The sequence below is a fragment of the Somniosus microcephalus genome, chromosome 1 (genome assembly GCF_052327205.1).
Source record: "Somniosus microcephalus isolate GS21.2 chromosome 1, FLI_Smic_1.0, whole genome shotgun sequence".
Taxonomy (NCBI): domain Eukaryota; kingdom Metazoa; phylum Chordata; class Chondrichthyes; order Squaliformes; family Somniosidae; genus Somniosus; species Somniosus microcephalus.
The window spans coordinates 449210130-449282218 of NC_140987.1; positions in this window are offsets into that span (position 1 = coordinate 449210130).

Here is a 72089-nt window from a genome sequence, read left to right on the forward strand (position 1 = left end):
AAGATGTCGAATGCAATCGTAGCTGGCAAGACCAGAGTTATACTATGGGTTGCGACTCGCATTCTGCCCACTGTGGGCCTCCTCCTCGAACCACGGCAGCACTTGAGGTGACGGTGCTCTCATGAAGGTGTTTGGTAGGGAATTCCAGGATTGTGACCCGCCCATGGTGAAGGAACAGCGATATAAATCCAAGGCATGATGGTCGGTGGCTCAGATGTGAAATTGCAGGTGATGGCGTTCCAATGACATCGCTGCTCTCGAGGTAGAGATTGTAGGGCTGGGAAGTACTTTTAGAGCAAGGCTGGTGAGTTGCTCCTGTATTCCACTGGCTGAAGTGTCGGTAACCAGACAACACGGATTTAAGATAGTTGGCAAAAGAGCCAGGAGGGAGATGCAGAGAATTTTTTTACGCAGCGAGTTGTTGTGATCTGGAATGCGCTGCCTGAAAGGGCGGTGGAAGCAGATTCAATAGTAACTTTCAAAAGGGGAATTGGATAAATACTTGAAGGGGAGAAAATGTGCAGGGCTGTGGGGAAAGAGCGGGGGAGTGGGACTGATTGGATCGCTCTTTCAAAAGAGCCGGCACAGGCACGATGGGCCGAATGGCCTCCTTCTTTGCGGTAGGATTCTGTAATTCTATGAAATTAAGATTGGATGGCTATACCAACCAGATTCAGGCAGAAACTAAGGGCTGAATTTTTCGTGATGGTAGCGGGCACGATCGGTGGCGGGTCAGGTGGGAAAGTTGTTTTTTTTGACAGCGGGTCAGGAACCAGCTGTCAACTCGCTCCCATGTGCCTTTTCCCACAGGCGCGTCTGTCAGCGTGGAGCCCACCCAACCTGCAGCGGTGGGGGATCCAATTCAGATCATTATGGGGTACTTTACAGGTACAGGAAACTTTCTGATATCCGGCACTGACGGGACCGAGCTGGTGCCATAACATCAAAAGTGCTGGACATACCAGAGTTAATGTTTAAACATACGGAACTGAGAAGCTCCGTGTGAATCAACAAACCCTGCTGCTTAGCAACAGCTTCAAAACAGTCGGCTGCAGCTGCAAGCGTCTGTAGCTGAAGCTGTTGCTATAGCTACAGACCTTGCAGTGCTTGACTGGGAAAAAAAAGCAACGAGAACTAAAAAAACATATAGAAAACGGTTCCTGATTTTTGCTGTTAGATCGAGTATTCCGGACATATAACCTCTGGATAAACCAAAGTTTCCTGTACTATGTTAAATTAAACTTAAAATGTAATGTGGCCAGGGTCCTTTTAAGGATCCCGACTTAAACCGCCTCATGAGTGACGTCACCAGACCCGCTCCATCTCATTGGGCCGGGTAACGCGATGGGAGGGCTTAATGGGCCCCATTAAGGGTAAGTTCATTTTGTACAGGGGGGATGGAGCCAGCAGCGGGGTCATGACCTGCCACGGACACCGGCCACACAGGACCCACCAAGGTAAGGAAAATTCCGGCCTAAGTTTCACTTTGATGTTTTCCTGAGATCAAGGGAGGTGAGATTTAAGCCAGCTCGTCCAGATAGATCTCTCCGCTCAGAAGGTGAATTTACCCGGGAGCAGAGGATCGAGGAGGATTGGATATTACCTCTACAGACAGAGGTTCATCCTGCTCATATCTCAGGAGGATAACACCGTCCTCCCAGTTCATTCGGGACATTTCATAAGGATGAAAGTCATATAGGATCTGGAAACAGCACCTAGACTTTGATCGATTCAATAGTCTGCCTATCTATTGCTGTTAACTTGTCAGCTATCTGCGGAGTCTAATCCTAAATTACTCTCTCCAATTCATACCAATCTAGGACACTGAGCTCAACTGTAAATTTATAATCAGGGAGCACTTACTCCTGAATTACGATAGCAAAATACTGCGGATGTTGGAAATCCGAAATAACAACAGAAAATGCTGGAAAAACTCAGCAGGTCAGGCAACATCCGTGGAGAGAAATTTGAGTTGACGTTTTGGTTCGAACCCTTCTTCAAAACTGGAAAGAAAAGAAAACAGATCGAAGGCAGGGCTGCGATCGGACAAAAGAAGTGAAAGAAACAAAAGAAGTAAAAGAGCTAGACGAGATGGTAATAGGCTGAGAGCAGTAATCTCTGATTAAATTCATCAGTTAATCCTATTAACTAATTATTTGCATACTCAGAATAAGAAACAATTGTTAGTTCATGAATTTGCGGTCTAATTTCTTCTTTGATAATTGGCAAGAAAGGATAATTGGTTAATAGCTTGTGCTGATCCTGATGGGAGTTTGGAAGTCTAAGTGCTAATACAATCCGAACTTTGGGATTCTCTACCCCAGAGGGCTGTGCAGGCTCCGTCGTTGAATATATTCAAGACAGAGAGCGATAGATTTTTGGGTACTAAGGGAATCATGGTATATGAGGATAGTGCGGGAAGGTAGAGTTGAGGTAGAAGATCAGCCATGATTTTATTGAATGGCAGAGCATGCTGGAAGGGCCAAATGGCTGACTCCGGTGTAGTGTATGTAACCGTTCCACCTTTAAGAGAACTATTTTAAGAGTGGCACTACTTTATCTTGGCTGCGGTATACTGTAATACCGGTGGTGACCACACCGGTATATAAGTGCTGTGTAACGATTTATTGGGCAGTTCCGCCCTGACCTTCGACTAGTAAAGACCTGTTAAAATTTACTCTTGTGGTCTGTGTAGTAATTCTCACTATAACACACAGACTTAACAGTGGCGACGAGTACGATCTTACACTGCAGCAGAGATACATCCAAGGCAGTTGACGGGCGTTGAGAGGAGGCATCCGCCCTCATCATCCTGCTGAGAAAAGACTCGGGTCTGAAGAGCAAAGGAAGAATCCTGACACGAAGTCTTCCATCAGCAACAGGCAGTGATCATCCCTTCTATCACGGTGGTGGGTAAGCCGATCAGCGACGAGCAGCAAGTCGGCCACGTTGGCTGTGAAGTAGGGGAGGGGAAAACGGAGGATATAAGGGCGGAGAACTCGACCACGGCCGGGGAAAAGAGCCGGACAGAAGTCGGGGCCAGAGGCGCTGAGACTGGGGCAGCGTAAGGCACGGGAGCCGCGGTGAATGCAAACGCAGCCGGTGTAAAAGACCGGGCTGCAAGCGGGCTGGGAGACGCAACAGCGTCGAGAGAGAGCTCGACCGCGACCGGTGAAAAAGGCCGGGCAGCTACCGAGGCCGCGAGGCGCAGCGACCGGGTCAGCGTAAGGTGCGGGAGAAAATAAACAAAAAAAAACCGCGGAGAACTCAGCCACAGCCGGGGGAAAGGACCGGACTGCAAGAGGGGCTGGGAGGCACGATTTGAAAACCGCTGGGGAGGGCGAACGCAGCAATACGGCAATCGCCATTACAGCCAGCGGGGGAGAAAGGCAAACGCGGGAAGCCGCCATTTTCATAGGCGGGGGAAGAAGACAAGCGCGGGAAACCGCCATTTAAAAAAATAAATAAATAAAAGAAAAATTTCTTTTTGTTTCTCAAGAAGATTGCGAGGATGCCTAAGCGTGGTAACATCAACGATTTCGATCCCGATGTTGAAGATTGGGCCACGTATGTAGAACGCATAGAGATTTATCGTAAGGCAAATAAAATATCAAATAAAGATAAAGCACTAACCTTACTAAACTCAATGGGTGCGAAGACATACGGGCTATTGAAGCATCTTCTATCACCAGCTAAACCGGCGGATCAGACTTTCGCTAATATTGTTGCTGTCCTGAGAAATCATTTGAACCCCACACCGCTGATGTTAGCGGAACGATTTAAATTTTATGCGAGAACGCAACGGAAAGAGGAAAGCAATGCGGAGTATTTAATTGAACTGCGTAAGCTAGCGAAATACTGTCAGTTTGGGGAAAGACTGACAGAGGCACTGAGAGACAAATTCGTGTGTGGATTGTCGAAAGAAGGAACACAAAAGCGGCTACTTGAAGAGAATGATCTTACACTTGATAAGGCTGTCACTATTGCAGCATCGCACGAAGCTGCAGCGAGAGGCACTGCAGAAATGCAGCTGAAGGCAGCGGTACTCAGCGTAGATCAAATGGCTTTGGGTACAACGAAATGTTATCGTTGTGGGAAGACAACACACGATCAGAGCCAATGCTGGTTTAAAAACCAGGAATGTAGAAAATGTGGCAAGCTTGGTCACATAGCTAAAGTATGCCGGTCAGGAAAGAAGACCAGCAACAAAAAGTCACCACAGGAAAAGTGCAGAAAGGTACATAAGGTGGCTGAGAAGAGTTCAGATGAACAGAATTCGGATTCAGACTCCAACAGCAAGGAACTGGGTAGTCTGAGAATTCACAATGTGAGTAAGGAAGCTGACCTACAAACTATCTGGGTCACACTTCAGATAGCAGGAGTCCAAGTGAAGATGGAATTGGACACCGGATCGGCGTTGACGGTCATGAATAAGCAAGATTACAAAAGGTTATTCACACATATTCCCCTACGGGATACGGAGATAGTATTGCAGACATACACGGGGCAAAGAGTATACCCCATCGGAAAGATAAAAGTCAAGGTGGTACACCAGGGCAAAGAACACCAAGGAATGGACATATATGTACTACCTGAGGGAGGTCCACCACTTCTGGGACGGAAGTGGATCAGGAAAATAAATATGGACTGGCACTCCCTAAAAGCAATAACGGTAGATTCCGGAAAAAAAGATGTTAAACCTGAACGATTGTCCAGAATATTGGATGAGGGCATATGCAGCAGTGACAGTGACAAAGCAGAGAGTGAGAACTCGGTGAAGACAATCAGCTCAGACTCTGGAACTGATGATGGTAAGACCAGCCCATGTGCAAAAGACAAGTCTAAAATGGACTTGCAGACTAATGATGGAAAAACGAAGGAGTGCATAAATGCTTCAGAAGAGAACAAAGTATCAGAACAGAATTCCACTGAACAACAACAACATAGTTTGACAGAGAATTCTGAGTCTGTCCAGTCTACAGACATGCACATTTCTGAGGAACACCGGGCTCGAACGCAACTCAATTTCAAACTACAACAGCAATTAGAACAAATGATTCACTGTTTTGAGCAAGAGATGAATGCAAAGAAAAAGTTCTTTGACACAGAGTGGGAGAATCTGGAAAGACAGCAGAAGCAGCTGATTGAGAAAATGGAACAGGAACACACAAACCGTCTGCGCGATGAGGCCAAACGAATCAAAGCTGAGCAAGAAAGGGAATATGTCAAATTCATCATAACAACAGAAAATGCTGGAAAAACTCAGCAGGTCAGGCAACATCCGTGGAGAGAAATTTGAGTTGACGTTTCGGGTTTGACCCTTCTTCAAAACTTTGAAGAAGGGTCAAACCCGAAACGTCAACTCAAATTTCTCTCCACGGATGTTGCCTGACCTGCTGAGTTTTTCCAGCATTTTCTGTTGTTATTTTTTTGCTATCGTATATGTCAAATTCATCGATCAGTTGAAAGCTAAGAAGAAAGAGCACCCTTTTGTGAGCAGTGTCAGCAGTAATAAGCCACTCAGGGAATTGGTGGCAGAGGCAAAAGCTGAAGTGATGGAGGAAATAGAAGACAATAGAGAGGAAGCAGAAGATGATGACTCATCTGAACCATTATCACCCCTACCAGGTCACGCACGTGGTCCCTCCGAACTGAGCCAAATCAGTCTGGAAGCAGAAAAACTTCCCAAGGTACTCGAGCCTTTAGAAGTCAGCAATGCTGGTTCTGAAGTTACAAAAGTTCAAGCTGTTAAGTCCAGTGAAGGACTATTAGATGAGTCACCCCAGCAACGAGAACCTACTACACCACCGAAAACTACTACACCACCGAGGCGTTATCCGGACCGAGTCAGGAAGCCTCCAGAGAGACTGAATCTGTGAACTGTTTTTACATGAAGTTGTGTATATATGTTGTTATATGATGTTAATGGGGAATATATACTGTTAAGCTAAAAAGGGAGGATTGTGGTGTATGTAACCGTTCCACCTTTAAGAGAACTATTTTAAGAGTGGCACTACTTTATCTTGGCTGCTGTATACTGTAATACCGGTGGTGACCACACCGGTATATAAGTGCTGTGTAACGATTTATTGGGCAGTTCCGCCCTGACCTTCGACTAGTAAAGACCTGTTAAAATTTACTCTTCTGGTCTGAGTAGTAATTCTCACTATAACACACAGACTTAACATCCGGCTCCTATTTCTCATGTTCTTATTTTCTTATTAACTGATTTACTGATGTAAGGAGAGTTTGGCGAGGCAAATTTGGGCACCATTAACCCCTAGGCTTAGATTAATGGTAAGCCCAGACCAAGATGAAGGGGTTAAGGATTAGCCTGGTGCCTTGCTGAATGTTCTTCTCACTGTATTGATTCGACAGAGCGTGTTCCTACTCATTGTGTGCAGTTTTGGTTGCCTTATCTGAGGAAGGATGTTCTTGCCATGGAGGGAGTGCAGCGAAGATTCACCAGACTGATACCTGGGATGGCAGGAATGACGTATGAGGAGAGATTGGGTCGATTGGGCTTATACTCGCTGGAGTTTAGAAGAATGAAAGGGGATCTCATTGAAACTTATAACATTCTGACAGGACTAGACAGACTAGATGCAGGAAGGATGTTCCCGATGGCGGGGGAGTCCAGAACCAGGGGTCACAGTCTAAGGATAAGGGGTAAGCCATTTAGGACTGAGATGAGGAGGAATTTCTTCACCCAGAGAGTAGTGAACCTGTGGAATTCTCTACCACAGGAGGCCGTTGAGGCCAATTCATTAAATATATTCAAGAAGGAGTTAGATATATTTCTTAAGGCTAAAGGGATCAAGGGATATGGGGAGAAGGCAGGGACAGGATACTGAATTTGGATGATCAGCCATGATCTCATTGAATGGCAGAGCAGGCTCGAGGGGCCGAATGGCCTACTCCTGCTCCTATCTTCTATGTTTCTATGTTTCTATTCCACAGACCACACACTACCTACCCCATCATGGATAGTACATTAACTGTTTCATGATTCCACAGGGAAAGCACTGCACAATTTCGCTCTCATTCCTAAAGCTAATTGAGCAAACTCCCAAACACTTAGCGACCTCTAGGCCTTCTGTATTGAATTGCTGCCTTCTACCGACTGTACCACAACAACCATCACTCCCTGTGGAGGTTTCAATTGGCCTTATGACCACTGGCCCACTTCAAAACTGATATTAGTCAACCTGCTTTTATCCACTGTTCCATCGAAGAATAACATTCTATTCCCTAGTCTTTCTTGAGACATTTTTGATTTAAAATCCATGGCTTCTGGTCCTGAACTCAAGGTGAAAGTCAACTAGTCTGATTCCACCTATTTCATCTGTGCTTCTTGGAATTTTAAGGAACCGGATCTCCAATGGAAACAAGTTCAATTCTGGGAATTTCCGCTCCTAACATAGTTCTGGCATTTACATGCTATCTTTTCTCTGAACCCTACACCTTTTGAAGGTGAAATTGCAACCCAATATTCCACATGTAGCCTCACATGTGAACTATACAGGGCTAGACTAGCTTGTGTCAATTCATGGTCAAATGCCTTTGATATATTTCCTGGTGTTCGCTTAGATTTGCTGATAACTTCGCATTGACTGCAAGCTTCAGCGATAGATCATTAATCACATCCGAGCTAGCCGTTCTCATGTGGTGTCGCATACGGGTAGGCTGGGTTGTGGATACTGTGGAATGGTCTCTCTTCTAACCTTATGGCCGATATAGAGAAGGTAATTGGCGAAGTAGGTGAAGATAATCGGGTTAGGACTGCTGCCCTGAGCAATTCCTGTAGCTGTGTCCTGAGGCTGCAATCACTGCCTGCGACAGCCAAGACTGTCTTCTGTGTGTCAGATATGACTCCAGCCACTGGAGGGTTGGTTCTTTGACTCCCCCCACCCAACCTCCCATTTACAATGCAAAAAGGTAGCGGGTTGGCATCATAAAGTCAGCCAATCAATTGAAATATTATTAGGATCAAAAAGATAGATCTTCTCAACTTCCACCAAGAGGTAGATAAGCAGGTGGCACAGATATAATGGAGATAACCAACAATGGCATATTATGTGTCAGCCGTGGTTCAGTTGGAAGCACTGTCGCTTCTGCGCCAGAAGGTTGTGGGTTCAAGCCCCGCTCCAGAAACCTAAGCACAACATATAAACTGATACTCCTAGTGCAGCACTGAGAGAGTGCTGTGCTGTCGTTCATATGAGACTGTAAACTGAGGCCTTGTTTGCCATCTCAAGTGGATGTAAAAGATTCCTGTGACCACTATTTTTTGAAGAAGAGCAGGTGTCCTGGCCAATATTTATTCCTCAACCAACATTAAAAAAAGCCCAGATAATCTGATCATTATCTCATTGCTGTTTGTGGGAGCTTGTTGTGCGCAAATTTGGCTGCCGTGTTTCCGACATTACAACAGTGATAACAATTTGAAAATACTTCATTGGCTGTAATGCGCTTTGGGACATCCTGGAGTCATGAAAGGTGCTGTATAAATGCAAGTCTCCCTTTATTTTCATCGATCAACCATAATGAGGAAACTGCGAGCAGACAATGTTGGGAGGACGCCATGCTCCCTCATAACTGCAATGGAGCAGCGATAAGAAACTCAGTGCAGTGCAACAGTAAATCTTGGTGCATTGCAGGATGATCTAACGTTACTGGAAAGAAAGCTGCGGAACTCAATTGCTTGGTGGGAACTCCAGAATTTATATTCCTTGGACACGAAAGCTTCAGGCACTTTAAATGGCATTTTTGCCTTGTGCAGAGTTTACGTCAGCATTGGCTGTGGTTATGTTTATGCATATGTGTAGCTGAGACAGGCAAGGCTGAATCATAAAAAGGCAAAATACTGCGGATGCCGGAAATCTGAAATATAAACAGAAAAATGCTGGAAATGCTCAGCAGGTCAGGCAGCGCCTGTGGAGAGAGAAACAGAGTTAATGTTTCCAGGCCGATGACCTTTCATCAGGACTGCAAAATATAAGATATGTAACAGGCTTTAAGCAAATACAGAGGCAGTGAAAGGGGGGGGTGAGGGGAGGAAAGAGCAAAAGGGAAGGTCTGTGATCGGGTGGAAGGCAGGAGAGATTAAATGAAGAGCAGAATCATTACCAGCGCCTGCTGTCCGAAAAAATAGGGGCAGAGGTTATGGTCTGAAATTGTTGAACTCGATGTTGAGTCCGGATGGCTGTAAAGTGCTGAATCGAAAGGTGAGGTGCTGTTCCCTCGAGCTTACGTTGAGTTTCGTTGGAACAGAGTAAGAGGCCGAGGACAGAGAGGTCAGAGTGGGAGTGGGGCGGAGAATTAAAATGGCAAGCGACCGGAAGCTCGGGGTCACGCTTGCGGACTAAACGGAGGTATATTAAATTAAAAGAAGTACAAAAACAGCAATTTGTTTGTACTTCAGTTAATTTAGTGAAAAGTATTCGCTGCTCACGATGCAGTCTCCTCTACATTGGGGAGACCAAATGCAGCTTGGATGACCGCTTTGCTGAACACCTCAGTTCAGTCCGCGAGCGTGACCACGAGCTCCCGGTCGCTTGCCATTTTAAATCTCCGCCCCCCTCCCACTCTGACCTCTCAGTCCTCAGCCTTCTATACCGATACTGCTGTTTATTTAATCACTCCTGCCTTCCACCCTATCACAGGCCTTCCCTTTTGTTCTTTCCTCCCCTCTCTCCCTTTCCCTGCCCCGACACCTGCTTAAAATCTGTTACATCGCTAACCTTTTCCAGTTTAAAAAAATTTATTGATGGGATGTAGGCGTCGCTGGCTAGGCCTGCAGTTAGTGCCCATCCCTAATTGCCCTTGAGAAGATGGTGGTGAGCCGCCTTCTTGAACCGCTGCAGTCCATATGGTGTAGGTACACCCACAATGCTGTTAGGAAGGGAGTTCCAGGATTTTGGCCCAGCGACAGTGAAGGAACGGCGATACAGGTCCAAGTCAGGATGGTGTGTGGCTTGGAGGGGAACTTGTAGGTGGTGATGTTCCCATGCGTCTGCTGCCCTTGTCCTTCTAAGTGGTAGAGGTCGCGGGTTTGGAAGGTGCTGTTGAAGGAGCTTTGGCGAGTTGCTGCAGTGCATCTTGTAGATGGTACACACTGCAGCCACAGTGTGCCGGTGGTGGAGGGAGTGAATGTTGAAGGTGGTGGATGGAGTGACAATCAAGCGGGCTGCTTTATCCTGAATGGTGTCGAGCTTCTTGAGTGTTGTTGGAGCTGCACTCATCCAGGCAAGTGGAGAGTATTCCATCACACTCCTGACTTGTGCCTTGTAGATGGTGGAAAGGCTTTGGGGAGTCAGGAGGTGAGACACTCGCTGCAGAATTCCCAGCCTCTGGCCTGCTCTTGTAGCCACAGTATTTATATGGCTGGTCCAGTTCAGTTTCTGATCAATGGTAACCCCCAGGATGTTGATAGTGGGGGATTCAGCGATGGTAATGCCATTGAATGTCAAGGGGAGATGGTTAGAGTCTCGCTTGTTGGAGATGTCATTGCCTGGCACTTGTGTGGTGCGAATGTTGCTTGCCACTTGTCAGCCCAAGTCTGAATGTTGTCCAGGTCTTGCTGCATATGGACACGGACTGTGTCAGTATCTGACGAGTCTCGAATGGTGCTGAACAGTGTGCAATCAGCAGCGAACATCCCCACTTCTGACCTTATGATGGAGGGAAGGTCATTGATGAAACAGCTGAAGATGGTTGGGCCTAGGACACTGCCCTGAGGAACTCCTGCAGTGATGTCATGTGATTGAGATGAATGACCTCCCACAACCACAGCCAACTTCCTTTGTGCGAGGTATGATTCCAACCAATGGAGAGTTTTCCCCTTGATTCCCATTGACTTCAGTTTTGCTAGGGCACCTTGATGCCACACTCGATCAAATGCTGCCTTGATGTCAAGGGCAGTCACTCTCACCTCACCTCTTGAGTTCAGCTCTTTTGTCCATGTTTGGACCAAGGCTGTAATGAGGTCAGGAGCTGAGTGGCCCTGGCGGAACCCAAACTGGGCGTCAGTTAGCAGGTTATTGCTGAGTAAGTGCCGCTTGATAGCACTGTCGACGACACCTTCCATCACTTTGCTGATGATTGAGAGTAGACTGATGGGACGGTAATTGGCCGGGTCGGATTTGTCCTGATTTTTGTAGACAGGACATACTTGGGCAATTTTCCACATTGCCGGGTAGATGCCAGTGTTGTAGCTGTACTGGAACAGCTTGGCTAGGGGCGCAGCTAGTTCTGGAGCACAAGTCTTCAGTACTATTGCCGGAATGTTGTCAGGGCCCATAGCCTTTGCAGTATCCAGTGTCTTCAGCCGCTTCTTGACATCACGTGGAGTGAATTGAATGGGCTGAAGACTGGCATCTGTGATGCTGGGGACCTCAGGGGGAGGCCGAGATGGATCATCCACTCGGCACTTCTGGCTGAAGATAGTTGCAAATGCTTCAGCCTTGTCTTTTGCACTCACGTGCTGGGCTCCACCATCATTGAGGATGGGGATATTTTTGGAGCCTCCTCCTCCTGGTAACTGTTTAATTGTCCACCACCACTCACGACTGGATATGGCAGGACTGCAGAGCTTTGATTTGATCCGATGGTTGTGAGGTCGCTTAGCTCTGTCTATCGCATGTTGCTTCCGTTGTTTGGCATGCAAGTAGTCCTGTGTTGTAGCCTCACCAGGTTGACACCTCATTTTTCGGTATGCCTGGTGCTGTTCCCGGCATGCTCTCCTGCACTCTTCGTTAAACCAGGGTTGATCTCCCGGCTTGATGGTAATGGTAGAGTGAGGGATATGCCGGGCCATGAGGTTACAGACGAAGGGTCATCGACCTGAAGCGTTAACACTGTTTTTGTCTTTCCACAGATGCTGCCTGACCTGCTGATTGTTTCCAGCATTTTCTGTTTATGTTAGAAGGCTGAATTGTAACCAATCGCAGCCTAAATCATTTGCCAAGGGGCTCAGTGGCAGAGGTCAGCTGGGTCCTATGGCCAGCACTGTGCCCTTACTCACTCACTGCTTGCTCACTGCTTGCTACCATCATATGGATAAGTAAGGATGATTTATTTCTTGGTTCTTCCTGAGTATCTAAAGCCTCAGGTTTTGCTCAGTTTTACTGCCGCTTTGTGCTTTCCTTCAATTTCTTTGGAAAGGCACAGTTACAATTTTTGGTTACAGATTTAGAAGTTCCTTCAAACTGTCAACTGTAACTAGACATTGTTGGGCTGTGGGAGTCATCTTTATTTTCTACATTATCACTGCCTCCTTGTTAGTCTTTTAATGCTGATTCAAAGAAAGAAAGATTTGAGTTTATATTGCACCTTTCATCGACATTCCAGAACGCTTTACAAGCAATGAAGTATTTTTTGAAGTGTGGCCACTGTTGTAATGTAGGAAACGCGGCAGCGAAATTGCGCCCAGCAAGGTCCCAGAAACAGCAATGTGATAATGACCAGATAATCTGTTTTTTAGCGATGTTGATTGAGAGATAATTATTGGCCAGGACACCGGGGAGAACTCTCCTGCTCTTCTTCGAAACAGTGTCATGGGATCTTTGACGGCTGCCCTTGGTTTAACGTCTAACTGGAAAGACGGTTCCTCCAACAGTGCAGCACTCCCTCAGTACTGCCCCTCCGACAGTGCAGCGCTCCCTCAGCACTGCCCCTCCGACAGTGCAGCGCTCCCTCAGTACTGCCCTTCCGACAGTGCAGCGCTCCCTCAGTACTGCTCCTCCGACAGTGCAGCGCTCCCTCAGTACTGCCCCTCCGACAGTGCAGCACTCCCTCAGTACTGCCCCTCCGACAGTGCAGCGCTCCCTCAGTACTGCCCCTCCGACAGTGCAGCACTCCCTCAGTACTGCCCCTCCGACAGTGCAGCGCTCCCTCAGTACTGCCCCTCCGACAGTGCAGCGCTCCCTCAGCACTGCCCCTCCGACAGTGCAGCACTCCCTCAGTACTGCCCCTCCGGCAGTGCAGCACTCCCTCAGTACTGCCCCTCCGACAGTGCAGTGCTCCCTCAGCACTGCCCCTCCGACAGAGCAGCACTCCCTCAGTACTGCCCCTCCGACAGTGCGGCACTCCCTCAGTACTGCCCCTCCGACAGTGTGGCGCTCCCTCAGTACTGCCCCTCCGACAGTGCAGCGCTCCCTCATTATTGCCCCTCCTACAGTGCAGCGCTTCCTCAGTACTGTCCCTCCGACAGTGCAGCACTCCCTCAGCACTGCACTGGAGTGTCAGCCTAGATTCTGTGCTCAAGTCTCTGGAGTGGGACTTGAATCCACAACGTTCCAACTCAGAGGCGAGAGAGAGAGTGCTGCCCACTGAGCCAAGGCTGACACAGAAAAGGGGAAAAAAAGTCCTTCCAGATAAGTAAGAAATTTACTGTATAAACAAATGATCACTGTAAATCCAAAGTGATCACCAAGGAGAAAATTATGCCACAATGCAAGATAGAAATGAATTGCTGGTTCTGGCATATAACAGTTAATAAGGTCAGTCATCACCTTGCACAGATGTAATAGGGAGTTATCGAAATATAGGCTTACTGCCGCAGAGGGCACAAAAGAAGCTAGAAACTGTAATTGATTGAGTTAGATCCGTAAACAATGGTGAAACATTTTGACTATAATGAGCATTTTGGCAATAGTAGTTTAGTAATGGAAGCGTTATTATGTGACAGATGCAGCAATTGTATTGCTTTATTCAGAAGGTTAAAGAGTAAGGAGGGATTGCCATTGCTAAAATGTTTCTGTATGTGATACCACAAAAAGAATAGCGGCTTCAAATCAATTACAGAGCACTTGCAAGATGAAGTAACAGTGACAATGTAATTCATGGAGCTTAATTGCAAAACTGCTCTAACTTGTTGCCATCTGTTGTTTTATTACTATCTATATCATTGAAAGTCTTGTATCTAGTGCACATCCATGGTCGTCTTCTTCTTCTTCTTCTTCTTAGACAGTCCCTCGGAACCGAGGATGACTTGCTTCCATATTAAAAATGAGTTCGCAGGTGACTGATTAGTCCAATGCGGGACCTACAGTCTCTGTCACAGGTGGGGCAGATGGTGGTTGAAGGGGCGGGTGGGTGGGGTGCTTGGGTTGACATGTGCTCCTTCCGTTGTTTGCGCTTGGCTTCCGCTTGCTCCCGGCGCAGAGACTCGAGGTGTTCGGTGCCTTCCCGGATGCTTCTCCTCCACTTTGTACGGTCTTGGGCCAGGGATTCCCAGGTGTCGGTGGGGATGTTACACTTTTTCAAGAGGGCTTTGAGGGTGCCCTTGAAGCGTTTCCTCTGCCCACCTGGGGCTCTCTTGCCGTGCCGGAGCTCCGAGTAGAGCGCTTGTTTTGGGAGTCTCGTATCGGGCATGCGGACAATGTGACCCGTCCATCGGAGCTGATCGAGCGTGGTCAAAGCTTCGATGCTGGGGATGATGGCCTGAGAGAGAACACTGACGTTGGTGCGCCTCTCCTGCCAATGGATTTGCAGGGTCTTGCGGAGGCAGCGTTCGTGGTACCTCTCCAGTGCTTTGAGGTGCCTGCTGTACATGGTTCATGTCTCTGAGGCATACAGCAGGGCGAGAATCACTGCTGCTCTGTAGATCATGAGCTTAGTGCCGGGTTTGAGGTCCTGATCTTTGCACATTTCACAGGCATTACATCTCAAAAGTATTATGGGCTAGATTTGCCGCTTGCTTCCGCCAGCAATATCAGCGCAATCTGGGCGGAATCGGCTGAACCAGCGCAAAAGATCGGGAAAATTTTAAACCTGGTCGAGTTACAACCCAAACCACTCACGCTCGTGTTTTCCGTGATCTTTTAAGCTGGTTCAAGATTCAGTTTGCCCGAATCAGGCCCGGCCCGCGAAAACTGGTCCCGCCCCCAGGTTGAGTTTCCGTCGATTGTGCTGGTTAGGGATGACTCTTCACATTGCATTCATTTTCTTAGGCACACAGGCACCAGGAGGCACCTAATAATAGTTTTTTTACATCGAAACGTATTTAATTTATGAAGAGGCTGACTAGTGTACACCAATGAAACTATGAAATGGTTCAGTATAATTTTATAAGTCATTTTCAATTACTTAACATCAGGTTACTCCCAGGTGGAGGACTGGACACCAATGTCCCCTGTAATTTCTTTTTTGTGCTGTGTGGCCCATTCAAAATTCCGCGCATGCGCATTTTTTTCAATTGAAACGCCGGCTCACCGCCTGCTCGGGGCCCCTGGAGCACTGCGGGGTCCCACTTAGAGGGAACATCACCGGACACCCTTATTAACAAAGCTTATTTTTGGTGATAAACCTATTTTCAGCTGTATTAATAAAACTGCACCAGCTTACCGCTCTTACATACACCAAGCAATATTTTTCAATAGAAAGAAAGAAATGATTACATTTTATTACGCTGCCTGATTTTTTTTAAATTCATTTTTATGGGATGTGGGCGTCGCTGGCAAGACCAGCATTTATTGCCCATCCCTAATTGCCCTTGAGAAGGTGGTGGTGAGCCGCCTTCTTGAACCGCTGCAGTCCGTGTGGTGAAGGTGCTCCCACAGTGCTGTTAGGGAGGGAGTTCCTGGATTTTGACCCAGCGACGATGAAGGATCGGTGATATACTGCTAAGAAAGGATGGTGTGTGACTTGGAGGGGAACCTGGAGGTGGTGGTGTTCCCGTGCGCCTGCTGCCTTGTCCTTCTAAGTGGTAGAGGTCGCGGGTTTCGGAGGTGCTGCCGAAGAAGCCTTGTTGAGTTGCTGCAGTGCATCTTGTAGATGGTGCACACTGCAGCCACGGTACGCCAGTGGTGGGGGGAGTGAATGTTTAAGGTGGTGGATGGGATGCCAATCAAGCGGGCTGCTTTGTCCTGGATAGTGTCGAGCTTCTTGAGTGTTGTTGGAGCTGCACTCATCCAGGCAAGTGGAGAGTATTCCATCACACTCCTTACTTGTGCCTTGTAGATGGTGGAAAGGCTTTGGGGAGTCAGGAGGTGAGACACTCGCTGCAGAATTCCTAGCCTCTGACCTGCTCTTGTTGCCACAGTATTTATGTGATTGCACTGGTTGATTGAAGATTTTACGTTTGTGAATATACAAATAAATTTTAACAGAAACTTGCACGATAACCTAACCAACGCATTTTGGGCGCAACTTCCCGATTGCACCCAAAGTGGAAACTCTACCCGCATCTGTTCATACAGCAACATTCATGATTGCCTCAAACAACCACTTACCTGCTAATCAGACATCCTGTTGACTACATTTGAATGAATGCTAAAGTTGTAGAAAATGCCAACGAGGACTAGGTATCCAAAAACTCAAATCCTGCGTTTTTCATATAGCAATTACCACGAAATGACCAAATTGAATCAAATTATCACTTCATATTGTTTCTGTTCACCAAGAACATTTAGAAATTGAGCAGGTTGGGCCTATACTCTCTGGAGTTTAGAAGAATGAGAGGTGATCTCATTGAAACATACAAGATTCTGAGGGGGATTGACAGGGTAGATGCTGAGAGGCTGTTTCCCCCAGTGGAGAGTCTAGAACTAGGGGGCATAGTCTCAGGATAAGGGGTCGGCCTTTTAAGACTGAGATGAGGAGGAATTTCTTCACTCAGAGGGTGGTAAACCTTTGGAATTCTCTGCCCCAGAGGGCTGTGAATGCTGAGTCGTTGAGTATATTCAAGGCTGAGATCGATAGATTTTTGGACTCTAGGGGAATCGAGGGATATGGGGACAGGGCGGGAAAGTGGAGTCAAGGTCGATGATCAGCCATGATCTTATTGAATGGCGGAGCAGGTTCGAGGGGCCGAATGGCCGGCTCCTGCTCCTATTTCTTATGTTCTTATAATTTAACAGACAAAAAATCTAAACAATTCTAAAAATGTGTTTTTTACCAAAGTTACCTGTCGAGCTGGTAGTTTATCGCTAGCAATGCTAAGAGAAATTTCCCCCCAATAGGCCTGCCGTTCTATCTGGTACCTGGGGCTTGAGTTGGACATTTCTGCAGGGGCATCGTCACTGAACGCGGCTTGAACCCATGACCTTCGAACTCAGAGCTACTGTTCGTGTCTTTCTTTCTTTCATCCTGTTCACCTTCGCTGCTATCCCTGTCCTTTCTTGTCTGTGACTGTGTGTTTGCTAAGGCTCCTGTTGCAGCTGTATCCCTTTTGTCAACACCTGCCTTCAGCATTTCCACACACTGCAGGGATCCCAGCATGTTCTAATGAATATGCACACCTAAAATGTCACAGCCTGACTTTTCTCTTTACAGGTACAGACTAACCCACTGGTTATTTCCAGCATTTTCCTGCCTTTATTTCAGTTCGACAGAACCTGTGACAACGCAGCCCTCCCTCGGTACCGTAACGCAGTGCCTTGAAATCAAAACCCTCGGACTCAGAGCCAAAAGTGCTCCCGCATGCACTTTTAGTAATGGGTCTCCATTGATATTAGAAGATTTGGTCAAAAGATTGTTTGGCCACATATGTAACTTAACCCTTGGAATCTTTAGCCCACTCGACCTCAATTGAGTGAAAGACAGGCCTATAGGAACACAGGAACAGGAGGAGGCCATTCTGCACCTTGGGCCTGTTCTGCCATACAATTAGATCGTGGCTGCTCCGTATCTCCATTTACCCGCCTTGGTTCCGTAACCCTTAATACTAAGGGCCTAACAACAATCTCTCAATCTCAGTTTTTGAAATTTTCAATTGATTCCCCCAGCCTATCAGCATTTTTGAGGGGCGAGAGTTCCAGATTTCCACTACCCTTTGTGCAAAGAAATGAAACGGCCTGGCTCTAATTTTAAGCTTATGCCTTCTTGTTCTGGACTTCCCCACCAGAGGAAATAGTTTCTCTCTGTCTACCCTGTCAAATCATTTAATGATCTTATACACCTCAATCATATCACCCCTTAATCTTACAAAGTATTACAAAGTATTAACAACACAGAAACAGGCTATTCGGTCCAATAGATCCATGCCAGTGTTTATGCTCCACATGAGCCTCCTCCCACCCTTCTTCATGAAACCCAATCAACATAACCTTCTATTCCTATCTCCCTCATGTCTTTATCCAGCTTCCCCTTAAATGCAACTGTGCCATTCGCCTCAGCCACTCCCTGTGGTAGCGAGTTCCACATTCTCACCACTCTCTGGGTGAAGAAGTTTCTTCTGAATTCCCTATTGGATTTATTAGTGACTGTCTGACATTTTATGGCCCCTAGTTCTGGTCTCACCCACAAGTGGAAACATCTTCTCTATGCCTACTCTATCAAACCCTTTAATAATCTTCAAGACCTTTATCAAATCACCTCTCACTACTTTTCAAGAGAAAAGAGCCCCAACCTGTTCAATCTTTCCTGATAGGTGTAACCTCTCAGTTCTGGTATCATCCTTGTTAATCATTTTTGCACCTTCTCCAGTGCCTCTATGACATTTTTATGATATATGGAGACCAGAACTGTTCACAGCACACTTCTTGGCCTTCCAATTCTATCCCTCTAGAAATGAACTCCATTGCATTGTTTGCTTTTTTTTAATGGCCTTATTAACGTGCGTCATTACTTTTAGTGGTTGAGTATCTGTACCTCCAGATGCCTCTGTTTTCCCACCCCATTTAGACACTCTCAAAGGAGTAGGGTGGCCTCCTTGTTCTTCTGACCAAAATGTGCTACCTCACACTTCCCTGTGTTGAAGTTCACTTGCCAATCACATGCCCATTATGCAAGTTTATTATGTCTTCTTGTATTTTGTCTCAGTCCCTCCTCTACACCCCACAATTTGGTGTCAACTGCAAAATTTGAAATTGCAGTTCTTATTCTCAAGTGCAAATCATAATTTTTTTTAAAATTTGGGATGTGGGCATTGGTCATTCCTAACTGCCCTTCAGAAGGTGGAGGTGAGCCACCTTCTTGAACCGCTGCAATCTGTCTGGTAACTAAGTGGCTTGCTGGGCCATTTCAGAGGGCAGTTAAGAGTCAACCACATTGCCTGTGGCTCCGGAGTCAGACCAGGTAAGGTAAGGACAGCAGATTTCTTTCCATAAAGGATATTAGCGCTTACTAGATGGGATTTTATGCACAATCAGGTAGTTTCATGGTCATCATTACGGATAATAGCTTGTCATTCCAGATTTATTTAATTAACTGAATTTAAATTCCCCAGCTGCCGTGGTGGGATTATGAATCCGCGGATCATTAGGTCAGGCCTCTGGATTAGTAGTCCAGTAACATAACCACTATGCTACCGTTCCCTTTCTCTTTATTCAAGGGAATTCAAGCCAAGTCTATGCAACCTGTCCTCATAATTTAACCCTTTTAGCCCTGGTATCATTCTGGTGAATCTGTGCAGCTCCCCCTCCGAGGCCAATCTATGAGGTGCGCTGCCCAGAACTGAACGCAGCGACTCCTGGTGCAGTCTAACAAGAGCTCTTTACAACAATCAATCCAGATCTTACCAATTTTTTGGTGGATATGGCTCCCATCTCCAAATAAAAGAAATGAAAATCAGGAGGCAGAAGCAAAGGAGTAAATAAGGTGTTTGCACATTATCTGTGTCACAGTGTGTGAACATGATGGGCTGGATTTTCATTCAGGGGATGTGATGGAGGTGGGACTACAACTTTCGGGGTTGTAGTCCCGCCTCCATCGAGATGTGGCCAATCCACATGATTTTAACTTGATTGACCTTGTTGAGCCCGCCCAGTGGGCTCAGCAGGCCAATTAAGGGTCACCCGGCAACAGGTGACATCACAGACTGAAATTTCATCTGTCAAGAGGTTTTGACAGATGAAATATCAGTGTTTCACAGCTCTTTGAAGCTGTCAAACACTGACAGTCTTACTTCTAACATGAGTCCTTCTCCACAGACGCAGTTAGAAATCTCTCCTGCACAAAAAGCTGAATGCTGTCACTTTTGACAGTTCGCAGCCATTCTGCTTTCTGTGCTGGTGACATGAGGGACTCCTGAGGCCTAAAGGAAGGAAGGCTGAAAAGGTAAGAAAAGGTAATTTACGCTTCTTTAATCACTTTAGACACACCAAACACACTTACCTTTGCACTCATGCACACATCACACACCTGAACTCCGACATCTCGACCCCTCCAAGTCCTTCAACCCGAACGCCCGCCTTGCAAACTTGGCGTGGTTTGGAGCCGTCGGGAATCCCACACTTCAACCTTAAAAATAGGGATTAGGCTAAAAACTGCCTGTTAACTACCTGTTAACAGGCAGTTAACTGGCACTAATCCCCTTCCCACCTCGGGGAGGCGGGGCCCAGTGTGAGGTGGGTACCCGCCTCCTTTGAAACTGGCATGGAGACGGGTTGGGGGCGGGATGGTGTCGGGACCCCCGATTTCGTGATTTTAACCCCCCCGCACGCCTCCAATCCCGACTCCACGGCCCAGTGAAAATTCTGCCTGCTGCCTTTGGAAATGATAGGCCCAGGGAGCCTGGAATCTCCCAGGATCTTTCTCAAAGTTAAGTGTCTCAACATTAAATTTGCTGGTGTTCCCCTGTTATAAATTCTTTGTGCGTAACCTTAAAGCTTCTCCATTGCATGGTATTTTTTTATTCAGTAATATGCTCCAGTGCTTCAGCAGCCTATACCATTGGCTTCATTTGGCTCAATACTCATTGAAAGTAAAATGCTTGCATCAAGATTGCATGGAAAAAGTTGTAAATCCCAGTAACAGGCTCACCTTCTGTAGCCTTAATGTCATGCTTCGTTTGATACAGATATGTAAATATGATGGTTATGGTGTCATCTGCTGTATATTTCCATGCTTGTAGCTTTGACATTCTAGGATGGAGATTTCCTTTTGAATACAGCACAGCAAAATGATCAACTTGTTCTTCATAAACAGGTTTAGAGTGATGCTGCATAGCAGACAGAGGAAGTCCTCCCCATAGAGGTTGAACTTCTGCACTCAATGCTGTGCTGTTCGCTTTCTTAAAAAAATAATTTTCATAATGTAGTATGCTGGAGCAGTCTCAGGACCCAGTGGCCAATTAGATACACAGACTAGAGCTTAATATTCAAAAGAAGTGAGGTTTATTCACCCATGGCGGTTGTTTCTTAAAGTGCAAAACATCACTGTCCTTGACATCAAGGCAGCACTTGACTGAGTGTGGCATCACGGAGCCCTAGTCAAATTGAAGTCAATGGGAATCAGGGGGAAAACTCTGCAATGGCTAGAGTCATACCTAGCACAAGGGAAGATGGTTGTAGTGGTTGGACATCGCGGCAGGAGTTCCTCAGGGCGGAGTCCTAGGCCCAGCCACCCTCAGCAGCTTCATCAATGACCTTCCCACCATCATAAGGCCCGAAGTGGGGATGTTCGCTGATGACTGCACAGTGTTCAATTCCATTCGCAACTCCTCAGATAATGAAGCAGTCCATGCGCAGCAAGACCAGGACAACATTCAGGGTTGGATATTAAGGGAATCAAGGCTTGGATATTAAGAATGGCGGAGCAGGCTCGAGGGACCAAATGGCCTACTCTTGCTCCTATTTCTTATGTTGGGCTGATAAGTGGCAAGTAAAATTTGCGCCACACATGTGCCAGGCAAAGACTATCTCCAACAAGAGAGAGTCTAACCACCGCCCCTTGACATTCAACGGCATTAACATCGCCGAATCCCTCACCATCAACATCCTGGGGCCACCACTGACCAGAAATGTAAGTGGACCAGCCACATAAATATGTGGCTATAAGAGCAGGTCAGAGGCTGGGTAATCTGTGGTGAGTGTCTCACCTCCTGACTCCCCAAAGCCTTTCCACCATCTACAAGGCACAAGTCAGGAGTGTGATGGAATACTCTCCACTTTCCTGGATGCAGCTCCAACAACACTCAAGAAGCTCAACACCATCTAAAACAAAGCAGTCTGCTTGATTGGCACCCCATCCACCACCTTAAGCATTCACTCCCTCCACCACCAGCGTACCGTGGCTGCAGTGTGTACCATCTACAAGATGCACTGCAGCAACTCGCCAAGGCTTCTTCGGCAGCACCTCACAAACCCGCGACCTCTACCACCTAGAAGGACAAGGGCAGCAGGTGCATGGGAACAGCACCACCTCAAAGTTCCCCTCCAAGTCACACACCATCCTGACCTGGAAATATACCAGCCGATCCTTCATCGTCGCTGGGTCAAAATCCTGGAACTCCTCTGTAACAGCACTGTGGGAGCACCTTCACCACACGGACTGGAACGGTTCAAGAAGTTGGCTCACCGCCACCTTCTCAAGGGCAACTAGAGATGGGCAATAAATGCTGGCATTGCCAGCGACACCCGCATCCCATGAACGAATTTTAAAAAGGTAACCGGGATTACTTTCCATCCTACATCTTCTCACTTTTAGTTCCTTCCTCTCCAACCTCTCCCAACTGTACTATTTCCCAAATAACAACAGGAAATGTTGGAAACTCTCAGCAGGCCAGGGCAGCATCCGTGGAGAGAGAAACAGAGTTAACGTTTCAGGTCTGTGACCCTTCGTCAGAACTGGAAAAAGTTAGAGATGTAACAGGCTTTAAGCAGGTGCAGAGGCTGGGAAAGTGGAGTGAAGGGGAGGAAGGAACTAAAGAGACAATCTGTGCTAGGGTGGAAGGTAGGAGAGATTAAATGTTGCAAATGGGGATGGCAGAATAATCAACAGCTGCCACCTGAAAAAATAGGGGCAGGTGTTATAGTCTGAAATCATTGAACTCAATGTTGAGTCCAGAAGGCTGTAAAGTGCCTAATCGAAAGATGAGGTGCTGTTCCTCGAGCTTATGTTGAGCTTCATTGGAACAGTGTAAGAGGCCGAGGACAGAGAGGTCAGAGTGGGAGAGGAGCGGTGGATTAAAATGACAGGCGACCGGAAGCTCGGGGTCACCCTTATGGACTGAACAGAGGTGTTCCACAAAGCGTTCACCCAATCTGCGTTTGGTCTCCCCAATGTAGAGGAGACCGCATCATGAGCAGCGAATACAGTATACTAGATTGCAAGGAGGACAAGTAAATCGCTGTTTCACCTGGAAGGGGTGTTTGGGGCCCTGGACAGTGGGAAGGGGGGAGCTAAAAGGGCAGGTGTTGCATCTCCTGCGCTTACATGGGAAGGTGCCATGGGGAGGGGAGGGGCTGTTGGGTGTGATTGAGGAGTGGACAAGAGTGTTGCGGAGGGAGCGGTCCCTTCGGAATGCTGAAAGGGGAGGTGAGGGGAAGATGTGTTTGGTGGTGGGATCATGCTGGAGGTGGCGGAAATGGTGGAGGATGATCCATTGAATATGGAGGCTGGTGGGGTGAAAGATGAGGACAAGGGGAACCCTATCGTGGTTCTGGCAGGGAGAAGGGGTGAGTGCAGAAGTGCAGGAAATGGAACGGACACGGTTGAGGGCCATGCCAACCACGGTAGAGGGGAATCCTCGGTTGAGGAAAAAGGAAGACACATCGGAAGCACTGGTATGGAAGGTGGCATCGTCAGAACAGATGCGGCGGAGACGGAGAAACTGGAACAATGGAATAGAGTCCTTACAGGAAGCAGGATGGGAGGAAGTGTAGTCCAGGTAGCTGTGGGAGTCAGTGGGCTTGCAGTGAACATTTGTTGATAGCCTATCGCCAGAAATGGAGACAGAGAAGTCAAGGAAGGGAAGAGTCGGAGATGGACCATATGAAGGTGAGGGAAGAGTGGAAATTGGAAGCAAAGCGAATTAAATTTTCTAATTCATGGCGCGAACAGGAAACGGCACCAATATAGTCATCAATGTACCGGAAAAAGAGCTAAGGGAGGGGACCTGAGTAAGACTGGAACAAAGAATGTTCCACATATCCCATGAAAAGGCAGGCATGGCTTGGGCCCATGCGGGTTCCCATAGCAACCCCTTTAATTTGGAGGGAGTGAGTGGAGTCAAAGGAGAAGTTGTTCAATGTGAGAACAAGTTCAGCCAGGCGGAGGAGGGTGGTGATGGATGGGGACTGGTTGAGCCTCTGTTCAAGGAAGAAGTGGAGCGCCCTCAGGCCATCCTGGGGAGGATGGATGTGTAGAGGGATTGGGCGTCCATAGTGAAAAGGCGGCTGTTGGGGCCAGGAAACTGTTAAAGTGGCAGAGGGCATCGGAAGAGTCGTGAATGTAGGTGGGAAGAGACTGGACAAGGGGAGAAAAAATAGAGTTGAGATAGGAAGAAATAAGTTCCGTGGGGCAAGAACAGGCTGAAACGATGGGCCTACCAGGGCAGCCCTGTTTGTGGATCTTGGAAAGGAGGTAGAAGTGGGCTGTGTTGGGCTTGGGGACTATGAGGTTGACAGCCTTGGAGAGAAGATCTCCAGAGGAGATGAGGTCAGTGACAGTCTTGGAAACAATGGCTTGATGTTTGGTAGTGGGGTCATGGCCTAGGGGGAGGTAAGAGGAGGTGTTGGAGAGTTGGCGTTCAGCCTGCGCACGGTAGAGGTCGGTTCGCCAAACAACAACAATCCTCAGCAAAGGCCTGAGCTTCATTCCCTTATGCCCCCATCTCAATGAATTTCAAGCTCGGCATCCCCATTTGCCACATTTAGGGCTCGATTTTGCCAGGGCCGAGGAGGCGGGATTGGAGGCGTGAGAGGTGTTAAAATCGCAAAAAATGGCGTGCGGGCCCGATCCCACCTCCATCCCGCCTAAGAGCAATTTTCCCAGAATCGGGGTTTCAGACCCCGTTTCCGTCCCGCCTCCAAAAGGCGGGATAGGCGGGATAGGCCCTTAAGGCCCTTAACAACCTTTATAATCCCATTTTGAGAGGCCTTTCTGATTTTTAGACATTTCCCCCATCCTACACGTCTCCTCTGGAACACGCCAGGTAATCCTGACGGCCTCACAAGTAGACTGCTTACTAACAGCTGCAGCTCCACCATTAAAAAGGAGTTTTCAGCAATCATCATTTGCAGGTGGCAGATAACTCCCCTGCTCTTCTTCAAAACAGTGACCGCGGGAATTTTTACGTCTGCCCGATAGGGTAGACAGGGCTTTGATTTAATGTCTCATCCGAAAGACGGCACCTCTGACAGTGTAGTGCTAACTGCGCTGTGAGTGTCAGCCTGGATTATGTGCTCAAGTCTCAGAGAGTGGGACGCGAACCCACAATCTTCTGCCTCAGAGGCAAGAGAGTGCTACCCACTGAGCCATGGCTGACACTCTAACGATTGGTGCCAGAGGCCTTTCTGTAACCAGCAAATTTCATTCAACACCAATCTGACCTCTCGCCTGCTCCTCTGAGAGCATCTGTGCGCACTGGTGATAAACTGCACTCGGCAGTGATACACTGAGCCAAGAAGCAGATGTAGGTTGTACGAGGAGCCAATTGGCAGGGCACTCATCCCTGCTCTGAAATACATAATTTTTTTACATTTTTAAAAAATTAACTGGTCTCAAAATCAAAAACTTAATTGCAAGCTAATAATCCTTTTTGAACCTTTGCAATCGCTAAGTAGATTTTTGACTGTTGAATCATTTAACTTAAAATTGTAACTTTTCCAAGTCACGCATGTATATGAATTAATAACTCATCATTGTGAATGATATGACAGATTAAGTGTCTTGAATTGAATTTTGCATATAAACGTATTTCATTACTTTTTTAAGGTCAGTTAAGATAAAATGAAATCAACATAGAACTTGAATTTTTATATCACCTGTCACATCCTCAGTATTTCTGAAATGCTGTGACTGTTTTGTGCACAAATGCAGCAGCCAACTTGAGCACAGCAAGGTCCCACGAACAGCAACTGAGACACATGACCAGTTAATCTGTTTTGGTATAACAACAGAAAATGCTGGAAAAACTCAGCAGGCCAGGCAACATCCGTGGAGAGAGAAATAGAGTCAACGTTTCGGGTCAAAACCCCTTTGTCAAGACTAAAGAAGCACAGGAAATGAAATGGATTAAGAGGCCAGGCTGGGAGAGATAGGGAGGCCCAGCCTGGTCCCTTAATCCATTTCATTTCCTGCGCTTCTTTAGTCTTGACAAAGGGGTTTTCACCCGTAACGTTGACTCTATTTTCTTTCCACGGATGTTGCCTGGCCTGCTGAGTTTTTCCAGCATTTTCTGTTGTTATTTCGGATTTCCAGCATCTGCAGTATTTTGCTATCACAATCTGTTTTGGTGTTTGATTTGTTTGAGGGCTGAATGTTGCCCAGGACTCTAGGAGAACTTTCTAATCTTTTTTCACAAAGTATCACGGGATCTGTTACATCCACCTGAATGGGCAGATGGGACCTTCGAGAAAAAGAGGCCTAATTTTTTCAGCCTTTCTTTATAACTACAATCTCTCATTCCAGGTATAATTTTTAGCAAATCCTTGAATTACCCTTTCAATGGCTGTAATGCCATTACAAGGATCTATCCTTGGCCCACTCCTATTTCTCATTTACATGCTGCCCCTCGGCGACATCTTTCGAAAACACAGCGTCAGTTTCCACGTGTACACTGACGACACCCAGCTCTACCTCACCACCACTTCTCTCGACCCCTCCACGGTCTCTAAATTGTCCAGTACTGGATGAGCAAAAATTTCCTCTAACTAAATATTAGGAAGACCGATGCCATTGTCTTCAGTCCCCGGCACAAACTCCATTCCCTAGCCGCCGACTCCATCCCTCTCCCTAATATCTGTCTGAGGCTAAACCAGACTGTTCGCAACCTTGGTGTCATATTTGACCCCGAAATGAGTTTCCGATCACATATCCGCCCTATCATTAATACCGCCTATTTCCACCTCTGTAACATCGCCCGTCTCTGCCCCTGCCTCAGCTCATCTGCTGCTGAAACCCTCATCCATGCCTTTGGTACTTCCAGACTTGACTATTCCAATGCACTCCTGGCTGGCCTCCCACAGTCTACCCTCCGTAAACTTGAGGTGATCCAAAAACTTGGCTGCCCGTGTCCTAACTCGCACCAAGTCCCATTCACCCATCACCCCTGTGCTCGCTGACCTACATTGGCTCGCGGTTAAGCAACGCCTCGAATTTAAAATTCATATCCTTGTTTTCAAATCCTTCCATGGCCTCATGCCTCCTTATCTCTGTAATCTCCTTCAGCCCCACAACCCCCCGAGATCTCTGCACTCCTCTAATTCTGGCCTCTTGAGCATCCCTGATTATAATCGCTCAACCATTGGCGGCCGTGCCTTCAGCTGCCTGGGTCCTAAGCTCTGGAATTCCCTCCCTAAAACTCTCCGCCTTTCTACCTCTCCCATCCTTTAAGATGCTCCTTAAAAAGCAACGGGGGAGAAATTCGGTGAGAGGTAAACGAATATGATATGATTGAGATTACGGAAACATGGCTCCAGGGTGGCCAAGGCTGGGAACTCAACATCCAGGGGTATTCAATATTCAGGAAAGATAGGCAAAAAGGAAAAGGAGGTGGGGTAGCATTGCTGGTTAAAGAGGGGATTAACACAATTGTAAAGAAGGATATTAGCTCTGATGATGTGGAATTTGTATGGGTAGAACTGAGAAATACCAAGGGGCAGAAAACGTTAGTGGGAGTGGTATATAGACCTCCAAACAGTAATGCGGAGGTTGGGTATGGCATTAAAAGGGAAATTAGAGAAGTGTGCAATAAGGGCACAGCAGTTATCATGGGTGACTTTAATCTACATATAGATTGGGCTAACCAAATTAGTAACAATACTGTGGAGGAGGAATTCCTGGAGTGTATACGGGATGGTTTCCTGGACCAATATGTCGAGGAACCTACTAGAGATCAGGCTATCTTAGACTGGGTATTATGTAATGAGAAAGGATTAATTAGCAATCTTGTTGTACGAGGCCCCTTGGGTCGGAGCGATCATAATATGATAGAATTCTTCATTAAGATGGAGAGTGAAGTTGTTGACTCAGAGACTAGGGTCCTGAATTTAAATAAAGGAAACTATGATGGTATGAGGCGCGAGTTGGGTAAGATTGATTGGGGAATGTCACTCAAACGGTTGACGGTGGATGGGCAATGGCAAACATTCAAAGACCGCATGGATGAACTACAGAATTTGTTCATCCCAGTTTGGCATAAAAATAAAACAAAAAAGGTGACGCAACTGTGGCTAACAAGGGAAATTATTGATAGCATAAGATCCAAGGTAAGGACATATAAATTGGCCAGAAAAAGCAGTAAACCTGAGGATTGGGAGCAGTTTGGGATTCAACAAAGGAGGACAAAGGGATTAATTAAGAGGGGGAAAAATAGAGTATGAGAGTAAGCTTTCAGGGAACATAAAAACTGACTGTAAAAGCTTTTATAGATATGTGAAGAGAAAAAGATTGGTGAAGTCAAGCGTAGTTCCCTTGCAGTCAGAATCAGGGGAATTTATAATGGGGAACAAAGAAATGGCTGAACAATGAAATACATATTTTCGTTCTGTCTTCACAAAGGAGGACACAAATAACCTCCCAGAGATGTCAGGGAACATAGGGTCTGATGAAAGGGAGGAACTGAAAGAAATCAGTATTTGTAGGGAAATGGTGTTAGGGAAATTGATGGGATTGAAGGCCGATAAATCCCCAGGGCTTCATAATCTACATCCTAGGGTACTTAAGGAAGTGGCCCTAGAAATAGTAGATGCATTGCTGGTCATCTTCCAACATTTGATAGACTCTGGAACAGATCCCATGGATTGGAGGGTAGCTAATGTAACCCCACTATTTAAAAAAGGTGGTAGAGAGAAAACGGGGAATTACAGACCGGTAAGACTGACATCAGTAGTGGGGAAAATGCTAGAGTCCATTACAAAAGATGTAATAGCAGAGCACTTGGAAAACAGTGACAGGATCGGACAAAGTCAACATGGATTTACAAAAGGTAAATCGTGCTTGACTAATCTACTGGAATTTTTTGAGGATGTAACTGGTAAAATATATAAGGGAGAACCAGTGGATGTGGTGTATTTGGACTTTCAAAAGGCTTTCGATAAGGTCCCGCATAATAGATTAGCGTGTAAAGTTAAGGCACATGGGATTGGGGGCAAGGTATTGACTCAGATAGAGAACTGGTCGGCAGGCAGAAAGCAAAGAGTTGGAATAAACGGATCTTTTTCCGAGTGGCAGGCAGTGACTAGTGGGGTACCGCAGGGATCGGTCCTTGGACCCCAGCTATTCACAATATATATTAATGATCTAGACGAGGGAACTAGATATAATATCTCCAAGTTTGCAGATGACACAAAGCTGGGTGGGCGTGTGTGCTGTGAGGAGGAAGCCGAGAAACTCCAGCATGATTTGGACAGGTTGGGTGATTGGGCAGAAGCATGGCAGATGCAATATAACGTGGATAAATGCGAGGTTATCCACTTTGGTGTCAAAAACAGGAAGGCAGATTTTTATCTGAATGGCAATAGATTGGGAGAAGGGGAAGTGCAACGAGACGTGGGTGTTCTTGTGCACCAGTCGCTGAAGGTAAGCATGCAGGTGCAGCAGACGTTTAAGAAGGCAAATGGTATGTTGGCCTTCGTAGCCAAAGGGTTTCAGTACAGGAACAAGGATGTCTTGCTGCAGTTGTACAGGGCGTTAGTGAGATGACATCTTGAGTATTGTGTGCAGTTTTGGTCGCCTTATCTGAGGAAGGATGTTCTTGCCATGGAGGGAGTGCAGCGAAGATTCACCAGGCTGATACCTGGGATGGCAGGAATGACGTATGAGGAGAGATTGGGTCGATTGGGCTTATACTCGCTGGAGTTTAGAAGAATGATAGGTGATCTCATTGAAACTTATAAAATTCTAACAGGACTAGACAGGCTAGATGCAGGAAGGATGTTCCCGATGGTCGGGGAACCAGAACCAGGGGTCACAGTCTAAGGATAAGGGTCCAGCCATTTAGGACAGAGATGAGGAGGAATTTCTTCACCCAGAGAGTGGTGAACCTGTGGAATTCTCTACCACAGAAGGCAGTGGAGGCCAATTCATTAAATATATTCAAGAAGGAGTTAGATATATTTCTTAAGGCTAAAGGGATCAAGGGATAGGGGGAGAAGGCAGGGACAGGGTACTGCATTTGAATGATCAGCCATGATCTCATTGAATGGTGGAGCAGGCTCGGGGGGCTGAATGGCCTACTTCTGCTCCTATCTTCTATGTTTCTATGTTTCTAATGGGGTGCAAAGCAACTAGTGCCTGGGCGCGGCACCGCTACACCTCCCGCGAAATTCAGCGGGAGGTTAGTGGTGGCGGTAACCGTTAGTGCCCCACGGCCGCCAGCGATGACATCATTGCTGTGTGCAGCGCCCTACTCGTGCCCCGGCCATGATCTTTGGTAGCACCCTTTGACTTATCGCTGGACGCTATGTCCGACAGGGTCAGTGGGGCCTACCTTCAGCCGGGGCGGCACTAATTAAAGGCGATGTGCCGGGCGGCCTGCCAGTACCTGCCTCCGTTGCCATCCCCGGCCTCCTGAGCACCAGCCCCCCTCCCCCCGCCGCGGTGTACTGGCTTTTTGCTGGCACTCCGATCCCTGGTGGCCCAGCTGGGTCCCGTTCGCGCTGCGCAAGGCCCCTCCCCTATAAGAAGGGGAGGAAGGCCTGCAGTTCTGCGGCACGATGCGCTGCGGCACGAAGCGCCGTGATATTCCCTCGCAGCGCCCCCAAGAGGGAGGCGGGACACTTCCAGTAGCGCCCCGCTTCCCTCTCGGGGCGCCACTGATGAATATTGGCCGCGGGGGCACTGATGTTTTAAGGGGCGTTGCGCGACTCAATTTTTCCCCCTACCTTTTTGACCAAGCTTTTGGTCACTGCCTTCTCACTATCTCCTTATGTGGCTCGGTGTCAAATTTTGTTTTAGAACGCACCTGTGAAGCGCCTTGAGACGTTTTACTAAATCCAAGTTTTTGTTGTTGCTGTTGTTATAATGGGGTGCCAGGAAACATAGAAACATAGAAGATAGGAGCAGGAGTAAGCCAGTCGGCCCCTCGAGCCTGCTCCGCCATTTCATGAGATCAAGGCTGATCATCCAAATTCAGTACGATAGCAAAATACTGCGGATGCTGGAAATCCGAAATAACAACAGAAAACGCTGGAAAAACTCAGCAGGCCAGGGCAGCATCTGTGGAGAGAGAAACAGAGTCAATGTTTCAGGTCGATGACCTTTCATCAGAACTGGAAAAATGCAGGAAATGGAAAAAACGGGAGGAAGTTTAGTCCAGGTAGCTGTGGAAGTCAATGGGCTTGTAGTGAATGTTTGCCAATAACCTATCCCCAGAGATAGAGATGGAGAAGTCGAGAAAGGGAAGGGAAGAGTCGGAGATGGACCATGTGAAGGCGAGGGAAGGGTAGAAATTGGAAGCGAAGTGAATGAAATTATCTAGTTCAGGGCGAGAACAGGAAATAGCACCAATACATTCATCAATGTACCGGAAAAAGAGGTGAGGAGGGGACCTGAGTAGGACTGGAACAAAGTGTGTTCCACATATCCCACGAAAAGGCAGGCATAGCTAGGACCCATGCGGGTTCCCATAGCAACACCTTTGATTTGGAGGAAGTGAGTGGAGTCAAAGGAGAAGTTGTTCAATGTGAGAACAAGTTCAGCCAGGAGGAGGAGGAGGAGGAGGAGGGGGGGGCTGTTGGGGGTGGTGGTGGTGGTAGTGGTGGATGGGGACTGGTTGGGCCTCTGTTCAAGGAAGAAGCGGAGCGCCCTCAGGCCATCCTGGTGTGGGATGGAGGTGTAGAGGGATTGGACGTCCATAGTGAAAAGGAGGCAGTTGGGACCAGTGTTAAGTCTGTGTGTCCCAGTTATGCTTATTATAAATCACTGGACACAGACCACAAGAATAACTTTAACAGGTCTTTACTATTTGGAGGTCAGGGCTGAACTGCCCAGTAAATCACTACACAACGCTTATATACCGGTGTGGTCACCACCGGTACTACAGTATACAGCAGCCAAGAGAAAGTAGTACATCTCTTAAGGTAGTTCTCTTAAGGTGGAACAGGTTACACACACCACAATCCTCCCTTTTTAGCTCAACAGCTATATCCCCATTTAACATAACATAATAACATATAGATATATATATATATACAACTTCATGCAAAACAGTTCAAAGATTCAGTCTCTGAGGAGGCCTCCTGATTCGAGTTGGATAACGCCTTTCAGGGGTCTCTGATTCTCGTTGCTGGGGTGACTCATCTAGTTGATCTATTATGGATTGGACATCATCATCAGGTACATTCACTTCTGAGGTAGATGCTTCAGGTTCACTAACTTCTTCCACGGTTGTCTCTGCCGTAACCCTGGGTTCGACTCTTGTTCTCGATTCTACCAGTTGGTCAGCATGACGCCGTATTACATTTTCACCAATATCTACCGTGTACATCAGGGGTCCTTGTCTGGCCCGAATTGTTCCAGATTGCCATTTCTCGTTTTTATAGTCCCGGGCTAACACTGGTTGTCCTAATTCGAAACTCCGAGTGGTCTTGTTATTTATATGCTGGAACTGTTTGTTTTCAACTTCCCTCCGCACATTTGCTTTTAACAAGTCCAACCTGGACCGCAACATCCTGTTATAGAACATCATGGCAGGACTTTGGTTTGTCACTGCATGAGTGGCGTTTCGATATGCCAGTAGGAATTTGTCCACCTTGTGTTGTAGTGGAATCTGATCTTCGCTCATGGCCTTTATTGCTTTTTTGAACGTTTGTACAAATCTCTCGGCCAACCCGTTTGTAGCCGGATGATATGGGGCAGAGGTATAATGTTTCACCCCATTCTTCTTCATGAATTTCTGGAATTCTTCTGACACGAACTGCAGTCCGTTGTCTGAACATATTTGTTCTGGCAATCCATTTCTTGCAAATATCATTCTTAGCACCGCGATCGTCTTTTCCGAGGTAGTGGTAGTCATCTTAATAACTTCTGGCCATTTAGAATGTGCGTCCACCGCAATTAAAAACATGGAGTCCATGAATGGACCAGCAAAGTCAATATGTACACGTTGCCATGGGGTTGAAGGCCATTCCCATGGATGCAGCGGTGCAATCGGAGGTGCACTTTGCACTTTTTGGCACCCTGAGCAGCTTTTCGTCAGATCCTCTATCTGTTGGTCGATACCCGGCCACCACACATAAGCCCTAGCAAGGCTTTTCATCTTGACTCCCCCCAGATGACCTTCATGCAGTTCCTTTAGAACTCTCTCTCTTAACTTAGGAGGAATAATCACCCTTGTTCCATACATCAATGTTCCTTGACAGACGGACAGCTGTTCTCGTCTTGCTGAGAATGCCGGTAACAGTGGATCACCATGTGCTGGCCATCCCTTCACTGTCACTTCGTAGACCCGGGACAGTGTCGGGTCGTTCCTGGTTTCTCTTTCAATACTTGCATTGGTGACTGGTAAACATTCGATGATGGTCGAGTGAAATAACTCAACAGGGTCAACCGTCGGTGCCTCCTCCTCTGTAGGTAGTGGCAGGCGCGACAGCCCATCAGCATTACCATGCTGCTTTGTACCTTTGAATTCGATCTGATATTGATGTGCCCCTAGGAAAAGGGACCATCTCTGGAGTCTCTGTGCTGTCATCACCGAAACACCCTTCTTAGGGTTAAAAATGGATACCAACGGCTGGTGGTCTGTCAGAAGCGTAAACTTTTGGCCCTGCAGGTAATGATTAAACTTCTTTACTCCCCACACAAGGCTGAGAGCCTCCCTATCTATCTGAGCATAGTTGCGCTCAGCGGAGGTCAATGATCTGGATGCGAACGCAACTGGCCTCTCCAGGCCATTTGGCAACTTGTGTGAGAGTACTGCCCCAATACCATATGGAGAAGCATCACAAGCCAAACGAATAGGCAGCGTTGGGTTGAAGTGAGCCAACACTTCCTCTGAGGTGATCAATGCCTTGCTTTTGCGAAAGGCCCTCTTACAGTCCTCGCTCCACTTTCATGGTACTCCCTTCTGCAAAAGAGCGTTCAGCGGGTGCAGCACCATGGATAAATTTGGCAGAAACTTATGGTAATAGTTAATCAACCCTCGGAACGACCTCAACTGGGATACATTATCCGGAGTGGGAGCCTTCACAACAGCTTCGATCTTGTCAGGAGGCTTATGAAGCCCCTCCTGGTCAATGACATGACCACAGTATGAGATCCGCTTCTGAAAGAACTCACATTTCTGGCGATTAACTCGAAGTCCATATTCTTTCAATCTGGTGAGCACCAGTTCCAAATTTGCAAGGTGTTCCTCGTCATCATCTCCTGTAATCAGAATATCGTCCAGGTAACATTGTGTGCCTGGAATTCCCTGTAATACCTGCTCCATGGCCCTCTGCCAAATTGCTGGAGCTGATGCCACTCCAAAAACCAGTCTATTATACCGGTACAAGCCTCTATGCGTGTTGATCGTGAGATACTGGCGTGACTCTTCATCAACTTCCATTTGTAAGTACGCCTGCGCCAGGTCTATCTTGGTGAAGTGTTTCCCGCCAGACAACGAAGCGATGATATCCTCAATCCGCGGAAGCGGATACTGCACCGTGTGAAGCACCGGATTAACAGTGATCTTGAAATCGCCACAGATGCGAACCTTCCCCGGTTCCCCCAGCTTGTTGCTCGATGAACGCTTCATGACGGAAACAATGGGCGTGGCCCACTCACTCCAGTCTACCTTAGACAGTACTCCTGAACATTCTAGCCCTTCCAGCTCAGCTTCCACAGCAGGTCGTATCGCATAAGGTACCGGTCTGGCTTTGAAAAATTTCGGGTTTGCATGTTCTTCAACCTTGATGTTTGCCGTAATTCCTCTCAGTGTTCCCAGTCCCTGTTGGAACACCTCTTTAGCATCGTCCAATATTCTGGACAATCGTTTAGGTTTGACATCTTTTTTACCGGAATCTACCGTTAGTGCTTTTAAGGAATGCCAGTCCATATTTATTTTCCTAATCCACTCCCGTCCCAGTAGTGGTGGACCTCCCTCAGGTAGCACATATAAGTCCATTCCTCGGCTTTCTTTGCCCTTGTGGACCACCTTTACCTCTATCTTCCCGATGGGGTATACTCTTTGCCCCGTGTATGTTTTCAATACAGTCTCCGTATCCCGTAGGGGAATATGTGGGAATAACCTTTTGTAATCTTGCTTATTCATGATCGTCAATGCCGATCCAGTGTCCAATTCCATCTTCACTTGGACTCCTGCTATCTGAAGTGTGACCCAGATTGTTTGGAGGTCTGCTTCATTACCAACATTGTGTACTCTTAGACTACCCAGTTCATTACTGCTGGAGTCTGAATTTGACTTCTGTTCGTTCGAACTGTTCTCTGTCACCTTGTGTACCTTTCTGTACTTTTCCTGCGGTGACTTTTTGTTGCTGGTCTTCTTTCCTGACCGGCATACTTTAGCTATGTGAACAAGCCTGGCACATTTTCTGCATTCCTGATTTTTGAACCAGCACTGGTTCTGATCGTGCGTTGTCTTTCCACAACGATAACATTTTACTGTACCCAAGACCATTTGATTGGTGCTGAGTTCCGGTGACCGTAGCTGCATTTCCGCAGTGCCTCTCGCTGCGGCTTCATGCGATGCTGCAATAGTGACAGCTTTATCAAGCGTAAGATCATTCTCCTCAAGCAGTCGCTTTTGTGTTCCTTCTTTTAACAATCCACACACAAATTTATCTCTCAGCGCATCTGCTAGTCCTGTTCCAAACTGACAGTACTTTGATAGCTTATGCAGTTCAATTTAAAATTCAGCGTTGCTTTCATCTTTCAGCTGCATTCTTCTGTAAAATTTAAATCGTTCCGCTATCATCAGTGGCGTGGGGTTTAAATGATTTTTCAGGACAGTAACAATATTCACGAAAGTTTGATCCGCCGGTTTATCTGGTGATAGAAGGTGCTTCAATAGCCCGTATGTCTTCGCACCCATTGAGCTTAATAAGGTTAGTGCTTTCTCATCATCTGGCACATTATTTGCTTTACAATAAACTTCCATGCGTTCGACATATGTGGTCCAATCTTCGATATCGCTATCAAAGGTATTAATGTTCCCATGTTTAGGCATCCTTGCAAGTTTTTAAATTTTTCTCTTTCTCAAAATGGCGGCTTCCCGCGCTTGTCTTCTTCCCCCGCCTACTAAAATGGCGGCTTCCTGCGCTTGGCGGTCTTTCCCGCGCTCGTCTTCTTCCCCCGCCGACTACAATGGCGAATTCCCGCGTTTGCCTTCTTCCCCCGCTGGCTGCAATGGCAATTGCCGTGCTGCTGCCGTTCTCGCCTCCCCAGCGGTTCTCAATTCCCTGATGCTGCTTTTACTCCCCCGCGGTTCCCGTGGGCATTCACGCTTCCCCTGCTGTTGCGCCTCTCAGCCCCGCATGCAGCCCAGTCCTTTACACCGGCTGCGTTTGAGTTCTCCGCGGCTCTCGTGCCTTAAGCTGCCCCAGTCGCTGCGCCTCTCGGCCTCGATTGCAGCCCGGCCCTTTTCACCGGCCGTGGTCGAGTTCTCCGCCCTTTTTCCTCCGTTTTCCCTCCCCCACTCCAGAGTCAACGCAGCCGACTTTCTGTTCGTGTCGCTGATCGGCTTACCCACCACCGTGGTAGAAGGGATGATCACTGCCTGTCGCTGATGGAGGGCTTCGTGGTCAGAATTTTTCTTTTTAACCCGGGTTCTCGATGCCTCCCGTGCGATGGTGCTCAGCAGGATGATGAGGGCGGATGCCTCTTCTCGACGCCCGTTCTGAGGACGAAGCTGCCTTGGATGTAAAACTGCCGCAGGGTAAGATCGGACTCGTCGCCACTGTTAAGTCTGTGTGTCCAAGTTATGCTTATTATAAATCACTGGACACAGACCACAAGAATAACTTTAACAGGTCTTTACTATTCGGAGGTCAGGGCTGAACTGCCCAGTAAATCACTACACAACGCTTATATACCGGTGTGGTCACCACCGGTACTACAGTATACAGCAGCCAAGAGAAAGTAGTACATCTCTTAAGGTAGTTCTCTTAAGGTGGAACAGGTTACATACACCACAACCAGGAAACTGGAAACTGTTAAAGTGGCGGAGGGCGTCGGAAGAGTCATGAATGTAGGTGGGAAGAGACTGGACAAGGGGAGAAAAAATGGAGTCGAGATAGGAAGAGATAAGTTCCGTGGGGCAAGAACAGGCTGAAATGATGGGTCATCAGGTATGTATTATTGTACGTTATATCCAGAGGGAGAATGTTCCAGACAGTCTGAAATAAAAGTGGCCATTACCTAACCACACCAACTCGAGGCCTAGAAATTAGGTATGGCCCCGCCAGCTCAGTTGCACCCAAAAGTTTGCGCAGCGCCCGGAGCCCATTGCGCCCGCCAGAAATTCACTTTTAGCGCCCCAAGTCGGAACCGGGCGCTGTTCCAGGGTGTGCCCGCCTCCGCTTGGGGCGCTGAAAGTGAATTTCAGCGCTCCAGCTGCCGCTGCGCCACCCGATGCGGTGCGGCAGGCTGGGGAACTGCAGGCCTCCTCCTTCTCTTAAGGAGGAGCTGCCTGCAACCGTGAGATCGCCGCTGGATTCTGCCGGCAAATGAGCCCGGCACCACGGAGAAGTGCCGGGCTCGCGGGAATCAGCTACCAATGCCGCGGGGGGGGGTGGTGTAGGAGGCCGGGGAGGGAGGTGCGGGCAGGCGGCCGCCGAAAATGCGGCCGGCCGCACCTCCACCTTTATGCGCCCCACTAACGCTGCATGAAGGCCGTGTTTCAGGAACGTTGTTTGCGGCCACTGCGGAAGAGGCGGCTGCAACTGAATATGGGCGTCGGGCCGGCATCGGGGCGGAACCGGGGCGCTGCGCACACCGATGACGTCATCGGTGCCGGCGCAGCGCTACCGGCTACCGCCGCCATTAACGCTGCACTCAATTTCCGCGCTACCAACCCCGCCGGCGCAGAAGACCTCTTTAGGCGCTAAGTGGGCGCAAGGCCCACTGAATTTCTAGGCCTGAGTGTTTAACAGACACAAGATGACTTTGAAGACTTTACAATCTACACCATGAATTCAGTGACAACAAATATTCTGAGTGGTGCATTAAGAGTTAATGGGAGAGAAATTCCCATTGAGGGCCGTTTTGGGGCGTTAACCTTTTCAAACATTTGTTAAATTCCCTATTGCTCCAAGAGGGAAGTGGAGCGCTAAATCAAGCGCCTCTCGGAGCGCAAGAGACAGGGAATGTCCCGATCCGGGGTACGTGCTCATCCGCGCCACAAGTGGCCACATATGGCGCTGCGACCTTGCACGGTCTCCTCCCTGCATTAAAGGGAAGGTCCCCATGCTGCGAGCTCTGCAGGTTTCATTGTAGATTTCTGGGCCACGGGGGAGCGGGAGTGCCGGGCTGAACGATTGCGGCGCGGACGGCGCGACCGGTGGCCAAAAATCTTTTTTTTTTTAATCGGCATTATTTTGGGGGCCCACCTTTAAGTTGCGGCCCGTGAGCGGAAGGCCTCACTTTGTGCGACCCCTGCAGCAGTCGGTAACATCGCCCGGGGCCGCTGCGGGGCGCGAATGCGAAGTTTTCTCCCGAGGCGCTACCGGGGCGCTGCTGCCGGAGATGACGTCGTGATCTCCGGGCACAGAAGATCTCAAATCAAATCAAATCAAATCAACTTTTATTGTCATTGTTAGTGCACAAGTGCAGTACAACGAAATGTAGGCTTGCGGCTCCCGAGAGTGTACACTTAGATTAAGACATTTAAACATTCAACATACATTTGGCTTGTAATACATTAACATAAACATAACCATAATAAAGTGCATTGGCAGATGTGCAGGCTTTAGAGTTTATTTGTGGAGTTCAGCACGGTGGCATAGTGGTTAGCACTGTTGCCTCACAGCGCCAGGGACCCGGGTTCGAATCCGGCCTCGGGCGACTGTCTGTGTGGAGTTTGCACATTCTCCCCGTGTTTGCGTGGGTTTTCTCCGGGTGCTCCGGTTTCCTCCCACAGTCCAAATATGTGCGGGTTAGGTTGATTGGCTATGATAAAATTGACCCTTAGTGTTAGGGGGGTTACAGGGATAGGGTGGGATATGTGTTGGTGTAGGGGTTACGGTGATCGGGTGGGATATGTGTCGGTGCAGGCTCGATGGGCTGAAATGGCCTCTATCTGCACTGTGGGGATTCTGTGATTCTGTGATTCAGTAAGATGACAGCTCTGGGAAAGAAGCTGTTCCTAAATCTGGTCGTACGGGTTCGAATGCATCTGTAGCGTCTCCCAAATGGCAGGAGGGTGAACAGACTGTGGCTGGGGTGGGTAGGGTCTTTGATGATGGACCGTGACCTCCGCAAACAGCGTTTCTGGTATATGTGCTCTATGGTCGGTAGCCGGGTGCCGATAATGCGTTGGGCAGTTTTGACTACCCGCTGCAGGGCTTTCCGGTCATAGTAGCTACAGCTGCCATACCATACTGTGATACAGTTCGTCAGGATGCTCTCTATTGTGCAGCGGTAAAAGTTAGAGAGGATCAGGGGCGACAGGTTACATCCCTTCAGCCTCCTTAGGAAATCTTGGCGCTGCTGGGCCTTCTTCACCAGAGAGGAGGTATTGAGGGACCAGGAGAGGTCTTCCGTGATGTGGACTCCGAGGAACTTAAAGCTGTCCACCCTTTCCACCACAGCCCCATTGATGTGGATGGGGGTGTGACTTCTGCCTTTAGACTTCCTGAAGTCCACAATGATTTCTTTGGTTTTCTTGATGTTATGGGCCAGGTTGTTATCAGCGCACCACTTCACGAGATGCTGGACCTCCTCCCTGTAGGCTGACTCATCGTTGTTGGTGATCTGGCCTACTACCGTGGTATCATCCGCAAACTTGATGATGGTGTTGGAACCATGAACAGCCACACAGTCGTGGGTGAAGAGGGAGTAGAGGAGGGGGCTCAGCACACACAGTAGTGCCGCCGCTAACCTCCCCTGGAATTTCACCGGAGGCGCGGTTATCACCTCGGAGGGGGTGGGGCGCGAAAAGCCATTTGCGCCCCGTTAACGCAAACGAGAGGAATTTCGCCCTCAATGATATTCCGAAGGTCTACAACTAAACAAAGCAGGGACCTGGAAGACACGTATTTGTCAATTGGGTTACCGGCTCTTGTTCATTTTTTTTGGAAAGGTAACAATTTTGTTTGTCGAATCAGCATTGAGAAACGCTTTGCATGCAGAACCAAAGATCTGAATGATGTTAAACATAAATAAATATATCAAAACCTTTATTGCATTACTGCTCATCCTGTGGCTTACCATCTGCTCAGTCAGATGGATGGAATGGAGCTCCAAGCAACAACCTCTTGTATAAAATATTTATTTTTTACATCACCCGCAGAGTCAATGGCAGAACTTGTGACAACTCATTAATTAGTGCCACGCAAATGGAGGTCCTAGAATATCAAAGTTGGGAGCCTGTAGTGAACAATATTCTAACAGATTGCTTGGTAAAGAGCATAATAACATTTTAAAGGACCCATTAATTGGCTTGTTGTTTAATGACTAACAGTTCCTTTCAAGTTACTGGCAGGCGAACGGGCTGAGAGATCAATGGATGGGGCGGTAAAATAACATAATCAGTCCCAAATGGCAGCTCAGTTACAGGGATTCTTGAGGTGAGATCTATCGCTCCAAAGGCACTGCCTCACGATTTGCTTCCATTCTTTAATTACATTTATTGAGATGATTTCTGACACAATACAGCAGGCCGCATTATTGTGTGCGAATGTGAATTGCTTTACATAAGAACATAAGAAATAGGAGCAGGAGTAGGCCATTCGGCCCCTCGAGCCTGTTCCGCCATTCAATGAGATCATGGCTGATCTGATGTGGGCCTGAACTCCACTTTCCCGCCCGCTCCCCATTGCCCTCGACTCCCTTATTGTTCAATAATCTGTCTATCTCCACCTTAAATATATTCAATGACCCAGCCTCCACAGCTCTCTGGGGAAGAGAATTCCAAAGATTCACGACCCTCTGAGCGAAGAAATTCCTCCTCATCTCCGTCTTAAATGGGCGACCCTTTATTCTGAAACTGTGCCCCCTAGTTCTAGATACCCCCTCAAGGGGAAACATCCTCTCTGCATCTACCCTGTCGAGCCTCTTCAGAATCTTCTATGTTTCAATAAGATCCCCTCTCATTCTTCTAAGCTCCAATGAGTATAGGCCCAACCTGCTCAACCTTTCTTCATAAGACAACCCCTTCATCTCCGGAATCAACCTCGTGAACCTTCTCTGAACTTTACTATTCAATTGCAAAATTTGTAGTTGTTTTTAACTTGTTAACGTGGTTACATGAACTGATATTGTGTTCTTAAGACAAGTGCTTCTAACGAAACACACTACCTCACAAAGACCTCGGATTGAACCCTGGGCAACTCCCAGACAGTGTGGCTCAGCAACACACCTCACGGTGCATTCACCCGCCGGGACAGAGGTAAAACCGAACGATTTTCATTTGTGTGTCAGCTGTGCTCAGTTGGCTCTGAGTCAGAAGGTTGTGGATTCATGGGCCACTGACATCTGCCTATCCAGTAGGGAATGACACCTTAGAGTGACAATTGACACATGTTGATTGGTGAAATATCAAAATAGGTGTTTAATTAAGAGCGGAAAGCTTGTGTTCGCAGGACACCCTTTGAAGAAAGCTTTGGGGAAGGTTTCGGAAAATTGGAAGCTTCTGAAAGACAGACTGTTAGACAGAAGCAAACGGGTAAATGATCTCATGCCATTGTGACAGTTCAAAGGGCCAAATACCTCCTCCTTCATCAGGACAGAAAAATGAAATACTTTTTTCTATCGCACCTTCCACAACCTCAGGTCATCGTAAAGTGCTTTACAGCCAATGAAGTACCTTTGAAAGGTAGGCACTGCTGTAATGCAGGAAATGCAGAGACCTGTCCCACAGACTAGTCAAGCAACAGCCTGACATAATCATACTCACAGAATCATACGTTTCAGCCAATGTCCTAAACTCCTCCATCACCATCCCTGGGTATGTCCTGTCCCACCGGCAGGACAGACCCACTAGGGGTGGTGGCACAGTGGTACAGAGTCAGGAAGGACTAGCCCTGGGAGTCCTCAACATTGACTCCGGACCCCATGAAGTCTCATGGCTTCAGGTCAAGCATGGGCAAGGAAACCTCCTGCTGATTACCACCTACCGCCCTCCCTCAGCTGAGGAATCAGTGCTCCTCCATGTTGAACACCACTTGGAAGAAGCACTGAGAGTAGCAACGGCACAGAATTTACTCTGGGTGGGGGACTTCAATGTCCATCACTAAGAGTGGCTCGGTAGCCCCACTGCTGACTGAACTGGCCGAGTCCTGAGGGACAAAACTGCCAGTCTGGGCCTGCGACAGGTGGTGAGAGAACCAACATGAGGGAAAAATCTACTTGACCTCGTCCTCACCAATCTACCTGTTGCAGATGCATCTGTCCATGAGAGTATTGGTAGCAGTGACCGCCGCACAGTCCTTGTGGAGACAAAGTCCCGTCTTCACACTGAGGACACCCTCCATCGTGTTGTGTGGCACTACCACCATGCAAAATGGGATAGATTCAGAACAGATCTAGCAGCTCAATACTGGTCATCCATGAGGCGCTGTGGGCCATCAGCAGCAGCAGAATTGTATTCCACCACAATCTGTAACCTCATGGCCCGACATATCCCTCATTCTACCATTACCATCAAGCCAGGGGACCAACCCTGGTTCAATAAGGAGTATAGAAGAGCATGCCAGGAGCAGCACAAGGTGTAGTGTATGTAACCTGTACCACCTTAAGAGGATACCTTAAGGTGATGGACTACTTTTTGATGGCTCCTGTACATTGTAGTACCGGTGGTGACCACACTGGTATATAAACCCTGCGGAGCAAAGTGTATCCCAGTTCAGCCTTGACCCTCAATCACTAAAGACCTGTTTGATTACTTCTGTAGTCTGTGTCCTGTTATTCAGCATAACTACATTTGAAAACACAGACTCAACAGTGGAGACGAGTCTGATCTTACCTAACGGCAGTTGCATCAAAGGAAGCTTCGCCCTCTGAAACGGGCGTCGAACAAGGACATCCACCCTCAACATCCTGCTGGGCACTGCATCGCACGGGAGGCCATCGGGAACCCAGGTTGGTTTCTGGCCACGGAGTCAAACATCAGTGAACATCCCTTCGACGACAGCGGCGGGTAAGCCCGATCGAGCGGCACGGGGGGGAAGTCGGCCGAGTTGTCAGTAAGAGAAGGGGAGGGAAACGACGAAAAGGGCGGAGAACATGACCGCAGCCGGTGTCAGGGGCCGGACTGCAATCGGGGCAGAGACGCGCAGCAGCCAGGAAAGCGTTTATGACCACAAGGACCGCGGGAGCGGCGGGGAACAAGAGCAGCAGCGTAGGGGAAAATAAAGGACCGCTGGGAGGCGAGAACAGCAACAGTGCGGTGATCGCCATTTTGAGTCGGCGGGGGAAGAAGACAAGCCCGGGAAAAGCCGCCAAGCGCGGGAAAAGCCGCCAAGCGCAGGAAGCCGCCATATTGAAAAAAAATAATAATAATAATCATATCCGAAGGAAAGGAAACTCAACAAGGATGCCAAAAACGGGTAACATCACTGCTTTTGATAGCAATGTGGAAGATTGGGCCACTTATGTGGAACGCATCGAAGTTTACTGTACAACGAATGAGGTACCGGAGGATAAGAAAGCACTAACCCAATTAAACTCGATGAGTGCGAAGACGTACGGGTTATTAAGGAACCTTGTAACGCCAGATAAACCGGTAGGAAAGAGTTTCGCAGATATTGTTACTATCCTGCAAGAGCATTTAAACCCCACACCGCTGCTGATAGCGGAACGATTTAAATTCTACAAAAGAATTCAACTCAAAGAAGTGTGATGAAATATGTCATTCATCAGACTTTGTATTTAACTACATATATCGTATTGCCTGCTCCTGTGCTTTTACCTTGTATTGTGTATAGTGCACCGCCCCCTTTCTCCCCATTGGGTGTGTCAGCTCCGCCCATACCTGGCCCTACTTAAGACAAGCTCAGGCTTGTCTTGCAGCAGAACAGCACAATGCTAGGTGAAGACACAGGCATCTTTCTTTGCTAATAAAAGCCTAGTTTTATCCAGTTAACTTTGAGCCTTGACGTTATTGAGGCGCATCAATTTTATTAGCAAACTTTCAACGATGGATCAACTTTTGAAACCGGAACGCTTGGATTTGGACCCGCATGCTTCGGATGCATCGGCACGGTTTGGACACTGGTTCCAGTGCTTGGAATTTTTTATGGCCAACTCCGAAGCCGTCACAGCCTCTAGAGCCACCGGAGATGTGAAACTCGGGATCTTGCAGAATCGGGTAAGTCACCGGGTTTTTCCACTCATCCAAGACGCCGCCACCTACCTGGATGCCTGCAACATTCTAAAGGCCCACTATCAGCGGCCTACCAACGAGGTGTACGCCAGGCATCTGCTTGCTACCTGCACACAGCGACCCGGAGAGTCGCTAGAGGACTATCTAGTCACCCTAAAAGTGCTTGGAAAAGACTGCAAATGCAAAGAAGTGAAAGCCACGGTATACACAGACGAGCTTATTCGGGATGCCTTTATCGCAGGCCTTAGCTCTAATTACATCCGGCAGAGACTGCTAGAGAAAACGGGCCTAGATCTGACACAGGCTGTGGACACAGCGCGATCGCTGGATGTGGCTCAAAAGAACTCTGACTCCTACTCTTCAGGCCGCACGGCCCACGCCACCTCGTACGCACCAAGGGCGCCGCCATGTTGGAAGACATCTTCCCCGCCCGGTAGCCCAACACCGTCGGGGCCCTGCTCTCCCCCCAGAAGCCCTACGACCGCCGCGACGCATCGGGGCCCCAAATGCTACTTCTGCGGGCAGCCGAAGCACACCAGGAACCTGTGCCCGGCGAAAGGCACCACCTGCTGTAAGTGCGGTAAGAAGGGGCACTTTGGGAAGGTGTGATGAGGGAACCCCGCAGGCAAACCCGCCACCGCCGCGTGCGCGCCGTGGGAGCGGCCATCTTGGACGCCATCTTGTCCGACCTCGTGGGGTCCGCCATCTCGCGAGCAGACATCGTGGACGCCATCTTACCCGGCCTCGTGTGGCCCACCGTCTTGTCCCGATCAGGGCCCTACAGTGGCGTCGATCGCAGTGGACCAGTCCAGACCGCACCCACTATCCAAATCGATGGTGGACACCGAGGTAAACGGGTGCAAGGTTAAATGTTTAATTGACAGCGGGAGCACGGAGAGCTTCATTCACCCTTGTCTGGTACAACGACTCTCTCTAACTATAGTCCCTACTCAGTGCATGATCTCTATGGCCGACAAAACCCAGATATCGACTATTGCGGGTTACTGCGCGGTACGATTGTCCGTTAAAGGCACTGTATATAATCATTTTAAACTGTTAATTATGAAGGATTTATGTGTGAGCGTGATCTTGGGCCTGGATTTTCAGTGCCACCACCAAAGCATCACGCTCAATTTCGGTGGGACCCAGCTGCCCCTCACAGTGTGCGGTCTGGCTACCCTGAAGGTAAAGCCGCCTTCGCTATTCGCGAACCTTACCCCTAACTGCCGGCCAATAGCGACCAAAAGCAGGAGGTACAGCTGGGAGGACAGGCGGTTTATCGCAACCGAGGTAGACAGACTCCTGAGGGAGCGCATTATTGAATGCAGCAACAGCCCGTGGCGCGCCCAAGTGGTGGTGGTGAGGGGTAGTGAGAAGAAGCGGATGGTGATTGAATATAGTCAAACAGTCAACAGCTATACCCAACTAGACGCCTACCCGCTACCCCGCATATCCGAGATGGTGAACCAAATTGCCCAATACCGGGTGTTCTCCACTATCGACCTCAAGTCAGCGTACCAACAACTCCCTATCAGACCAGAGGACCGTTCGTACACCGCCTTCGAGGCAAACGGACGCCTCTACCAGTTCCTCAGAGTCCCCTTTGGGGTGACGAATGGGGTCTCGGTCTTTCAGAGGGAGATGGACCGCATGGCCGATGACCACCACTTGCAGGCAACCTTCCCCTATCTCGACAACGTCACCATCTGCGGCCACAACCAACAGGACCACGACTCAAACCTCGCGAGGTTTCAGAAAACCGCACAAAAACTCAACCTCACTTACAACGAGGACAAGTGCGTTTTCAATACCACGCGCCTCTGCATACTAGGCAGCGTGGTGGAGAATGGGGAAATCGGACCAGACCCCGACCGATTGCGCCCCCTACGGGAGCTGCCCCTGCCCAACACTCCCAAAGCCCTGAAAAGGTGCCTGGGGTTATTCTCGTATTATGCCCAATGGGTCCCTAACTACTCCGATAAAGCCCGCCCCTCTTGAAAGCATCCTCTTTCCCGCTCTCTGCTGAGGCCCATGCTGCCTTCAAAAGCATTAAGCAGGATATTGAGCGGGCCACGCTACAGACAGTGGACGTGAACACTCCCTTTCAAGTGGAAAGTGATGCGTCTGACTTTGCCTTGGCGGCCACCCTCAACCAGGCGGGGCGGCCCGTAGCTTTCTTCTCGTGGACCCTCCAGGGGCCCGACATCAGACACTCCTCCGTGGAAAAGGAGGCTCAAGCCATCGTGGAGACAGTACGCCACTGGTGGCACTACCTAGCCGGCAAACGCTTCACCCTACTTACCGACCAGCGGTCGGTAGCGTTTATGTTCAATAATAAACAGAGGGGGAAGATTAAAAATGATAAGATTCTTAGGTGGCGGATCGAGCTCTCCACCTTCGAGTACGACATCATATACCGGCTGGGGGCCCTTAACAAATCCCCCGACGCCCTCTCATGAGGGATGTGTGCCAACGCCACCGGGGATCGGCTACAGACCCTCCACAACGACCTCTGCCACCCAGGGGTCACACGGCTGTTCCACTTCATAAAGTCCCGCAAATTACCCTACTCGATTAAGGAAGTTCGGTCTCTGACCAGGAACTGCCGCACGTGCGCTGAGTGCAAGCCTCGGTTCTACCGCCCTGATAGAGCCCACCTAATCAAAGCTACACGGCCCTTTGAGCGGCTTAGCTTAGATTTCAAGGGCCCCCTCCCGTCCGTCGACCGCAATGTTTACTTCCTGAACATTGTGGACGAATACTCCCGTTTCCCATTCGCCTTCCCCTGCCCAGACATGACCAGCGCCATGGTCATTAAATGCCTCAACAGCCTGTTCTGCCTGTTTGGTATGTCAAGCTATATCCACACGGATAGGGGGGCGTCCTTCATGAGTGAAGAGCTACGCCAGTACATGCTGTCCAAGGGGATTGCCACGAGCCGTACCACCAGCTACAACCCCCGGGGTAACGGTCAGGTGGAGCAAGAGAACGGGACAGTATGGAGGGCAGTCACTCTAACTCTAAGGACCAAGGGCCTCCCTATCTCCCGCTGGCAGGAAGTCCTCCCAGATGTGCTCCACTCAATACGGTCACTATTGTGTACCGCCACTAATGCCACACCTCATGAGCTAATGTTTGTGTTTCCCCGGAAATCCACCTCAGGCGTATCCATACCATCATGGCTCTCCACCCCAGGTCCGGTACTTTTGTGGAAGCATGTGAGGGGCCACAAGACGGACCCTCTCGTGGAGCCAGTGCACCTGCTCCACGCCAACCCACAATATGCGTATGTCCGGCACGCCAACAGATGGGAGGACACTGTGTCCATAAAAGACCTCGCCCCAGCCGGTAACAACAGCAACAACGACAATGACTACAACAACAACAGCAACAACGACAACAACCACAACAACTATTACCCACCCACTCCACCCACTATTCTTTCATCACCCCCGGAAGAACACCAGCCAACGGTACCCCCACCACCTACTCCTTCAACAACCCCGGTGGCGCCCCTGGCAGAGACCCAGGAGATCACCTGGGACACCCAGCTGGCACCCGCGGCACCGCAACCGTTACGTCGGTCACAGAGGACTATCACACCCCCGGACAGACTAAATCTGTAGAAGGGGTGAATGTGATGAAATATGTCATTCATCAGACTCTGTATTTAACTACATATATCGTATTGCCTGCTCCTGTGCTTTTACCTTGTATTGTATATTGTACACCGCCCCCTTTCTCCCCATTGGGTGTGTCGGCTCTGCCCATACCTGGCCCTACTTAAGACAAGCCCAGGCTTGTCTTGCAGCAGAACAGCAGAATGCTAGGTGAAGACACAGGCATCTTTCTTTGCTAATAAAAGCCTAGTTTTATCCAGTTAACTTTGAGCCTTGAAGTTATTGAGGCACATCAAGAAGAAAGCAACGCTGAATTCTTAACCGAACTGCGCAAGTTATCAAAGTACTGTCAGTTCGGTACAGGACTAGCAGACGCACTGAGAGATAAGTTTGTCTGTGGGCTCCTAAGGGAAGGAACCCAGAAGCGACTGCTAGAGGAAAAGGATCTTACGCTGGACAAAGCTTTCAGCATTGCAGCATCGCACGAGGCAGCAGCACGAGGCGCTGCAGAGATACAGCAAAGGCCATTGGAATTCAGCACCAATGAAATGGCATTGGGCGCAGTAAAGTGCTATCGTTGTGGAAGGACAACGCATGACCAGAACCAGTGCTGGTTCAAAGATAAAGAATGCAGGCAATGTGGCAAACTTGGTCACATAGCGAGAGTATGCCGGTCAGGAAAGAAGACCAGCAGCAAAAAGTTGCCGCAGGAGAAGTACAAAAAAGTACACAAGGTGACAGAGAACAGTTTGGATGAACAGAAGATGGATTCAGACTCCAGCAGTAAGGAACTGGGTTGTCTAAAAATACATAATGTGGGTAACACAGCAGACCACCAAACTATCTGGGTCATGCTTCGGATAGCAGGAGTCCAAGTGAAGATGGAATTGGACACTGGATCGGCATTAACGGTCATGAATAAGCAAGATTACAAAAGGTTATTCTCGCACATTCCCCTGATGGATACGGAGATTGTATTGAAAACATACATGGGGCAAATAGTATACCCCAAAGGAAAGATAAAAGTAAATGTGGTCTACAATGGTAAAGAAAGTCAGAACATGGACTTGTATGTGTTACCTGATGGAGGTCCACCACTACTGGGATGGGAATGGATCCAGAGAATAAATGTGGACTGGCATTCCATACAAGCACTGACTGTAGATGCCTGTAAAGAGGACGACGTCAAACCTAAACGACTGTCCAAAATATTAGACGATGCTAAGGAGGTGTTCCAACAGGGACTGGGAACACTGAAAGGAATTACGGCAAACATCAAGGTTGAAGAACATGCAAGCCCAAAATTTTTCAAAGCCAGACCGGTACCTTATGCGATGCGACCTGCTGTGGAAGCAGAGCTGGAAGGGCTAGAACGTTCAGGAGTACTGTCCAAGGTGGACTGGAGCGAATGGGCCACACCCATTGTTCCTGTCATGAAGCGTTTATTGAGCAACAAGCCGGGGGAACCTGGGAAGGTTCGCATCTGTGGCGATTTCAAGATCACTGTTAATCCGGTTCTTCACACGGTGCAATATCCGCTTCCGCGGATTGAAGATATCTTCGCTTCGCTGTCTGGCGGGAAACACTTCACCAAGATAGACCTGGCGCAGGCGTACCTACAGATGGAAGTTGATGAAGCGTCACGCCAGTATCTCACGATCAACACACATAAGGGCTTATATCGGTATAATAGACTGGTTTTTGGAGTGGCATCGGCTCCAGTGATTTGGCAAAGGGCCATGGAGCAGGTATTGCAGGGAATTCCAGGCACACAATGCTACCTGGACGACATCCTGATTACAGGAGATGATGATAAGGAGCACCTCACGAATTTGGAGCAGGTGCTCATCAGATTGAAAGAATATGGGCTCAGAGTTAATCGCCAGAAATGTGAGTTCTTTCAAAAGCGAATCTCGTACTGCGGCCATGTCATTGACCAGGAGGGGCTCCATAAGTCACCTGACAAAATCGAAGCTGTTGTGAAAGCTCCTGCTCCGGAAAATGTATCCCAGTTGAGGTCGTTCCTTGGGTTGATCAACTATTACCACAAGTTTCTTCCAAATTTATCCACTGTGATACACCCACTGAACACTCTTTTGCAAACGGGAATACCATGGAAGTGGAGCGATGATTGTAAGCGGGCTTTTCAAAAGAGCAAGGCACTGATCACCTCTAAGGAAGTGTTGGCTCACTTTAACCCAGCGCTGCCTATTCGCTTAGCTTGTGATGCTTCTCCATATGGTATCAGGGCAGTGCTCTCACATAAGTTTCCAAATGGCTCGGAAAGGCCAGTCGCGTTCGCATCCAGATCATTGACCTCCGCAGAGCGCAACTATGCTCAGATAGATAGGGAGGCTCTCAGCCTCGTGTGGGGAGTTAAGAAATTTAACCATTACCTGCAAGGCCAAAAGTTTACGCTGCTGACAGATCACCAGCCGTTGGTTTCCATTTTCAACCCTAAGAAGGGTGTTCCGGTAATGACGGCGCAGAGGATTCAGAGATGGTCCCTTTTCCTAGGGGCACATCAATATGATATCGAATTCAAAGGTACAAAGCAACATGGTAATGCTGATGGGCTGTCGTGCCTGCCACTACCTACAGCGGAAGAGGCACCGGCAGTTGACCCTGTCGAGATATTTCACTCGACCATCATCGAGTGCTTACCAGTCACCAATGCGGGTATTGAGAGAGAGACCCGAAATGACCCGACACTGTCTCGGGTCTACGACTTGACAGTGAAGGGATGGCCAGCACATGGCGACCCACTGTTACCAGCATTCTCAGCCAGACGAGAACAGCTGTCCGTATGTCAAGGAACATTGATGTATGGAACAAGGGTGATTATTCCTCCTAAATTAAGGGAGAGAGTTCTGAAGGAATTGCATGAAGGTCATCTGGGGGGAGTCAAGATGAAAAGCCTTGCCAGGGCTTATGTGTGGTGGCCAGGTATCGACAAACAAATAGAGGATCTGACTAAAAGCTGCTCAGGGTGCCAAAAACTTCAAAATATACCTCCAATTGCACCACTGCATCCGTGGGAATGGCCTTCAATCCCATGGCAACGTGTGCATATCGACTTTGCAGGTCCATTTAAGGATTCCATATTTTTGATAGCAGTAGACGCACATTCTAAATGGCCAGAAGTGATTAAGATGTCGACCACTACCTCTGAGAAGACGATCGCAGTTCTAAGAACCATATCATCCGGCTACAAATGGGTTGGCCGAGAGATTTGTACAAACGTTCAAAAAGGCAATAAAGGCCATGAGCGAAGACCATATTCCACTACAACACAAGGTGGACAATTTCCTGATGGCACATCGAAACGCCACGCATTCAGTGACAAATCAAAGCCCTGCCATAATTTTCTATAACAGGAGGTTGCGGTCCCGGTTGGATTTGTTAAAACCCAATCTGCAAAGGGAAGTCGAAAACAAGCAATTCCAGCACGTAAATAACAAGGCCACTCGGAGTTTCAAAATAGGACAACCAGTGTTGGCCAGGGACTATAGGGATGATAAATGGCAATCCGGAACAATTCGTGCCCGACAAGGGCCCTTGATGTACACAGTAGACGTTGGAGAGAACGTAATACGACGTCATGCTTACCAACTTTTGGAATCGAGAACAAGGGTCGACCCCATATCCACGGCAGAGACACCAGTTGAAGAAGTTATTGAGCCTGTAGCATCTACCTCAGACTCGAACGTACATGATGATGTTCAATCCATAGGAGATCAAATGGATGAGTCACCCCAGCAACGAGAACCAGAGACCCCTGAAAGGCATTATCCGGCCCGGATCAGGAGGCCTCCTCAGAGACTGAATCTTTGAACAGTTTTGTGTGAAAATTGTATGTATGTTATCCATGTAATGTTTAATTTGGGGTGTACACTGTTGAGCTAAAAGGGGAGGAATTGTAGTGTATGTAACCTGTACCACCTTAAGAGGATACCTTAAGGTGATGGACTACTTTTTGATGGCTCCTGTACATTGTAGTACCGGTGGTGACCACACCGGTATATAAACCCTGCGGAGCAAAGTGTATCCCAGTTCAGCCTTGACCCTCAATCACTAAAGGCCTGTTTGATTACTTCTGTAGTCTGTGTCCTGTTATTCAGCATAACTACATTTGAAAACACAAACTCAACACCAGGCATACATAAAAATGAGGTGCCAACCTCGGGAAGCTGCAACACAGGACTACATGCATGCTAAAAAGTGGAAGCAGCATGCTATAGACAGGGCTAAGCGATCCCACAATCAACGGATCAGATCAAAGCTCTGCAGTCCTGCCACATCCAGTCGTGAATGGTGGTGGACAATTAAAAAACTAACAGGAGGAGGAAGCTCCATGAATATCCCCATCCTCAATGATGGTGGAGCCCTGCACGTGAGTGCAAAAGACAAGGCTGAAGTGTTTGCAACCATCTTCAACCAGAAGCACCAAGTGGATGATCCATCTCGGCCTCCTCCTGAGGTCCGCACCATCACAGAAGCCAGTCTTCAGCCAATTCGATTCACTCCACGTGATATCAAGAAATGGCTGAGCACACTGGATACAGCAAAGGCTATGAGCCCCGACAACATCCTGGCTGTCGTGCTGAAGTCTTATGCTTCAGAACTAGCTGCGCCTTTAGCCAAGCTGTTCCAGTACAGCTACAATACTGGCATCTATCCGACAATGTGGAAAACTGCCCAGGTATGTCCTGTCCAAAAAAGCAGGACAAATCCAATCTGGCCAATTACCGCCCCATCAGTCTACTCTCAATCATCAGCTAAGTGATGGAAGGTGTCGTCAACAGTGCTATCAAGCAGCACTTACTCACGAAAACCTGCTCACCGATGCTCAGTTTGGGTTCCAGCAGGACCACTCAGCTCCAGACCTCATTACAGCCTTGGTCCAAACATGGACAAAAGAGCTGAATTCCAGAGGTGAGGTGAGAGCGACTGCCCTTGAAATCAAGGCAGCATTTGACCAAGTGTGGCATCAAAGAGCCCTAGTGAAATTGAAGTCAATGGGAATCAGAGGGAAAACTCTCCACTGGCTGGACTCATACCTGGCACAAAGGAAGATGGCTGTGGTTGATGGAGGCAAATCATTTCAGCCCCAGGATATCGCTGCAGGAGTTCCTCAGGGCAGTGTCCTAGGCCCAACCATCTTCAGCTGCTTCATCAATGACTTTCCCACCAACATAAGGTCTGAAGTGGGGATGTTCGCTGATGATTGCACAGTGTTCAGTTCCAGATGCTAAACCAAGGCCCTGTCTGCTCTCTCAGGTGGATGTAAATGGTCCCATGACACTATTTTGAAGAAGATCAGGGGAGTTATCCCCGGTGTCCTGGATAATGTCTCCCACATTACAACAATGACTACACTTCAAAAAGTTCTTCATTGGCTGTAAAGCGCTTTGGGACATCCGGTGGTCGTGAAAGGTGCAATTTAAATGCAAGTCTTTCTTTCTTTTATCCCTCGAACTGCATCACTAAAAAAACCAGATTATGTGGCTATTATCATGTTGCTGTTTGTGTGGGATCTTGCTGTGCACAAATTGGCTGCTTTGTTTCCTACATTGTAACAGTGATTCATTGGCTATAAAGCGTTTGGGATGTCCTGAGGTCATGAAAGCTGCTATATAAATGCAAGTTCTTTCATTTTTTTACCAAATGATTTATGCAATTTGATAGGTTGGGTTCTCCCAACTTGCCTGTTTAGCACTTATAGCTTTTAAAAAATGATTTGATTGGTCAGTTTTCTGATGCTAACTAGTTCTTTGTTGGTATTTACTAACTGAATCAAATTGCTTTTAATTTGTTTACATTTCAGAATATTTGTTTGTTGACTGGACAGCAAAGTCCTCGTGACAGCCAATAATTACATTTTGGCCCATAGCTGTAGGACCCTTGCCCAGTGATACTTTGAAGGTTAACATCTCTGAAACCACACAAGAACAACTGGCATAAGTCCTTTAACATAGAAAGCATCCCATTTGAAAAGAAAAGCACAATGGACTTAAGTTACTGACAGTTTTCTAATTGTATAGAAAAACACAAAGGGGTTTCAGGTAAAAAGGTCTAATACTTGAGATTCTCTGTGTTTTTATTTCCTAACAGGTTAACACCACCATTAAAATGGCAAAGAAAGGAATGTTAAACAAATGTGTTAAGTATTCGCACGTATAATTGGAAAGCTTTAGTGATCTTGTTTCAGGACAGTGATTTAACTTGCAATCGTATTGAATTCTGAAGTTAAATATTTCAGTAACTATAACTGTCTATTAATGACTGATTTATTATTAGAGTGGCTCCTGGCTCCTTACTATACTCTATGGAATATTGTTAGCTTTAGATTGTGGTGGACAACTCTCCACTTGCCTGGGTGAGTGCAGATCCATCAAAACTCAAGAAGCTTGACACCATCCAGGTCAAAGCAGCTCGCTTGATTGGCACCTCATCCACCACCTTAAGCATTCACTCCCTCCACCAATGGCGCACCGTGCCTGCAGTGTGTCCCATCTACAAAATGCACTGCAGGAACTCGCCAAGGCTTCTTCAACAACACCTCCCAAACCCACGACCTCTACCATCTAGAAGGACAAGGGCAGCAGGCGCATGGGAACACCACCACCTCCAAGTTCCCCTCTGATGTGCCTCAATAAATCCGAGACTCGATGTTAGCGTAACAAAACAAGGCTTTTATTGACTTAGAAGGTAACACACAGAGGAGAATGTATCTTCCATCCAGAGGTCTGCCGTACTGGATGTGCTGCAGGCTGGGCCAGCTTACATAGGAGCCAGGTATTGGTGGAGCCCTACACACAGTACAATACAATGGAAATGAAACTGAAACCAACCACAGTCACAGGCAGAGAAATACTGATGAGTGATGAATGGAATATTTCATCACATTCACCCCTGCTATAGATTTAGTCTGTTCGGGGGTTTGATAGTCCTCTGCGACCGACGTGGCTGTTGTGGTGCCGCGGGTGTCGGCTGGGTGTCCCCGGTGGCCTCCTGGGTCTCTGCCGGGGGTGCCGCCAGGGTTGTTGAAGGGGTAGTTGGTGGGGGTACCGTTGGTCGATGTTCTTCCGGGGGTGATGAAAGAGTAGTGGGTGGGTAAGAGTTGCTGTGGCCGTTGTTGCTGCTGTTGTTGTGGTTGTTGTCATTACCGGCTGGGGCGACGTCTTTTATGGACACGGTGTCCTCCCTTCCGTCGGCGTGCCGGACATACGCGTATTGGGGGTTGGCATGGAGTAGGTGCACTGAATCCACGAGAGGGTCCGTCTTGTGGCCCCTCACATGCCTTCGCACGAATACCGGACCTGGGGTGGAGAGCCATGACGGCATGGATACGCCTGAGGTGGATTTCCGGGGAAAGACAAACATTCGCTCGTGAGGCGTGGCATTAGTGGCAGTACACAATAACGACCGTATCGAATGGCGCACATCTGGGAGGACTTCCTGCCAGCGGGAGATAGGAAGGCCTTTGATCCTTAGAGCTAGAGTGACTGCTTTCCATACTGTCCCGTTCTCTCGCTCCACTTGACCGTTACCCCGGGGGTTGTAGCTGGTGGTACGGCTCGTGGCGATCCCCCTGGACAGCATGTACTGGCGTAGCTCTTCACTCATGAAGGACGCCCCCCTATCCGTATGGATGTAGCTCGGCATACCGAACAGGCAGAACAGGCTGTTGAGGCATTTAATGACCGTGGCGCTGGTCATGTCTGGGCAGGGGAAGGCGAATGGGAAACGAGAGTATTCGTCCACAATGTTCAGGAAGTAAACATTGCGGTCGACGGACGGGAGGGGGCCCTTGAAATCTAAGCTGAGCCGCTCAAAGGGCCATGTAGCTTTGATTAAGTGGGCTCTATCTGGGCGGTAGAACCGAGGCTTGCACTCAGCACAAGTGCGACAGTTCCTGGTCAGGGACCGAACTTCCTCAATCGAGTAGGGTAAGTTGCGGGACTTTATGAATTGGAACAGCCGCGTGACCCCTGGGTGGCAGAGGTCACTGTGGAGGGTCTGTAGCCGATCCCCGGTGGCGCTGGCACACATCCCTCGTGAGAGGGCGTCGGGGGATTCGTTAAGGGCCCCTGGCTGGTAAATGATGTCATAATCGAAGGTGGAGAGCTCGATCCGCCACCGAAGAATCTTATCATTTTTAATCTTCCCCCTCTGTTTATTATTGAACATAAACGCTACCGACCGCTGGTCGGTAAGTAGGGTGAAGCGTTTGCCGGCTAGGTAGTGGCGCCAGTGGTGCACTGCCTCCACGATGGCTTGGGCCTCCTTTTCTACGGAGGAGTGTCTGATCTCGGGCCCTTGGAGGGTCCTCGAGAAGAAAGCTACAGGCCGCCCCGCCTGGTTGAGGGTGGCCGCCAAGGCAAAGTCAGACGCATCACTTTCCACTTGAAAGGGAGTGTTCTCGTCCACTGCCTGTAGCATGGCCCGCTCAATATCCTGCTTAATGCTTTTGAAGGCGGCATGGGCCTCAGCAGAGAGCGGAAAAGAGGATGCTTTCAAGAGGGGGCGGGCTTTGTCGGAGTAGTTGGGGACCCATTGGGAATAATAAGAAAATAACCCCAGGCACCTTTTCAGGGCTTTGGGAGTGTTGGGCAGGGGCAGCTCCCGTAGGGGGCGCAATCGGTCGGGGTCTGGTCCGATTTCCCCATTCTCCACCACGCTGCCTAGTATGCAGAGGCGCGTGGTGTTGTAAACGCACTTGTCCTCGTTGTAGGTGAGGTTGAGTTTTTGTGCGGTTTTCAGGAACCTCTCAAGGTTCGAGTCGTGATCCTGCTGGTTGTGACCGCAGATGGTGACGTTGTCGAGGTAGGGGAAGGTTGCCTGCAAGTGGTGGTCATCGACCATGCGGTCCATCTCCCTCTGGAAGACCGAGACCCCATTCGTCACCCCAAAGGGGACACTGAGGAATTGGTAGAGGCGTCCGTTCGCCTCGAAGGTGGTGTACGGGCGGTCCTCTGGTCTGATAGGGAGCTGGTGGTACGCTGACTTGAGGTCAATGGTGGAGAACACCCGGTATTGGGCGATTTGGTTCACCATTTCTGATATGCGGGGTAGTGTCTAGTTGGGTGTACCTGTTGATCGTTTGGCTGTAGTCGATCACCATCCGTTTCTTCTCGCTACCCCTTACCACCACCACTTGGGCGCGCCACGGGCTATTGCTGCGTTCAATAATGCGCTCTTTCAGGAGCCTGTCTACCTCGGTCGCGATAAACCGCCTGTCCTCCCAGCTGTACCTCCTGCTTTTGGTCGCTATTGGCCGGCAGTTAGGGGTAAGGTTCGCGAATAGCGAAGGCGGCTTTACCTTCAGCGTAGCCAGACCGCACACTGTGAGGGGCGGCTGGGACCCACCGTAATTGAGCGTGATGCTTTGGTGGTAGCACTGGAAATCCAGGCCCAAGATCACGTTCGCACATAGATTCTTCATGATTAATACTTTAAAATTATCGTATACAGTTCCGTTAACGGATAATTGTACCGTGCAGTAACCCATAATGGTCGATGTCTGGGTTTTATCAGCCATAGAGATGGTACCCCGAGTAGGGACCACCTTTAGGGAGAGTTGTTGTACCAGTTCAGGGTGGATAAAACTCTCCGTGCTTCCACTGTCAATTAAACATTTAACCCTGCACCCGTTTACCTCGATGTCCACCATTGATTTGGATAGCGGGTGCGGCCTGGTCTGGTCCACTGTGACCGATGCCACTGTAGGGCCCTGATCGAGACAAGATGGCGTCCACGCAGTCTGCTCACAAGATGGCGGACCCCACGAGGTCGGGCAAGATGGCGTCCAAGACGGCCGCTCCCACGGCGCACACGCGGCGGTGGCAGGTTTTCCGGCGGTGTTCCCTCTGCACACCTTCCCGAAGTGCCCCTTCTTACCGCACTTAAAGCAGGTGGTGCCTTTCGCCGGGCACAGGTTTCTGGTGTGCTTCGGCTGCCCGCAGAAGTAGCAGTTGGGTCCCCGACGCGTCGCGGCTGTCGTAGGGCTTCTGGGGGGAGAGCGGGGCCCCGATGGTGTCGGGCTGCCGGGCGGGGAAGATGCCTTCCAAGATGGCGGCGCCCTTGGTGCACACGTGGCGGCGTGGATGGCACGGGCTGAAGAGTAGGCGTCCGAGTTTCTCTGGGCCACATCCAGGGATCGTGCTTTGTCCGCAGCCTGTTTCAGGTCCAATCCCGTTTTTTCCAGCAGTCTCTGCCGGATGTAAGTGGAGCTGAGGCCTGTGATAAAGGCATCGTGAACAAGCTCGTCAGTGTACACTGTGGCTTTTACATCTTGGCACTTGCAGTCTTTGCCAAGCGTTTTCAGGGTGCCTAGGAACTCCTCCACCGATTCCCCAGGTCGCTGTGCGCGAGTAGCGAGCAGATGCCTAGCATACACCTCATTCGTAGGCTGCTGGTAATGCGCCTTTAAGATGTCGCAGGCGGCCGGGTACGTGTCAGCGTCTTGGATGAGGGGGTAAACCCGGTGGCTTACCCAATTCCGCAGAATTCCGAGTTTCATACTCGCAGCGTCCGTAGCGTCTTTGATGGCTGCGGAATTGTCCAGGAAGAATTCCATACATATAAACCAGTGTCCGAAGCGTGCCGATGCGTCCGAAGCATGCTGGTCCAAATCCAAACGTTCGGGTTTCAAGAGTTGATCCATTGTGTTGAAAAATTAAGTCAATAAAATTGATGTGCCTCAATAAATCCGAGACTCGATGTTAGCGAAACAAAACAAGGCTTTTATTGACTTAGAAGGTAACACACAGAGGAGAATGTATCTTCTATCCAGAGGTCTGCCGTACTGGATGTGCTGCAGGCTGGGCCAGCTTACATAGGAGCCAGGTATGGGTGGAGCCCTACACACAGTACAATACAATGGAAATGAAACTGAAACCAACCACAGTCACAGGCAGAGAAATACTGATGAGTGATGAATGGAATATTTCATCACACCCTCCAAGTCACGCACCATCCGATTTGGAAATATATCGCCGTTCCTTCATCGTCGCTGGGTCAAAATCCTGGAACTCCCTCCCTAACAGCACTGTGGGAGTACCTTCACCACATGGGCTGCAGCGGTTCAAGAAGGCGGCTCACCACCACCTTCTCAAGAGCAATTAGGGATGGGTAATAAATATTGGCCTTACCAATGACACCCACATCTCATGAATGAATTTAAAAAAAATTGAGGGCACTCCCTTGGATCTTGAGACACATAGGAACATAAAAACATAAAAACAAGAGGAGACCATTCAGCCCCTCCAGCCTGCTCCATCATTCAATTAGATCATGGCTGATCTGTATCTTAACTCCATCTACCCACCTTTGCTCCGTAACCCTTAATAACCTTACCTAACAAAAATCTATCAATCTCAGTTTTTAAAGTTTTAATTGACCCCCAGCCTCAACTGCATTTTGGGGGTGAGATTTCAAGATTTCCACCACCCTTTGTGTGAAGAAGTGCTTCCTGACATCACCTCTGAATGGCCTGGCTCTAATTTTTAGGAGATGCCCCTTTGTTCTGGACTCCACCCCACCAGTGGAGATAGTTTCTCTCCATCTACCCTATCAGGTCCTTCTCGGATGAGCATCAGGTTCCTCCAGTTAAACATTGGTTAGACTGAAACCGTCGCCACCAGTTCCATAGCCTCCCCACTGATTCCACCGCCCCCACCCCCCACCCCTTTGTCTTATTACAGCCCCGTGAAGTGCCTTGGGCCATTTTCCTACCTTAAAGATGCTATATAAATACAAGTTGGTCATCTTTTCTCCATTTTAGAAATATGCTTTGGTCTATTCAAGCTCGTACTCTGCTATGTACTGCTGTTGAATTTGCTCTGTACTGTGATTTTTGGTCCTTGAATGACTCATTTACTTTTGTCCCTGTATTTTTCCCTTACGTAAATGAGCCAATTTGGCAGCGCAATCTCATTCCATTCACTGAACATTTACTGCAGAGGATTCAGTTCAATGTCATTATTTGCACCCATCCAGCACAATATAAAGAAAATAGTATATTTTATATAATAGGAGTACAAATAGTTGATATTTTTGATGAGTACATGACAGTGACTTGTGTATTTGATGCATCTGTCAGGATCTACAGATGGTTTCAGCTGCTGTTTGGACATCTATTTTTTTTAAATTTAGATGTGGGTAACGAGTTAATAGAAGCTTCTGAGATTCGTGATCACAGAAATCAATTAGCGTCTATGTTAATGAGAGTGAGCATTACACTCTCCTCATGGGTCAACTGTACTGTTCAGGTCCCAGCTGTATAATTTTTTGGCATCAGTCAACCATTCAGCAAAGTCATTGCTAAAGTCATCGGTGCTTTACTTCAACGGCGCTAACTTTGCATTTTATAAACTGCCTTTAAGGTAAAAGAGCATAATAGATAGGTGCGAGGAAAACAGATGGCAAGCAAGTAGGGGAAGATTAGGAGCGAGTGACCAAAAGCCTGGTTGAAGACATGTCTTTTTGAGAAGGTTTTTTTTTCAAAAGGAGGGGAGACCGAGCGAGAGGTGAAGAGGTTTAAGAAGGGAATTCAGACAAGTAGTGAACCAAGTGGCTGAAGGCTAGGCCCCCAATGGTGGGATGAAGGTGGAGAAGATGTAGCGAAGGCGACCAGGTAGAGGAGGGTAGCGGAGGATGGGGATGGTTGGGACGCAGTTCATGGGAATAGCAGAGGGCCTTTCGGACATCTTGTCACGGATGAAGGTTCAGAGGGACTCTATGGGCTGGATTTTGCCAGCCCTGGGGAGGCGGGTTTGGAGGCGGGACTGTCGGGAAAATGGCAGAATTTGGGGGGTGGGAATTTGGGGGGCGGGTGCCCAACCCACCTCCATGTCACCTTGCCAGGAGGCGGGTAGCCGAACGGCGCCGGGTCCCGTCTCCTCGAGGCGGGAAGGGGATTAATGCCAATTAACTGCCTGGTAACAGGTAGCTAACAGGCAGTTTTTTGGCTAATCCCTATTTTGAGCCCTGAAGTGTGGGCTTCCCGACGGCTCCGAACCTCGCCAGGGTCAGCGAGGCGGGCCGTCGGTCTGCGGGGGTCGGAGGGGCCGAGATGTCTGGTGTGCAGGGGAGTAATGGGTGCCTGTGTGCAGAGGAAAGTGTGTGAGGTGTGTGTAAAGTGTTTTAATTGCCCTGAAATTAGGATCGGGAGCTTGCCGCGCGTGCAAGCCCCCGATGTTCACTTACCTGGCGCGCTGATATTTTAATTCTGGCCCGCATTGCATTTCCTCTCACTGGCCAGCTTGAGGTCCTGCCACGCTGTGCGTGCGTGACCCAGCGGCGTACTTAGTGCGATGAGCCGGCTGGGATCACGTGAGCACAGGGCAACCAATGAGAGGCTGCAAAAGTTCATTCATGAGTTTGACAGTAAGAGCTGTCAAACTCATGAAAACTCCTGGCCCCAAAACACTACTTAAACCTGAAAGAAAATTAAAAAAAACATTGCACTACTTAAATAAACTATAAAGAACTCTGAAAAACTATTTTAAACAATAATTTTAAAATTTGAAAAAAAATTTTTATAAAAAATCGGGGCTAAAACTAAACTTACCTTACTGTAAATTCTTTAAAAGTAACAAACCTGTGGGAAAAAAAATTCTCAATTGTATAATAGACCACTTATCTGTAAAACTAAGTACTTACGTGTGGTTTTTCAATGCGTAAATACCAGAGGCCTTTACACACGCGTAACTCTCTAAAAATAGATGAAATCCAAGTCGCACGCGCTGCCCGATACCGCACACGCGTTCAGCCTCTTAACCCCTTGGGTCAGAGGACAGGAAATGCCGGTTTTCAGCGCATGCGCTGTGCATGCTGAAAACCGGCAATTCCTCCGGGCACACGCGTGAGTACCCCGCCCTTACTCACGCGTTGTGCCCGGAATTACTGGGCCAATAAGTTTTACTTACCTTTACTTCTTCCTGCAGGCTTCCTCCCTTCAGGTCTCAGGAGTCCCTCAGCTCACCGGCACAGAAAGCAGAATGGCCGCTGAACTGTCAAAAGCTGCAGCCTTCTGCTTTCTGGTCAGGAAGGCTTTCTAATTGAGTCTTGAGTAAAGACGCAACTTAGAAGACAGATTGTCAGAGTTTGACAGCTTCACAGAGCCGTCAAACGATGACATTTCATCTGTCAAAAGCTCTTGACAGATGAAACGGCACTCGCTGACATCACCTGTAACTGGCTTTCCCTTAATTGGCCTGCTAAGCCCGCTGGGCGGGTTTAACAAGGTCAATCAAGGGAAAATAGCGTGGGTTGGCCACAAGTCGATGGAGGCGGGACTGAAACCCGACAAGTGGGAGTCCCACCTCCAAAAGCTCCCCATTGACAAAATCCAGCCCATGTAGTGGCCCATTTTTATTTAATCTCTAAACACCAGCCGAATGGGTAGGCATTTTTCAATCATTTACCATCTATCCTCAGGGTTCTGCTAGTTAGATTGCTATTATAACAACAATAACAACAACTTGAATTTATATAGCGCCTTTAAAGTAGTAAAACATCCCAAGGTGCTTTACAGGAGCGTTTTTAAACAAAATTTGACACCGAGCCACATAAGGAGATATTAGAACCAGGTGGCCAAAAGCTCGATCAAAGAGGTAGTTTTAAGGAGCATCTTAAAGGAGGAGAGAGAGAGAGAGGCGGAGAGGTTTAGGGAGGGAATTCCAGAGCTTAGGACCTCGGCAGCTGAAGGCACGGCCGCCAATGATGGAGCAAAGAAAATCGGGGATGATTAAGAGGCCAGAATTGGAGGAGCGCGGAGTGAAATTAGGCTCAAATTATGGACAAATGTTTGCTGTTTCCCTGCACTGATGCAAGGTTGTCCATCCTGATTTCTCTTCTGATGCTTATGGCTGTCTGGTAAATGAGGTTTTCATTCTGTCAGTGTTAGCTGGCTTTGAGCACAGGTTATAAACTAAATGAGCACTGTTCCAACCCTTTGCATCGCTTAATCCTCTTTGAAACAGATTTCAGTTTTAAAGACAAAAGAAAAGCCCTTATTAATTCAATCTCCATCTATGACAGGATTAACCATCAACCCATTGGAGGGGAGTGCTGGAAATCATTGGGATATCTTCCCATTCAGTATGTTCCTCTTAAAAAATTCTGCTCTTTTACAAAAAGGTATAACATTACCTCAAGGGGGCTTGTTTCTCTCGGATAGATACAGAGAATCTATTTCCTCTGGTAGGGGATATCCAGAAATAAGGGGGCACAATCTTAAAATTAGTGCTAGACGATTTAGGAGTGAAATCAGGATCTACAGAGCAGCAGTGATAACTGCCCTGCTGTATGTCTCACAGACATGGGCCATGTACAGCAGGCACCTCAAAGCATTGGCGAGGTGTGATGAAATATTTCCATTCATCACTGCCTGTGACTGAGATCGGTTTCAGTGTCATTTCCCTTCCCCCAGACCTCATTGTATTGTGTACTGGAATGTGCTGTATTGTATACTGGAATGTGCTGGAATGTGCTGTGTGTAGGGCTCCGCCCATACCTGGCCCCGTTTGTAAGCTAGCTTCAGTCTAGCCCCAATCTCCAGAAGGACAACATCTCTCTTGCTTACGTGTTTCGTTCTAAGTTAATAAAAGCCTTGTTTTGTTCTGCTACCTTCGAGCCTCGGAATTATTGAGGCACATCAATTTTATTAACTTATTTTTTCAACACTATGGATCAACTCCTGAAACCCGAACGTTTGGATTTGGATCAACATGCTCCGGACGCATCAGCACGCTTCGGACACTGGTTTGAGTGTATGGAATTCTTCCTGGACAATTCCGCAGCCGTCAAAGACGCTACGGACGCTGCAAGGATGAGACTCGGAATTCTGCGGAATTGGGTAAGCCACCGGGTTTACCCCCTCATCCAAGACGCCGAGACGTACCTGGCCGCCTGCGACATCTTAAAGGCACATTACCAGCAGCCTACGAATGAGGTGTATGCTAGGCACCTGCTCGCCACCCGCGCACAGCGACCTGGGGAATCGGTGGAGGAGTTCCTAAGCACCCTGAAAATGCTTGGCAAAGACTGCAAGTGCCGAGATGTAAAAGCCGCGGTGTACACTGACGAGCTTGTTCGCGATGCCTTCATCACAGGCCTCAGCTCCACTTACATCCGGCAAAGACTGCTGGAAAAAACGGGGTTGGACCTGAAACAGGCTGCGGACACCGCGCGATCCCTGGATGTGGCCCAGAGAAACTCGGACGCCTACTCTTCAGCCCGCGCCATCCACGCCGCCACGTGTGCACCGAGGGCGCCGCCATCTTGGAAGGCATCTTCCCCGCCCGACAGCCCGACACCGGCTGGGCCCCGCTCTCCCCCCAGAAGCCCTACGACAGCCGCGACGTGTCAGGGACCCAACTGCTACTTCTGCGGGCAGCCAAAGCACACCAGAAACCTGTGCCCGGCGAAAGGCACCACCTGCTTTAAGTGCGGTAAGAAGGGGCACTTCGGGAAGGTGTGCAGAGGGAACCCCGCCGGAAAACCCGCCACCGCCGCGTGTGCGCCGTGGGAGTGGCCATCTTGGACGCCATCTTGCCCGACCTCGTGGGGTCCGCCATCTTGTGAGCAGACAGCGTGGACGCCATCTTGTATCGATCAGGGCCCTACAGTGGCATCGGTCACAGTGGACCAGACCAGGTCGCACCCGCTATCCAGATCAATGGTGGACATCGAGGTAAACGGGTGCCGGGTTAAATGCTTAATTGACAGTGGAAGCACGGAGAGCTTTATCCACCCAGAACTGGCACAACAACTCTCCCTAAAGGTGGTCCCTACTCAGGGTACCATCTCTATGGCTGACAAAACCCAGACATCGACCATTCTGGGTTACTGCACGGTACAATTGTGCATTAACGGAACTGTATATGATAATTTTAAAGTATTAATCATGAAGAACCTATGTGCGAGCGTGATCTTGGGCCTGGATTTCCAGTGCAACCACCAAAGCATCACGCTCAAGTACGGTGGGTCCCAGCCGCCCCTCACAGTGTGCGGTCTGGCTACCCTGAAGGCAAAGCCGCCTTCGCTATTCGCGAACCTTACCCCTAACTGCCGGCCAATAGCGACCAAAAGCAGGAGGTACAGCTGGGAGGACAGGCGGTTTATCGCGACCGAGGTAGACAGGCTCCTGAAAGAGCGCATTATTGAACGCAGCAACAGCCCGTGGCGCGCCCAAGTAGTAGTGGTAAGGGGTAGCAAGAAGAAACGGATGGTGATCGACTATAGTCAAACGATCAACAGGTACACCCTACTAGACACCTACCCGCTACCCCGCATATCAGAAATGGTGAACCAAATCGCCCAATACCGGGTGTTCTCCACCATCGACCTCAAGTCAGCGTACCACCAGCTCCCTATCAGACCAGAGGACCGCCCGTACACCGCCTTCGAGGCGAACGGACGCCTCTACCAATTCCTCAGAGTCCCCTTTGGGGTGACGAATGGGGTCTCGGTCTTCCAGAGGGAGATGGACCGCATGGTCGATGACCACCACTTGCAGGCAACCTTCCCCTACCTCGACAACGTCACCATCTGCGGTCACAACCAGCAGGATCACGACTCGAACCTCGAGAGGTTCCTGAAAACCGCACAAAAACTCAACCTCACCTACAACGAGGACAAGTGCGTTTACAACACCACGCGCCTCTGCATACTAGGCAGCGTGGTGGAGAATGGGGAAATCGGACCAGACCCCGACCGATTGCGCCCCCTACGGGAGCTGCCCCTGCCCAACACTCCCAAAGCCCTGAAAAGATGCCTGGGGTTATTTTCTTATTATTCCCAATGGGTCCCCAACTACTCCGACAAAGCCCGCCCCCTCTTGAAAGCATCCTCTTTCCCGCTCTCTGCTGAGGCCCATGCCGCTTTCAAAAGCATTAAGCAGGATATTGAGCGGGCCACGCTACAGGCAGTGGACGAGAACACTCCATTTCAAGTGGAAAGTGATGCGTCTGACTTCGCCTTGGCGGCCACCCTCAACCAGGCGGGGCGGCCCATAGCTTTCTTCTCGAGGACCCTCCAAGGGCCCGAGATCAGACACTCCTCCGTGGAAAAGGAGGCCCAAGCCATCGTGGAGGCAGTGCGCCACTGGCACCACTACCTAGCCGGCAAACGCTTCACCCTACTTACCGACCAGCGGTCGGTAGCATTTATGTTCAATAATAAACAGAGGGGGAAGATTAAAAATGATAGGATTCTTAGGTGGCGGATCGAGCTCTCCACCTTCGAGTACGACATCATTTACCGGCCAGGGGCCCTTAACGAATCCCCTGATGCCCTCTCACGAGGGATGTGTGCCAGCACCACCGGGGATCGGCTACAGACCCTCCACAACGACCTCTGCCACCCAGGGGTCACGCGGCTGTTCCACTTCATAAAGTCCCGTAACTTACCCTACTCGATTGAGGAAGTTCGGTCCCTGACCAGGAACTGCCGCACTTGCGCTGAGTGCAAGCCTCGGTTCTACCGCCCAGATAGAGCCCACTTAATCAAAGCTACACGGCCCTTTGAGCGGCTCAGCTTAGATTTGAAGGGCCCCCTCCCGTCCGTCGACTGCAATGTTTACTTCCTGAACATTGTGGACGAATACTCCCGGTTCCCATTCGCCTTCCCCTGCCCAGACATGACCAGCGCCATGGTCATTAAATGCCTCAACAGCCTGTTCGGTATGCCGAGCTACATCCATACGGATAGGGGGGCGTCCTTCATGAGTGAAGAGCTACGCCAGTACATGCTGTCCAGGGGGATCGCCACGAGCCGTACCACCAGCTACAACCCCCGGGGTAACGGCCAAGTGGAGCGAGAGAACGGGACAGTATGGAAAGCAGTCAGTCTAGCTCTAAGGACCAAGGGCCTCCCTATCTCCCGCTGGGATGTGCTCCATTCGATACGGTCGCTATTGTGTACGGCCACTAATACCACGCCTCATGAACGAATGTTTGTCTTTCCCCGGAAATCCACCTCAGGCGTATCCATGCCGTCATGGCTCTCCACCCCAGGTCCGGTACTTGTGCGAAGGCATGTGAGGGGCCACAAGATGGACCATCTCGTGGAGCCAGTACACCTACTCCACGCCAACCCCCAATACGCATATGTCCGGCACGCCGACGAAAGGGAGGACACCGTGTTTATAAAAGAGGTCGCCCCAGCCGGCATCGACAACAACCGCGGCAATAGCGGCAACGACGATCACAGCAACTCTTACCCACCCACTACTCTTTCATCACCCCCGGAAGAACACCGACCAACGGCACCCCCACCAACTACCCCTTCAACAACCCTGGCGGCACCCCCAGCAGAGACCCAGGAGGCTACCGGGGACACCCAGCCGACACCCGCGGCACCGCAACAGCCACGTCGGTCGCAGAGGACTATCAAACCCCCGAACAGACTAAATCTATAGAAGGGGTGAATGTGATGAAATATTTCCATTCATCACTGCCTGTGACTGAGATCGGTTTCAGTGTCATTTCCCTTCCCCCAGACCTCATTGTATTGTGTACTGGAATGTGCTGTATTGTATACTGGAATGTGCTGTGTGTAGGGCTCCGCCCATACCTGGCCCCGTTTGTAAGCTAGCTTCAGCCTAGCCCCAATCTCCAGAAGGACGACATCTCTCTCGCTTACGTGTTTCGTTCTAAGTTAATAAAAGCCTTGTTTTGTTCTGCTACCTTCGAGTCTCGGAATTATTGAGGCACATCACGAGGTACCACCAACACTGCCTCTGCAAGATCCTGCAAATCCATTGGCAGGATAGGGGCACCAACGTCAGTGTTCTTGCTCAGGCCAACATCCCCAGCCTTGAAGCTTTGACCACGCTCGATCAGCTCCGATGGACAGGTCACATCGTCCGCATGCCCGATACGAGACTCCCAAAATAAGCGCTCTACTTGGAGCTCCGGCACGGCAAGAGAGCCCCAGGTGGCAGAGGAAACGCTTCAAGGACACCCTCAAAGCCTCCTTGAAAAAGTGTAACATCCCCATCGACACCTGGGAATCCCTGGCTCAAGACCGCACAAAGTGGAGGAGAAGCATCCGGGAAGGCGCCGAACACCTCGAGTCTCTTCGACGGGAGCAAGCGGAAGCCAAGCGCAGGTAGCGCAAGGAGCGCACGTCAACCCAAGCACCCCACCCACCCGCTCCTTCAACCACCGTCTGCTCCACCTGTGACAGAGACTGTAGGTCCCGCATTGGACTCATCAGTCACCTGAGAACTGATGATTAATGTGGAAGCAAGTCGTCCTCAGTTCCAAGGAACTGCCTAAGAAGAAGAGTAATCTGGAAGCACTTTTTCACAAAAAGGTTAGTGGAAAGCTGGAACACTCTCCCCCCAAAAGGCTAAGGTCAATTGAAAATTTCAAGACTGAGATCGATAGATGTTTGGAGCAAAGGCGGGCAAATGTGGTTAACCTGCAGATCAGCCGTGATCTAACTGAATGGAGGAAGTCAAGGAGCCAATTACTGCTGTAAGGAGGGATGATATCTTAGCAGGTTCATCTAATGAGGTCATAATATGTAGAACTTAAAAACAAAAAGGGGGCAAGCACTTTGCTGGGATTGTACTATAGGCCCCCAAACAGTCAGGGGGAGATAGAGGAACAGATATGTAGGGAAATCTCAGAGACGTGTAGAAATAATAGGGTAATAATAGTAGGGGATTTCAACTTCCCCAATATTAACTGGGATACTCAGAGTGTGAAAGGCTTAGAGGGTGCGGAATTCTTAAAGTGCATCCAGGAGAGCTTTTTGAGCCAGCATGTAGAAAGTCCTACAAGAGAGGGGGTGGTACTGGACCGAATTCTAAGGAATGTAGCCGGGCAAGTCATAGAAGTGTCAGCAGGAAAGCATTTTGGTGACAGTGACCATAATTCGGTGAGATTTAAGGTCGTCATGGAAAAGGACAAAAATGGACTGGAAATAAAAGGTTTTAATTTGCGGGAAGGCTGATTTTAAGATGATAAGGCAGGATCTGGCCAAAGTGGACTGGGATCAGCTACTTGTAGGAAAATCCACATCAGAGCAGTGGGAGTCTTTCAGAAAGGAAATTTCAATTTAATTTCAATTTCAATTTTATTTGTCACATAACCAAATACAACAAGTGAAATCCAGTCAGCGAAATGCGTTTTCTTAACGAGCCGAGCGCACCAAGCAGCAAAGGGCACTTAGCTGCCTGGTACGCACGGAGCCTGCAAGGACAGCAGCCATCTTCATCGGCGCCATCACAATAGGGTCCGCTCTCGCCTCGCTCCGCCTTTCCCGCACTCCTGCCCGACAATCTTCAGCCGCCGTGGTACCGACGTCCCGGGGCCGGCTTCTCCCTGGCTCTCCTTCCACCCGGTCTGACCTCCGAGCCGCCCGCGGTGTCCGACCTTCCAGGGCCTGCTTTTCCCGCCCTCGGTCCGCTGGCCGCCTCCCCTCCTACCAGTTCGACCTCTGAGTCTCCCGCCGAGGAGCTGCCGGCCGCCGTGCTACAGAGGGTCGTCGTGGCCTCCATCGCTGCTTCTGCTGCCTCCCCGCTCAATGAACCCACTCAAGTCGACCTACAACACAGACTACGCTGAGAGACTCTGCCGTCGTACCTCTCGCACACTCCTCAGCATATCGACACTATGGAGAAGGGCAATGTAGGCATAGAAATCAGACAGGGGGATTGTGATATACTTGAACAAATTAGTATTGAGAGGGAGGAGGTATTATCAGTTTTAGCAGGCTTAAAAGTGGATAAATCCCCAGGCCCAGACGAGATGTATCCCAGGCTGCTGTGTGAGGCAAGGGAGGAGATTGCAGGGGCTCTGATACAAATTTTCAGAACCTCTCTGGCCACAGGGGAGATGCCAGAGGACTGGAGAACAGCTAACGTAGTACCATGATTCAAGAAGGGTAGCAGGGATAAACTTGGGAATTACAGGCCAGTGAGCCTAACATCAGTGGTAGGGAAGTTATTGGAAAAAATTCTGAGGAACAGATTTAGTCTCCACTTGGAGAGGCAAGGATTAATCAAGGATAGTCAGCATGGCTTTGTCAGGGGGAGATCATGTCTAACCAATTTGATTGAATTTTTCAAGGGGATGACCAGGTGCGTGGATGAGGGTAGTGCAGTTGATGTAGTCTACATGGACTTCAGTAAGGCTTTTGACAAAGTCCCACATGGGAGACTGGTCAAGAAGGTAAGAGCCCATGGCATCCACGGCAATTTGGCACATTAGATCCAAAATTGGCTTAGTAGCAGGAGACAGAGGATGATGGTTGAAGGTTGTGTTTGTGACTGGAAGCCTGTGTCCAGTGGTGTACCACAGGGATCGGTGCTGGGTTCTTTGCTGCTTGTAGTGTACATTAATGATTTAGATATGAATGTATGAGGTATGATCAGTAAGTTCACAGATGACACAAAAATTGGTGGAGTTGTAAATAGCGAGGAGGGAAGCCTTAGGCTACAAGACGATATAGACGGGTTGATTAGATGGGCAGGACAGTGGCAAATGGAATTTAACCCTGAAAATTGTGAGGTGATGCATTTTGGGAGGACTAACAAGGCAAGGGAATAAACAATGAATGGTAGGACCCTAAGAGGACAGAGGATCAGAAGGACCTTGGTGTGCATGTACATAGATCCCTGAAGGCAGCAAGACAGGTAGATAAGGTGGTTAAAATGGCATATGGGATACTTACCTTCATTAGCCGAGGCATAGAATATAAAAACAGGGAGGTTATGATGGAGCTGTACAAAACGCTAGTTAGGCCACAGCTGGAATATTGTGTGCAGTTCTGGTCGCCACACTATAGGAAGGATGTGATTGCATTGGAGAGGGTGCAGAGGAGATTCACCAGGATGTTACCTGGGCTGGAGCGTTTCAGCTATGAATAGAGACTGAACAGGTTGGGGTTGTTTTCCTTAGAGCAGAGAAGGCTGAGGGGGGTCCTGATTGAGGTGTACAAAATGATGAGGGGCCTAGATAGGGTAGATAGAAAGGAACTTTACCCCTTAGTAGAGGGGTCAATAACCAGGGGGCATAGTTTCAAGGTAAGGGGCAGGAGGTTTAGAGGGGATGGGAGGAAAAATGTTTTCACCCAGAGGGTGGTTGGAATCTGGAACTCACTGCCTGAAAGGGTGGTAGAGGCAGGAACCCTCACAACATTCAAGAAGCATTTAGATGAGCACTTGAAACGCCATGGCATATAAGGCTACGGGCCAAGTGCTGGAAAATGGGATGAGAATAGACAGGGCTTGATGGGCGGCGCAGACACGATGGGCTGAAGGGTCTCTTTCTGTGCTGTATAACTCTATGGCCTAGAAATTCACTGGCGCCGCGTTTGGGGCGCCAGTCTCGCCAGGGTGCCGGATACCGCCCCGGAAGGAGTCACGAGCGCCCGGTGCAAATTCAGTTTCAGCGCCCCTAACGGAAGTGCGGCGCTACTTGAGGCGCCCCGCATCCCTCTTGGGGCGCTGCAACTGAAAATTGCAGCGCAACGTGCCGCACTGCGGCACGGCGTGCTGCGGTACTGCAGGCCTTCCTCCCCTTCTTAAAGGGGAGGGACCTGCTGCACCGCGATCGGCGATCACGAGTGCTGGCAAAGGAGCCTGGCACCGAGGAGAAGTGCTGGGCTCTTGGGACACAGCCGACACAACGCAGAGGGGGTGCTCAGGAGGCTGGGGACGGTGGCGCGAAGAGGTGCTGGCAGGCGGACAGCAAAAAAAATGGCCGCCGCGCACCTCAGCACCTCTACCGCCGCAGGTAGGCTCCCCTGAACCGGTCACAAATTGCGACCGGTGTTAAAGCAGGGGACGCTACCAAATTTGGCGATCGGGGCGGTAGCAGGGCACTGCGCACACTGATGACACCATCGGTGGCGGCGCAGTGCTAACGGCTAGCACCGCCATTAGCGCCCCGCTAAATTTAGCGGGAGGCTTGGCCAGTGGTGCAAAACCCACTAAGTGCCCTCTTTGGGTGCTAACGAGTGGCGCAGCCCACTGAATTTCTAGGCCTATGACTCTGAACAGACTCGAGAGGTTGAATGGCCAACTCCTGTTACTATGTTCCATACCAAAAGGAGCTCGCCATTTGGCAGATCGATCGATGCTCATTTTGTCTATATGTGAAAATCGTGTGTCCGTGATACTTCAAAGTTTCAAGATA